Source organism: Alexandromys fortis, unplaced genomic scaffold (assembly GCF_014885135.2).
Source record: "Alexandromys fortis isolate MF-2015 unplaced genomic scaffold, M_Fortis_MF-2015_v1.1 scaffold_6, whole genome shotgun sequence".
NCBI lineage: Eukaryota > Metazoa > Chordata > Mammalia > Rodentia > Cricetidae > Alexandromys > Alexandromys fortis.
This window is the reverse complement of record NW_026067902.1, coordinates 10,029,104-10,099,643: the sequence shown is the minus strand read 5'-3', so window position 1 is coordinate 10,099,643 and position 70,540 is coordinate 10,029,104. Positions and strand designations below refer to the sequence as shown.

The window sequence follows — 70,540 nt, the reverse complement described above, 5'->3', positions numbered from 1 at the left end:
GGACTGTCTTTGCCCTCACGCCTCTTGCCTCCTCCTCTCCAATGCTGGGATTAGCGGTGTCCATCTCATCCTGGCTCGTGTATTTTATTTCACCCGCACAAAAGGATACCTAAGTAACGCCCTCACTGGAGACCATATCCAGGGAGAGGCATTCTTTAGAATGAAGAGAGACTCGGGGGGCCAACACTCCTAAAGTCAGATTTGGTGCCTGGGTGTGACGGCGGGCGATCTGGCTGCCCACCGCGGTGGCAGGGGATTGTTTGTCGTGGTGGATTGTGTTCTTTCCAGCTGTCATTGACCCCTCTGTGAGGACATTCTGGATCTTCCTATCCCGATGTGAGCTACAGCGCCTTCCTGAGGAAATAAAGTCAGCATGAACCTCAGGATTAGAAGAAAACAAAAGTCAGAGTTGATTCACATCTTAAGTAATTGGGCATGAGGTCTTACTTTTGGTAATCCCCCAAAATTCTGCTGTTATCACAGCAGCCTAACCTCGTGACAGTTGACTAATGCTGGAAGGGGTGGGGGCGGGGCTAGACTCCGTCCACAAATCCTACAGGGATCCAGGATGAAGTCATCTGCTCACGGTGTCCCCTGTGTTTGATCCAGTTTGATCTGGATCTACCACCAGCTGGCGAAAGCTCTGGCTGTTTTTTTTTTTTTTTTTTTTTTTTTTTTTTTTACACGAATCAGGATGTGTCCCAAGCACTGTGACACTCCTGACTTTACCAGTGGCGGTGTCAGGTGCTGTGAGCTCTTAGGAAGTTATTTTGCAATGTGTAACAAGAGTCCTAAATAACTTTTCTAAAATCTCGTTTAAGCATGAGGACACTCATTACTGAGTTGTTTGTGAAAAGCTAGTTCCCCACCACGGGGAAATATTTTATACGTTGCTCTATCTGATAGGTATTTGAAGTCATTCTAAGTCAGGTTCCTGGGACTGGGGAGATGGCTTGGTGTGCAAAGCACTTGCCATGCAAGTGTGAGGCCCCGGGTTTGCACCCCCAGAACCCCTAGAAGGAAGCTGGTGTGGTAGCATATCTGTAATGTCAGTGCTCTTATGGGGAGATGGAAGGCATGTACACGCAAGAATTCTCACACATGAACTTGCATATATACACACACATCAAGCACACACGTACTCACACAAATGATATAGCTGAATGTGTAATGATATGGGTAAGATGTTTCCATTTATTATTTATTTATTTATTGGTTTTTCGAGACAGGGTTTCTCTGTAGCTTTGGAGTCTGTCCTGGAACTAGCTCTGTAGACCAGGTTGGCCTCGACCTCACAGAGATCCACTTGCCTCTCTCTGCCTCCCACATACTGGGATTAAAGGCGTGCGCCCAGGGGAAGATACTTCCAAGACCGTGAGTGAGATAAAGGTTAGGTTGGGAGCGTAGGTCCCGGTCCCTTGCATCTATCCCAGCCCCCAGGCCTGGTCTGGACTTCAAATCCCAGCAGGCCTGGTCCTGACCCCACCCCCAGGGACCACTCCCCAGGGTACTTAAGTGATCCCCCAAAAGAAGAACACGCGGTCTCCCTTTCTTCCTCCCGGGGGTCGCGTTCCTGCGGCTTCCCGGTTTCCTCCTGGAGCCACCTGAGAGCGCAGATCTCCCATTAAACCTGGACATTTCTTAATTTGGCTTGTTTTGATTTGGCTTGATTGGGAATTTTTGCGTCGTCAGAGAGCTAATATTAAGAAATATTCCTAACAATAAACATGATAAGGAACTATAGACATATGCCAGGCTAAGTTTACATAGCAGATTAGGGATCGTGCAGGCTCATTATTTTCTTGTTTTCTTTAAACTTACATTATGTGAACAAGTATTTCCCCTCAGATACATAAATATGTATTTAAGAAACCCAGGGGATTTTGACAGACATGGCGGTGCACACTCAACAGTCCCAGCATTTGGGAGGCTGAAATAGGCAGATCTACATGGGTTGGTGGCCAGTCTGTTCTACGTAGAGAGTTTTAGACCATGGCTCAAAGCTAAAAACTAAACTTGAAAACAAACAAGCACACAACAACAGCGAAAACAAGACGAGAACAACAAAACAACCAAGCCCAGCTGGTGGGTTTCTTGGGTTAACGTTTTCTTCTTTGCACTTACTGTTTTGCCACGTCCCCGTGATGAGAGTGTAGTACTTCAACCATTAGAAACAAGCAAGTACCATTTGAAAGTCTTGTGTGGTCACCTCTAGGCCTGTGCTTCTGGGCTGGGCTACCCAGGGGCCTTAACTGGGCCTCCTGGTCTAAGAATAAGCCTGTGTGTTTAATTAGGTCACTCTCCTGCCGACCTAGAATCTCTGTTCAGAGCTTAGTGCTGCCTGCCAGCACCCGAGGGAACCTAGCAGGTCCTCCGAGGCTCTGGCAGGCAGGCAGGCGCCGCTGTGCTGCTGCTGCTGCTGCTGCCTGCCTTTAGCTTTGTGTGAATTTGAGAAACTTGTCAACTGTCACCCGGTGGGGCTGCCACCCTCACGCCTCTCTAGCGTATCTTCTTTAAACATTAATTTAGCCTGTTTTATTGAGGAGACTGGGAAGGTTCGTGAAGTAAACATCAAAACCACACGAGACTGAGAAGAATGCCTTAGTTTGCAGTCCCTACTGTGGCAGACAACCACTGTTCATTGTTCCCTCTACCTTCCTGGTATTTCCTGTGCGTGCATCCACACCTTGGGGTAGCTGGTTAGTAGGTGGAGGAGGGGAAGGTGACGGCTCAGAAGTTGCTTGGCATGGGCACCAAAAAACAAAACAAAACAATAAACCACACTCCCCAAAACAAACCAGCCTCGTGGAGGAAACCCTTGTAGTGGGGCGAGGGAGCTGCATGACCAGGTGGCCCCCACCTGTGTGTAGCGGGCAATGCCACCTCTTAATATGTTTCTCCAAAATATTTATCCCACGTGCCACTGTAACAGTGAGAAACATGGAGTGTGTACGCATGTGTGTGTCCACACCAAGAGAGGCTGTGTGTGTGTGTGTTGGGCAGTGTGCATGGGTGTTCAGGTGCCTGAAGAAACCGGAAGAGGGCGTCCGATCCCCTGAAGCTGGAGTCCTGCCAGGTGGGTGCAGAACCCCTGTCCATGGGGCCTCCGGGAGAGCTGCACATGCTCTCAACCACTGACCCATCTCTCAGGCACCTCTTCTGGCACTCGGATTTAGAATTGTCCTTCCTTCGGCTTCTTGGCTGCTCTCTGAGAACCCTGGTTCCCTTTCTCGGCAGAGACGCCAGCAAGGGCAGCTTTCCATGGGCTCCTTGCTGTCCTTGTCATCTGCTTCCCTTCAACACTTGCCCAGTCTCAGCACAAAGGAACACCGCTACCAATTACATCTGAGTCTTCTACTTGGCTGTTCTGCAGAGTTTGCCCCTGAGCTGGGGCTCTGCCCAGACGTTTCTGGTTTCTCCGCTGGCTTCCTGCCTGACTCCCCATGGCCTCCTCTGTGGGATTCTTCTGTCTCCACTCCTCTTGTTATTCCCAGCTCCTCAGTCTTTAGTTCTGGGGTCCGTCCCTCTTCACTTCACCCCAGCCACCCTTCCGTGCTGAGTCTCCAGCTGTCGTAGTAGACACTGATTTAAGATCCCTCATCTCAACACCTTGAACCCAAAATGGAGAGCTTTCCATGCCCATTCAGTGAGCCCTGAGCGGCCACCACCTGCGTGAGGTTTTTGTTTTTTGCCTTTATACAGTCGCATAGTGGGGGTAAATATCACCCATTGACTACAGTGGCTGCTGCCCTGGGTCCCACCAAAGGTGTCATTTCATACATACAGTAAATCCTATCAGTCTCCCATTTAAAAAATGTGGGGTTCAGAGGCGTTTCTGGCAATAGTGTTTCAGATTAGGCGCAACAGACCTGCAACTCCCACCTCTGTGCAGACCTAGGTCCTCCCAGGTCATGAATAGTATGGCTAACCCTCCCTTTTCAATGCTCAGAGTATAAGAGCTGCTGGGAGCCACAGCAGGAGCCTAGGCATGCGCTGTGGGGTTCCTAAGTGATGGGCAGTGTGGAAAAGCAGCCAGGCGGGGAGTCGTCAGGATGTGAGCAGCTTGGAGAAGGAAGAGTCCGGGATGCTGAGGAGGATGAGGCCGGACAGAAACACACACACACACACACACACATGCACACACACACACACACAACACACACACACACACACACACACACGCCCCTGTGACACGAAAGCCGCTAGCTCAAGCGTCTCCTGAGAAAGCAGCACTTGTCCGGAAGAGAGAATCCTGTTTTTCAACAGTTGGGCATACATACCCAGATTACTCCATTTGCAGGTCAGGAGGTTGCACAGTGGGGGACCTTTGAGAGGTTTTCTCCAGAAGTCTGAAATGAAAGAGAATTACCACTTCCCTCCCAGGGGGACACAATGCGGAGGTCACACCCATGCACCCCTCCCTGGTGCACTTTCTGCTCACTGCTGTCCGGTTACTAAGGCATGTTATCTCCCTTCTTAGACTGTGGACAGAAAGATGACGAGTAACATGTGACTCAGGCTTTTGACTCAGCTCCTAGTCCAGGCTGGGCATGAGACGCATGGTCAATGACCGTCTCACTACCGTGACCTCTGTGGAGGAAGCAGAGGACACGTGCAGTGACTCTGACTCCCACACGGTTTCCATGTGCTCTGGGTCTCCCAGCTGTAGCCGGTGCTTGTGTGACTCCGTTCCCAGCCCATGTAACTCTGTATCTTCCCCTGGTTGTGTTGTGTTGTGTGAGGGGCTGGAAGCCACACCCAGGACCACACACACCAGTCATGGTCTCTACCATGGGACCCCACCTTCAGCCTGGCTCCCGTCTTGTTGAGCAGGTCCCCTTGCTTTCGCACTCAAGATCTGAGTAGAAGTGAGAGTGTTTGCAGTGGCTTGGGGTGTCTTCCCTCAGGCCCCAGGCCTTGCCTCAAGCTCCCTTCCATCTCCCAACCTTCCTCTATCCGATTAGAACCTTCACTTGCCCCTCTCCCCCATCTCTCAAGCATAAGACATAACTGCTCCTCTAGCCTCTTGGCCTTCCACCAATGGTGACCCTTAGACTCTTGCACAGAACTGCACAGTTGCCGAGCTGTGGTCTCTCTGGTTTTCCAGATGGGGTAGCTGAGGCACCTCTGCGGTGGTCAATTTCATCTAAAGAAGGAATCCCAAAGAGTCTTGATTTTCTTTTCTTTCTTTGAGACAGAATCACAAGTAGTCTAGGTTAGCCTCAAACTTGCTATGTGACCGGGCAATGTCCTTGACCTACTGGCCCTCCTGCCTCTGCTTCCCAAGTGCTGGAGTATGGCATGCCTTTGGCTTCCCCAGCACCAAAGCTGTTTCTCCTATGACAGTCAGGATGGGCTGTGCGGCTGGCATGTTTGTTCCCTGCTCCCTTCTTGACTCTGGTCATAACTGCAGTCCTTCACAGGTTCTACCCTGAGACCGGGGGTCAGGAGCTGGCACACCCTCTTCTCATCCTGGTTCCAATGTGCCTGTCCCCCATATTCTCACATGCGTGGAGAACCACACCCGCATACATCCTCATACACACAGTGCCCACGTCTGCATCTGCATCTACGCTCACATCACCAACACCCAGCAGTTTCCATCGCTGTGATGGAAGGAGCGGAGCTCTTGGAAATTTCCTAATCTTTTACCCGAAAATTCTCCCTTCATGATCCCCACCCAAGGAGGGGAGCAGCCTTTGTCCTGGGAAGGGCAGAGCTATTTCTGGGACTTAGTGTTCCACACCCTCCCCAGCAAATGGAGTTTACCCTCTGGCCACAGTCTAGTCAAGGTCTTTCCCTAGAGCGTGCCCATTGGCAAAGCTCCATATCTGAGCTAAGAGGGCTGGGGAGTGTGTGGAGGGGGCAGTAAGTAAACCCTGGCTACCGGCGGCTCAGTCCATTCTTTGCTGTCACCTAAGGTCCACTTCCTTTCTACCTGCAAGTGTCGGGCTGATTATTGGGTATGTGAAACTACAAACCCCATTTTTTTAAGTTCCTCTTCTAAGACTTCTCTGTAATAAAGATTTCCCGATCCTGTGTCCTGTCTCAGTTTCCTTGTGTGAATAAGCCCTAACAACTAACTCTAGAGGATGCTTCTAGTTAACCCCATAAGGGTTTTTTTAAGTTAAAGAGGATAGAAGCCCCCTCCAGCACTGGGGTGTGGGTACCACGCTATCAAATCTGCCATGGTTAGACTTGAATGATCTAGGGTGATGAGGAAGATATACCCTTTGTTGCTCAGTTGATTTGAGTGCAGGCATCCAGGATACAAAGCCATCCCAAGCTGGACTTGGACACACGTGTATTTGTGTATGTGCTGTACACCTTGTGTGTGTGTGAGAGAGTGTATATGTGTGTGTGAGTGTGTGTGGTGTGAGTTTGTATATGCTAGTATGTGGGAACAGGAAGTCAGCATCAAGTATCTTCCTCTATTGTTTTCCACCTTGGTTTTCTATTTTCTTTTTTGAGACAGGGTCTTTCTGTGTAGCCTTGACCGTCATGGTACTCACTATGTAGACCAGGATGGTTTTGAACTCTTGGAGATTCATTGGCCTCTGTCTTCTAAGTGCTGGGATAAAGGTGTGCGCCACCACACCCAGCCTTCCACTTGTTTTTCGAGCAAGGTCTCTCACTGAACATGGAACTTACTGATTAGTTAGGCTGTCTGGTCAACAAGCCTCAGGGATCCTCCTGTCTCTGTGTTGCCCTCTTGACATGCAGAGCTAGAGCCATAGACTGCCTGGCCTTTTACGTGGGTACAGGGGATCCGAACTCAGGCCCCCACGCTTGTGTGGCAAACTCTTTACTGACTGAGTCATCATTCCAGTCCCAACCTTAACACTTCTTTTAAAATGTACCTTTTAGCCGGGCGGTGGTGGCGCACGCCTTTAATCCCAGCACTCGGGAGGCAGAGGCAGGCGGATCTCTGTGAGTTCGAGACCAGCCTGGTCTACAAGAGCTAGTTCCAGGACAGGCTCCAAAACCACAGAGAAACCCTGTNCATCCATACTTTGTTGCCTCCTTAAGGATTATGAACTTTGTGTGGTAGAACCTTGCGTGTATTCTCATGATTCTGAGAGTCTGAGTCACCATGTAATAGGCATATGACAACAACATTTCTCCTGAGAAATATGTTATTCTCAAGAGCATTAATACTATGCTTATTGGGAAAAGATTAGCTCTTATGATTAGTGCACTGTGTGTTTAGATGTCTGTGCACACATGTGTGTGTGTTTGACGATGTGTATGACTCATGTAAATGAGTGTGCAGGTGTGCATTCTTGTATTTGTGAATGCAGAGGCCAGAGCAGGAGGGCAGGCTCTTTCACTGAACTGGATGTTGGCCATTTTAGCTTGACTGTCTGACCAGTGACCTCTTCGAATCAACTTAATTATACTTCTCACAGTTGGGATTGGATTTTTTTTTACATGGGTTCTGGGGATTTGAACTCAGGTCCTCATATTTACAGAGCAAGTACTCTTATTCGCTCAGCTATCTCTCAAGGTCCTTCTGATGACTTTCAAAATTTGCTTTCCAGGAACCGAAATGTAGACTTTAATAAACTAGTACTAATCAATTCTGCTTAGTAAAGAAGTTAGGATGTCCTCAATACTTCTTGAGTTGTGGATTTAAATAAACAATCAATCAATAAAGCAGGAAGAAACTGTATACTACACTTCAAAGATTTATTTATTTATTTATTTATTTATTTATTTATGTAGATACAGAAAATATAAAATCCTAAAGAATCTAACAGCCAGACTTCTATGTACCACACACAAGTATCACTGGACATTTTTTTTCTTCACTGTTTTAAAAAAGAAAGAAAGAAAAAAGTAATACTTCCAAAGCTGTTCCATAAAATTAAGAGTCAATTTGTAAATTGAATGGAAGTATTAGTTTCATAAATCATGTTCTTTTTACAATATTTTAAGTGTTTTGAATGTTGTTTTATGAGAGTTCGTGCAAAAGACATTTATTAAGACACAATGCACAGCATCTTCCAGGAAACCTTACTAAAGCCCTCACAGGCTGTGCCCAGTGAGCATGCAACCTAATTAGACTGAGAGACCTAATGGCAATGCTAGGAGCTCACAGGATATTAACAGGCCAGTTAAACACTTTTAAAACTGGGCCGATAATGTTAAGATCCTCTGGGGTTCATTACGCATTAGTACAAACTGGATGTCTCTAAAATCGCAAATGACTCAGGAAAATAAATTGCTGGCAATAACTTTTATGTTGTAATGCCCATCCCAATACCCTTTCCCCAGAGAACGGATAGCTGCTCCACCTGTTCACGTCAATGGCTAATTCAGCATCCGTCAAGCTGCTACTTGTTGGTGGCAGCTATGCTTTATGGCCTATAACTTCACTCGTCTGATCCCAAGTGCCCGACTAAGCCAGGGCAGTTCTTAAATTGAAAAATATCACACACAAAAAAAAAAAGTCAAGCAATCTCTAGTATAACCTGGAAAACAGTTTGTTTCATACTGAAGCATATACATATGTATCTACTGCAGAAACATTAGTACTGAGGTAGATTATAGATATGTAATCACCACAGTTACACTAATACTAAGATAGATAGGCTATCAGTTGTTATATAAAATATGCCACATTGAAGAATTTCACAACCCACAAACTGTACTTTCTGATGTCCCTCAGAACCAGCCAGAAGGAACTCATTCAATGGTTAATGCAAAAGACATTTATTAATACATAATGTACTAGGTCTTAAGTAAAAGTTTTCTTAGAGGAAACTTTCAGGTTGTTTATAACTCTTAGAAGACACAGTGATGTCTTGGAAAATAGCTTATGCCTTCGGGGTGTGAGAGAAATGAAGATGCCGACGGCTTAAGAATCCAACTCTCATAAATGTCACACAGAGGTACGACGGGAATTGGGTGCCTTACAGTCAATCAAAATACCCTGAATCCACACCTAAACCTCTCAGAACAAATGGGTGGACAGCAAGTGGAGTCAGTAAGAGAAGATCTCTAGATTCTGAGAGGACTAAAGATGGGATGAGTTGCCAGCTGCACATTTCAGAATGAAATATGTGTGTTAAATTATAAAAACAAGAGGTCAAAATAAAGCTATATATGAACCCTGTAATTCAGGTTTATAGTGTAGCCATGGTACATGATACTGAATTGATAATCAATTTCAAGTAAAGATAGCACTGACTTAATGTCTACCTATTTATAGCTATAAATAGCCACTTGTATAAAATATTCTGTGTTTCATTTACTGTTTTTTATTTTTGGCCATAATACATGGATTTAAAATGCTTAAATGATAAAATATGAGCAATATTGAACAAGAGCTGAGTTAGGGCTCTGAAAACCCACCTTTCTTGTCTCAGAAGTAAGTCTAGGATAGATTATTTCCTTAAAATGTGTTCTTGTTTGTAATGTCATCCATGAGATAATTTCTTTCTTTGACTGTTGGTGTTTTAGCTAGAAACTGAACAATATAGAGACAAAGTTTTGAGTGAAACAAAAATGTTTAAGTGTTGAAATAGGAGCGGCAGGGCTGCGTCCCCGACACCCGGCCGCCCGCATGGCTAGTTTATACCCAGAAATAATTACACGGAAACTGTATTCTTTCAAACACTGCCTGGCCCGGCTAGGTCCAGTTTCTTATTGGCTAGCTCTTACATATTGTTCTAACCCATTTCTAATATTCTGTGTAGCCCATGAGCTGGCTTACCAGAGAGGATCTTAACCTGCGTCTGTCTGGAGTGGGAGCATCATGGCAACCCACTCACAGCTTCTTTTTCCCAGCATTCTCTTCTGTCTACTCCGCCTACCTAATTTTCTATCCAATAAAATGGGCCAAGGCAGTTTTTTTATTAGTAAGAAATCATTCCCACATCATGTATGCATGTGCACCATGTGTCCGCGGTGGCTGGAGAGGCCAAAAGAGGGTTTTTGGTCCCCTGGGACAAGAGTTACAGTTGGTTGTGAGCCACCATGTGGATGCTGGGACCCAGGAATCAAACCTGGAAGAAAAATCAGTACTCTTAACTGCTGAGCCATTTTTCTAGCCCCAACCGTGACACTTCCCAAATAGCCAAATGTAAAAAGACATTTCTGGTCCACTTCTAGGTAGGAGATTCAAGGAGACTCTGAGCAGGTTGGTTCTGTATCAAGAGAGACACTAAACAGGGGGCTTAGAAAGCAGGGCAGAGGGAAAGAGCTGCAGAAGCCATGGTGAGGGGCCAGGAATGTGTGCTTAAACATTGCTTGTTTGGAAATAATTTGAAATTTATGAAAAGTTATAAAATAATAACTTCATTCATATTTTTTTACCAAGATTGATTTATTGCTAACATTAAAAACTATTTAATTTTATTATAATTTGTTGTAAGAAGGCCTCTTGGCCGCTTGTTTTTTTTCCCAGCCGCCCAGACCCAAAATAATCACACAGAAACTGTATTAATTAAATCACTGCTTGGCCAATTACTTAAGTGTATTTCTAGCTAGCTCTTACATCTAGAATTAACCCATCTCAATTATTTTATATTTTACCATGAAGCTCGTGGCCTACCAGCAAGGTTTCAGTATATCTGTCTCTGGCAGTGGCTCCGTGGCTTCTCCCTGACTCCTCCTTCTTCCTCCCAGCATTCAGTTTAGTTTTCCCTGCCTAGCTCCTTTCTACCCTATCAGGCCAAGTCAGTTTCTTTATTCACCAATGGTATTCACAACATACAGAGGGGAATCCCACATCACCATTTATTTGTTTTTTGGTGTGAGTGTGTGTGTGTGTGTGTGTGTGTGCGCGCGCGCGCATTTGGGGGTGTGCAAAGAGACTTCATAGTGCATATGTGTAAATCAGACTAAAACTTACAGAAGTTGGTCCTTTCTTTCTACCATGTGGGTCCCTGCGATCAAGCTCAGGTTGCTAGGCTTGGTGGCAATCCCCCCTTTACCCACTGAGCCATCTCCATGACTTCTATTGCTAACGTTTTGTTCCAGGTGCTTTACCACCATCCCCCACCCTGTTTGCCTACGTACAAATGTTTATATATAAGTATCTCTTGATTGCTTTTTGTGAAACATACGAAGGTAATGACCACATTGTGACGCTTATCCTAAATCCTTCAGTCAGTATTTCCCAAGACCAGGGATATTTTCTTATATTACTACAGTAAAGTCATCTGTGTCTTAGGTTTACACCAAGGCAGCACTTCCCTTTAATCTACCACCCTTATTCCAGTTATATTTGTAGACCTAACAATGTCCTTGGCACTGTATTATATCCCTGCAGTAGAACTCAACTGCAATTGTTTGTTTTAGTTCTTCAGTCTCTAAGCTAGAACCTTTCCCCAGCCTTCCTTGATTTTTTAGGACATTGAAAAGTCAAAGGACTTTTGTGAGGATCTTGGGCAGAGGAGGTTTGGCTGGTGGTTTAGAATAAAGACATAGGTGCCCAGTTGCCCCGCTTCGCCACTCAATAGCCCTGTAAGGGTAGCAAGGTTGTTCGAGCACTCTGTGTCATAGCTGATCACTTTTAAATTCTGCAAATGATGGGTCCACCTGGAAGGGTAGTTATGAAGCCTGATACATGACAAAAATATACTCTTAAGTTGGCTTGGACTGCAGTGAGTCTCTGCACTCGGAGTCACGGCTCAAGGTCAAGGCCAACTAGGGCCTTAGGATAACAGTGGTAACAGTTCATGGTTCACCCTATGGGCTCTTCAGTTGTTTGAGGGACTCTATAGTCTAGACAAACAGCCTAGAGGCAGCTGAGGACACAAAAGGGACATGTCAGTGCGATTAGGTTTTAGCACAAGGATGTACCAACCATCCCAACTGTGGCAGTGAAGATCAATTAGTACCCACAAAATGGTACACTTTCTAATTAGCACTTTGTCTCATTGTGCATAGTTGGGGTGTAACTGGAGAAGTGACCTGGGAAACACTGAAGCCACACACTTTCTGAACATCAGAAAATGGTGTCCTTACCCTCAGACACAAGGGGAGTTCCAGACAGACCCAAGTTCCGCTATGGAAGAGAGTTCACACTCTTCTCACCTGGGTGATGTCTTTTTTTGATTTTTGAGATTAGAAGATAATAACATCGTTTCTCACTTCTCCTTTCTCCCTCTAAACCCCCTCCTTGATCTCTCTCGTGGCTTCTCCTTTTATTTTTATTTTATTTTTTTATTTTTTTTAAATATTTATTTATTTATTATACAATATTCTGTGTGCATGCCCGAAGACCAGAAGAGGGCGCCAGACCTCTTTACAGATGGCTGTGAGCCACCATGTGGTTGCTGGGAATTGAACTCAGGACCTTTGGAAGAGCAGGCAACGCTCTTAACCACTGAGCCATCTCTCCAGCCCCTGGCTTCTCCTTTTAAACTGATTTTTGTAACATGCATATAAATACATGCCTGTTTCTAAACACAGCCTGCACAGTCTGTATGATGATACTTGTACTCATGTTTTCAGGGTTGACCGTTTGTTATTGGCTAGCCAATTGGTGTGCTCTTCCTGAAGAAAATGATTTCTCTCACTCTGAGCATTCCCTCGCTGCCTGCAGTTCTTTGTATAGAGTTGAGGCCTTGTGGGGTTCTCCCCTTCACCTCCTGAACACTTTGGCGTGTCTATTGTTGTCCCTGTTCAGCTCCTGTTCAGCCAGTCATGTTGGAGAGACTTTAGGGGCATAGCTTCTCTGACAATCCTAGGAGACACAACCGCACAGCAAACTCCCTGATTCTCCAGCTCTTACGATCATTTCTCCCGCTCTTCCAAAATGTTCCCTGAGCCTTAGGAGCAGGGGTTGTGTTGCAGATGTATCCACTGGGACTAGGCTCTACAACTCCGGGTTTTGATTGGTTGTGGTTTCTATAACAGTCTCTGTCTGCCGCAAAGAGAAGTTTCCTTGATGGAGGGCGAAGACTATGCTTACCTGTAGGTATAAGGACAGAGCATAGTAGGGACTGTGCTGGTTTAGTAAAGTAGTGGTTGTAGGTTCTCCTCCAAGACCCATGACTTAGCCCTGGGTATTTAGCTAGGTTTCCAGTAGCAGGCATGGTTTCCCTCTTGTTGAGCAGGCCTTAAGTCCAATAAGGGAGCTGTTGGTTACCACCAAGGTTTGCTTCTCTTGCACTCTCAGGGAGATTGTGCCATGCTGGTCGTTGTGGTTCATAGGCATCATAGCTGGGAAGGACTGTTGTCTGCTTCCCTCCTTTGGAAGCTTGCATGTGTCTTCTGGTACCATGAAAGCTAGTCCTCAGACGGAAACTGATGTGGAAGGTCCTTCTGTACATGTGTTGCTCAATGGTTGATGAATAAAAGTTGCTTTGGCCTATAGCAGGGCAGAATATAGCCAGACTGGAAGGGCTATATAGAGAGAGTAGGTGGAGTCAAAGAGATACCATGCAGCTGTCGAAGGAGATGGACCTTACCCAGTAAGCCACATTGTGGCAATACGCAGAACAATAGAAACGGGTTAATTTAAGATGTAAGAGCTTGCTAGAAAGACACGTAAACATTGGCCAAACAGTGTTGTAATTAACATAGTTTCTGTGTAATTATTATTCTGGGCAGCTGGGAACGAAAGAACAGGTCAGGTCTAGCTCAGGTGGCCTCTGAGTTGCGTCTGAAGTGGAGGGCATCATCGACAAAAAGGACTTACTTTCTGCCTGGTGGGGAACCAAGAACAATAGCAATGGCCTATGTGTTTTGGGAGTCCTGGAAAACTCTAAGCAACAACTCAAAGCAGGACTTTTCATGCCTGATGCTGCGATTTTTGTTAGATATCCTCTGGCTCTTGGGGGGGGCATCGTCAGCCCTGTTGTGACACTTTAGGACTGTCCCACGACTTCCCGTAAGCAGGTGGCCCTCCTGTTTCTCTTTTCTGACCTGAAGGAGAAGTGTCTACTGTGGGAAAGAGCACTTGAAGGAAGCAGTGAGCTCAGTGGGTAGCATGAAATTATCTGGACATCTTCATTTCTGAAGCTCCATTTTCTTCTGATGACATCAGTTCAGGCTGCCATATATAGCCTGCCAACTCTTCACCCATCTGTGTAGGCATGAGTCCACCTGCCTCTGCATTCATTCAGCCGGGCCTAGCATCGTCTATGGACTCCTGCTCATCTGACATTGTTAACACTGGAGCCATTCCATAGACATGCATGCTTTTTATTTTTTTTGTTTTGAGTTTGTTTTTTTTTTTTTTTTTTTTTTTTTTTTTTTTTTTTTTTTTTTTTTTTTTTTTTTGTGTGTGTGTGTGTGTGTGTGTGTTTTTTGTTTGTTTCTTCTTTTCTTTTCAGAGTGTGTACCTGCTTGCTTTCTTAGAAGGCATTGGTCCTCCTCTACTACACTTCTCTGTTCCTTTCTGAGAAGGTTTCTCCCTGGACCTGGGCCTTCTGGTTTTTCTGTCTCTGTCCTCTCATTCTGTTAAGGGATGTTACATAGGATTCAAATTCCAGTCCTCAGGGTCGCGCAGCAGGCACTCTTCATCACGGAGCCACCTCTCCAGCTCTGTTGCTTTGAGCGACATAGTTTCATTTAGCTCAGGCTGGCCTCAAAGTCTCTGTGTGGCAGAGGATGACCTTGAACTTCTGTCTTCCTGCCTTCACCTCCTGAGTGCTGGGGTAGCAGTGTGCATCACCGTGCCCAGCTATGCAGGCCTGGGGCTGAACTCGGCCTCACACATCCCAGGCAAGCACCCCACCCTAAGCATAGGCCCAGGCCAGTTTTCAAATGCTTCTCCATTTTAAAATGCCTCGCTTTCCTTCTCATTTACTTTAGTTGCTTTGGAGAGAAAATTTTCTAAAATAAATCACAAACCTGGACTTCTTTACATTTTTTTAATTTAAAATTTTATTTTGTTTTTGTGTCTGGGTGTTTTGCCCACAGATATGTCTGTGTACTGCTTATGTACCTGGTGCCTGTGGGGGCCAGAAAAGGGCTTTGGATGCCTCGGAACCGGAGTTGTGGGTGTTGTGAAGTACTGCAGGAGATGCGGGGAATCAAATCTGCGCCATCTGGAAGGGTCACCTGTTCACTTAACTCCTTAGGCATCTCTCCAGTCCCAAACTTCCTTCCTTTTAAAAAGAATCTGGGCCTGTCATCTGAATCTTCCTGGGTGACCCAGGCTACTGGTCTGGATGCAAAAGCAGTTGGGGGTGGCATTAAGGCCAGTCACTCTCTATACTAGGTTCCAGTTGCTCTGTTATGCCGTCTCCTTTGGGTACCCTACCCAGAGATTCTGCCATTCCACGGTTACCACCCCTCTGGCCATGTCCCCTTTAATGTTCTCCAGCTGGGAAGTTTATTAACTGGTACTAGACTCGTGTATGAAAGAGTCCAAGTTCTTTAGGTATTTATGAAAGACTCTTTTATAGTTTTATTGTTTATCGTTAAGCGCAGAATCCTCACTTGTAACTCCTGTGTTTGCTTGATTTCCAAACTGCCTCCATTGAGGAGGTCCTTGACTGCCTAAATCCTGGAATTGGCCTGGGGTAGATCAATTGTTCTTCCTTGAATCTTACTGCTGTCTGTCCTGAAGAAGGGAGGAGATGGCGGAGCCATCTTTATCGACTCCACCCTCAAAAGAAGGCAGCGGAGTTAGGAATGCAGGATGGGGCCAGATGCATCCGAGTGGTCCCAAATTGCTGAGGAAGGGGGGGGGGGCTGGGCCACACGGATAGCGTGAGTGGGACTGGGAAAGGGGTCGCTGCCTCCTCTTGACTCTGGGTGATGGCCATTGTACATGAGCCACAGGAGCCCATCAGAAACCTGGACCTGGAAAGCCTGGTTTCCTCTCAAGGCCTGATGCATGACCAGCACCAGACGTGAGATGGACATTTGGGAAGAGGGTGAATAAGTCTCTAAATGTTCCATATGCCACAGCAACACACAATGATTCCTCTCAGCCCACAATCAGACATGGGTACCATAGGGATTCTTTTCTGTAAATGGCAGTGACTTGTCAGGTAGGAATCCCTTTTATGACACCCCAAAGATCTCTGTCCTCCATCCTGGTGACATGCACTACCCGATTGTGACAAGCACATTTCTGGGCTTGGACACACTGACCCCATTCAGAAACTGTCAACCCCTTACACTGACAGCCCCCACCTCTCCTTCTAAAGATGAATGCTCCTAACATGTTTCCAAACAAGAAGATTGCAAGCTACTGACTGTGTATACTCACTGGTACACATGCTCACATATAAACCAGTTAGTTCCGCAGGCTCAGACACATGCACCCGTTCTGCCCCCTTTCACACATAGTTAGACACACTCATGTGCACACAGACACAAACGCCCACTCTGTATGCTCACGTTTTCTCAGACACACATGCACCCATTCAGCATACGCACATGTATGCTCCAACACATGCAATGCACCCAATCTGTACCTTTGCATACACATTGTCGTGTGTACCCGTTCTCATTCTTACATGCATGCTCAGACACACGCACCCACTCTACACACCTACATTTTCACTCAGGCACCTGCTTTGCATGCTAAGACATGTGAAATCACATATGCTGGAATGCTTGTGGAGAGACACTGGGCCCAGCTGAGGCCATACTGGACCTTACTCTTATAACTGCAGTTATAAGGGCTTTCTGCCCCACTGCTGGGCCCCTACCAGCAGGATCTTAGATGCTCGATTGGGGCAGGGGGTGGTGGTGGGTAACATCCCAACTCTCTCCTTTTCCCAGGACTTTTGTCAGCTGCACCCTGGCTCTGGAGAAGGCTCGTTGTTTCAGCCTGAACACGGACTCCACTCTGGCTGGTAGAGAGGGCTGGAGTGCAGGGCATTTGGCATGGGCTCGAGGATCAAGGGACAGGCAGTAAGACACTGGAATGGCTGGTGTGCACCCGGTATCCTCATAAGACCCTACACATATGACCCCGTGGTGCTTGTCAGGTGCAGGAGCTCAGCTGCATGGAAGGGCTATGGCTGCCCCGGAACCCTCATCCCACAGCCTCCCCCCCCCCCCACCGAGGGCTGGCATTTGACTCACTCTGTGGGAACCTGTTGAAGGTGGACTCTCATAGAAACGTGCTGCTGGATGCCCCTGGCTTCACAAGAGAGAGAGGGGTGGGTGGGAGGTGAGAGGAAGGGGAGGCAGGTGGGGAAAGGAAGGACTGGGGGCGTGGGAGGAATGGGAGGAGTGGCTCTGGCCGACTGTACAGATGCTAGCCAGATGGGACAGAGGGGTGGGGGCGGCTGGAAGAATGGCCAAGGTCTACAGGCCCCCTGGGAGGCTCTGAGAGAGAGTGGGCTTACCCCACCTCCTGCCAGGGCAGACGTATGGAGTTTCTACCCCAGCAAGTTCATCCAGAGAGGTCGACATTCCTCGCTTCCATGTCCTCAACATGCTCTTCCATCTGCCAGGTGAGGGGCCTGCCCGCGGCCTGGTGGACCACTGCCTGCCCAGCCTCCCCTCCCAGAAACCTACCTCTATGCATGTCTAGGGGGTTTCCTCTCCAGATGTTTCTATAACACTGTGTCCCACCTGGTCCAACCTAGGTTGACAAATGGGGCGCTGCTGTCTGGGTGCCAACCCCCCAAATGGAGGCCCCATCAAGGGGAAGGGGTTCCTCATCCCGAGCTGGAGGGGCTCCAGGGGCTGACCCCGAGGGTGACTCTCAGCTCAGGGTGACTTCCTTCTCCAGATAATTGGGGCATAAGCCCAGGCTGCCCCAGTGAGGTGGGAGGGGCCACTCTGGTGCAGGATCCAGGAATGGTGGTCACTTCTTATCAGTTTACTCTGTCCTCTGTGGTCTGTCCCATTGTGTCACTGGTGATCACCATGGGAACTCTTTGTGTCCTTCTGAAGCCTCTCCTAGGATGTGACTGATGGATGACATGTCTACCCGTCATCAAGTGCCTGGACCCCCAGGATCTCTGATCTGTCTGTCCATGGTGTTCCTGAGCACTCCCCATACCTCCAGTTTCTATACCCCATACCCCATTTTCTGCTGAGGAGTTGGGCCCATGCTTCCTGGGCCACCGCCCACTATCTTAGACATGTAGGTAGGTGTGGACACGCATGCGTGTGTATGCGTGCACATACGTCTGCACATGCAGGGACACAGCTGTTCTCTCCTGTAGGGCTGCTTCACAGGAAGACTCTGGAGGTCTTGAAAGAATGCATGGAGAAGGATCGGAGTGGCCACAGATCCCAGATCCTACTGGCTCATTTGTCCCCGTTTCCCGGCCCTGCTCGTCTCCCTCAGGGTTTACACACGCCTCTGACTCTCTACTATGGAACCTAGGTTATGGGTGGCATCCAGGGCTTGAAACCCATGAAGGAGATGCCAGCAGAGCCCTGGGAGGCCCTGTGCTGGGAGGTTGGGAAATCATTTCTTTGCCCCAGGCATGAGTCTCCATCTTGCTGGGCAAGGTGAATGGGATTGGGAAAGGATTTTTGGCCACCAACAGTGACTGCAACTATACTGGTGTGTGTGTGTGTGTGTGCACCTGGGAGTGGGGTGGGGAGGGAGGCTCTAGTTTTCTTTATGGCCCCAAGGGATGCTGAGATACTGAAGAGGAGGAACAAAGGCCTTCTTACCCCCATCACCCTCTCTTGGGTTCTAATTCCTTGGTCTTTCTACCCCCATTTCCCTACCACTTGTGCCTGAGGGCCCAGAATAGGGGATGATGGAGTGGAGGCAGAGGCTGGACACTCTCTGGCCTAGCTAGGTCGACCCTTGATTCCTGCCCTGTCCCTACCAGGCCATCATGACTGTGAGGCACGTGTCTTAGGTTGGCATGGATGGGTATATAATGCAGAAAGGGGCGGCCTCTCTTAGTCCATGAGGAGGAGGCGTGGCAGTGGTCTTTTTCCATGGTGGGTCTCTCTGGAGTCTCCGAGTGGCGAGGCAAGACCACTTCTGTACTCCTCAAAGGTCTGCGAAGAGATAGTAAGATATTTGGGGAGGACTTGGGTGGGGTGAACTAAATGTCCAGCAGGTCCAGGAGATCAAGGGGCAGGCCTTGGGCTCTGGTTGAGAATGGCTAGGTGGATGGTAACTGCGGTCCTATGTTCCTGGGGTTCTTCACCATGAGCATCTCTGGAGGTTTATTTAAGAATTCACATGAGAAGGCCGGCGGTGGTGGCGCACGCCTTTAATCCCAGCACTTGGGAGGCAGAGGGAGGTGGATCTCTGTGAGTTCAAGGCCAACCTGGTTTACAAAAGCTAGTTCCCGGACAGGCTCCAAAGCTACAGAGAAATCCTGTCTCAAAATAACAAAACAAAACAACAACAACAACAAAATTCACATGAGAATAACCCCCCGCCCCCAGTCACCATTGGTCTTTACCGCCCAGCTTGGCTAGGGATGCTGTGGATGGAGACCTCCAGGTTCCTGAGCCCAGTGAGCCCAGGTGTCTCATTAGCCTTGGAGGCTGCTGGGCAAGGGCAGCCTGCTGCAGGTCTCACTTCTTGGGCTGTGTGTGTTCTTGTATATGCCCATGTTCTTGTACCCTGTCCCATAGGTTGAGGCCTCACCCCAAACCTGGAGGGCCTATTTTGACCTAATTGTGGTAGACACACAAAAGCCCTGCTTTTTATTTATTTATTTTTTTAGAAGGGACGGTCCTGAGATAAGTCAAAACAGTAATGACAGTTGCTGATGTCTTGTGTTTCGTGGAGGGGAGGCTCCCTGGAGACAGGAATCCAGGAGACTACTTTAGGACCTGGTGACATTGAACCTGCCATTAGTCTTACCACACAGATCTATCGATCTCCTGAGCCCTCTATGATCAGGGAGGACAGCTCTCTTGGCTCCGGGCTTCCTCTTCCCCTCCAGGATTCTGGGAAGTTCTGTGTGGGTACCTCTGCTGGTCCCCGCCAGCCCTGTGCTGTTTACTCTAGAGGTACCAGCTTCAGGCACTGTCTGCTATGCCATCAGCGCCCCCTAGCTTCCGTCCCAGGGCAGAACTGTGAGCACGCATTTGTCATTCTTTGCTTCAGCTGGCTCATCAGACACGTAGGGGAAGATTCACAGAGTAGGGCAAGGATATCCTGTAACCGGAGACCATATCTTTGTCAAATTTAAGAAATTGCAGGCCGGGCACTCGGGAGGCAGAGGCAGAGGCAGGCGGATCTCTGTGCAGGGCTGGCGTACTTACCTCAGGGTTTCTGAGCTGTCCTGGGAGCTGAGCATCTGGGCGAGAGAGAAGGGTGAGCCAGGAGGCCTGCTGTATTCCCCTCTTTGTGCCGGGAATCTCATCCACTACGTGATTTACGGGAGGAGATGGGTTCTCCTACACAAAGAAGCAGAGGTCTTTAAGCAGTTTGTCCAAGTTGGGTGGTGGTGGCACACATCTTTAATCCAAACACCTGGGAGGCAGAGGCAGGTGGATCTCTTTGAGTTTGAGGCCAGCCTGGTCTTCAGAGTGAGTTCTGAGACAGGCTCCAAAGCTACAGAGGAACCCTATCTTGAACAAACAAACAAAAAACAAAACAAAAACAAAAAAAATGTGTCCAAAATCACACAGTGCAGGGGGGGGTCCCCATTTTCTGATTCGAGGTCCCCAAGATAATTCCGGGGTGGGCATTCTCTTGCTCTTTCCCCACCTTCCCTGAGGATTTAGTGTGTGGGACAGGCACACTTGCTCACCCAGGAGAGACCAGGGCTGGCTTGCTTTGCGCTCAAACAATTCCAGGTGTGCTGTAAGCGCTGTTGGATTTGAGTCACTGCCTTGTGACTTTTGGAAGGCTGGCCCCGTCACCTGACTCCCTGAGAGCTTCTGTCACCTGTTATACATGTCCCATGCTGCTGCTTCTTGATCTAACTTAAGGGGACGATGGATGCTTTCGTTGGGGGGAGGGCGGGGGGGGGGTCATAAGCCTCTGGTTGGGAGCTGACACAAAAGTGACTGTGGACAGTGGGTAACCCAAGGCTGTCACTTACCCTTGCCGTCTCCTGTCCCCGTTCTTCAGAGCCGCCAGAGCATCTGGAGCGGCTAGACACACACACCTGGCAGGTCTGTACCAGTCAGCGTGCTGCTGGCTTTCCTGGGTGGTCAGGGTGAGGGATGAGGGCTGGTGTCCTGAGCTCACACAGAAACCAGGAGGATGTGTTTCGGATCAGATTTCCATAGTGACCCCACTGAACACCCACTGTGCTTCACTCTGAGCCTTTTCTAACTCACTGGGCAGAGTTAGAAAAGAACGGGGGCCTGTTCTTTCGTGCATGTGCACACACAGCCCATGAGGGGTTCCCCCCCTCCTCTGACTCCCACTCTTTAAGCTCTGTATCCCCTACTGTTCTCTGTGCACCTCCCTATATGGGGCTGAGGAAGGTCATATTTTTCTCCTCTCCTGGATCATGTTGCTGTTTTTGGACCAGGATGGAGCAGTTGTGGGCTACGAGCTATCAATTCCAAGAAGGAGATTCAGGTAAGCGCTATGTGGTGGGCGAGGATAGATACACTCCGGAAGAGATGAATGAGCCTTCCCTTGCTCATCTAGGTCTGATTTGTCTCCATTTATTATGCCCAGCTATTTGGCTTCCCCAGCTTTGCCTAAGTGTCTCCTGAGCTTGTCTTACAGTGCCCTCTGCTGGTTATTAATCTAAATGACCGCCACATGTTGTAGTGGAAGGGTTTCTGGGACTTGCCTCTCATTGACCCCTCTCAGTCCTCACCGTGAACACCCCTCAGGCACGCCTGACTTCCGGGCTTGGCCTCTTGGGGCTGATTATATAGCTGTGATGGATGTCTGGGGCCATTGGAGAAAGGGGTCTGAGAGAGTGGGATTCTGGGTCAGTGAGCTGATGGGTCTCAGAAGAAAAGAAAAAAGGAAAACATTCCCTGTGGCGTTACTGAGCCGTGAAGCTGGGAGATTCCCACAGACCTTTAGGCAGAAGGGGTCCAGCAAATCTAGAATTCCAGGAAATCCTAGGCTCAGCCACACCAGTGACAATGAAGGACCTTGGCAGAGCCATTTGCAGATTTTAAATTTTAAGACACCTAGAGTGTAGCACTCTGAGTGTAGGGTGACACATCTGAGTGTCCCCTTGGTAGGGTCAGGTAGGCTGGCAGAAGCTCATGGTTAGCCGGGCGGTGGTGGCACACACCTTTAATCCCAGCACTCGGGAGGCAGAGGCAGGCGGATCATTGTGAGTTCGAGGCCAGCCTGCTCTACAATTGTGAGCTAGTTCCAGGACAGGCTTCAAAGCTACAGAGAAACCCTGTCTCAAAAAACAAACAACAACAACAAAAAACAAACAAACAACAAGAAGCTCATGGTTTTACAGTTGAGGAGACAGAGGTGCAGAGATGGGAAAAGCAGGCTGGAGGAGAGTTGTGGGGCCGTCAGGGCATAACTATGGGGTGCGCAGGTGGCTCTTGCCTCGTCCTCTGCTGTCTTCAGACCTGGTTGATCACTATTTTGAGCCAGGCAGGTCACACTGGGGGAAAGGCAGGAGCAGGGTCTGAGCAAAGTGGAGAGATAGCCTGTCTCTAAAAGTCGGGGGCACAGCCCAGCACTGAAAATAAAAACCCCACAGAATGAGCACTGGGTATGGTGGCACAAGCCTGTAATCTTATCACTTGGAGTGCTGAGGCAGGAGAATTGCAAGTTCTAAGCTAGTTTAAGGTACGTAATCTAGATCCTGGCTTAAAACAAACACACAAAGAAACCAAACAACCAACCAGTCACTCAGTCAAGCCCAGATACCCAAAAGACTTGTGTGCGGCCTGTGGGTGGGCACAAGCCTCAGTCCCCAGGGGGTTTGGACAGGGGCAGGGCTGGCTGGCCTGGCCCCATCCGGGGTCACATTCAGGGTACAGGCTCAGTGCCAACGGTGGTACCGAAGGAGCTGGCTGGGATCCGTAGTCAGAGGGTAACCCAGGAGCTAGACCTGTGAGGCAGCATGACGGGGCAGCCTGTTCCACTGTGGCTCCCCTCACAGTCTCTTCTCTAGGCCAGCTAAGCCGTCCTCTATACCACCGCTTGCCTCAACTTCCTGCACTTCCCACTCAGCTTGCTATTTTGGGCCGTCCCTAAGCTGGTGAGTCTCTGATGCATCTCCCTGAGCATCCCTGACTCTCCACCCAGGAAGGACTCACTGGTTCCCTCTCCTTCAGGACTTTGCAGGGTCCTCAGGCCTATTAACCAACCTGTAGACACCGTGGGGTCAGAACCTTTCAGATAGATACTGGTTCACAACTCTTAAAAACAAAGCAGGAGTGAGGTTTTCATAGGGAAGATGGTCCTGCAGAGGACAGTCTTCCCCGTGTCTAACTTTTTCCCCTGCTTAGAGTGAGGTCCACTCACTCCTCCCAGGGGGACCGATGCCCGTAGTAAGGGAAGGAGCTCAGCCTTTCCCTTAGCAGGCATGTACTGAGTGGCTTCTGGGGACCAAGCAGGAGATGATCCAGGAAAGGCTGTGGCTGGTGTCCTACTAGGAGACCCTAGCTCCTGGGTTAAGTTCAGGGAAGTGAGGATGGTTGTGATCACATAAGCAAAGGCTCACGGGAGACAGGGCTTTCTGGAGCTTAGCTGCCAGAAGGTTTCTTGCGCTGTGCTCTCTGTGGGCTCTTTCTGCAGCGTCTGTGGGCGGGAACCGAGCACTGTGGGTAAGGAGTGATGCAGATCTCTGAAGCCTTGGGAGTTCATCTCCATCCTTGTTCATCCCAACAGATGCCTCACAGGTTGGTTGTAGAGTAAGGATGGGCTAGCCTGGATCCGCCCTGTCTCCAGCTTCCTCTTCTATAGTCAGAAAGTGAGGACTGGGAGGCTGTGGGCTTTGCTCTCTACAGCAGAGCTGGGAGGAACCATTTCACTGTGGCTGAGAAACTCTGTGGCTTGTGGGTACCGTGGAATAGAGCAGTAGTGGCCAACACAGAGGCACGCACAGAGAGAGACCTTCTGTTTTCAATATAGGAATTCATATTTATGCAGCAATACAATGATAAATTCTTTCATTTTTAATTTTCATGTTTGATTAGAGAAGTATATTGTTTTTTTTTAAGTTATGGAAATACTGATATTGTTTATGAATTCCAATTCAGGTTAGTATTGGGATTTTGCTTTCAATATTAGGGACATTAGGTTTTTCAGGGCCCCAATATATCTGCTCAACAGCCAGCTGTTGGTACCTTCACAGACAACTGCTTGTTGATCCATCACCCGAACCCGTCCTCTCTGCTCCGGGGGAGAGAGTCGGTGTGTGTTCTCCTGAGCTGGAGTCTTTAGACATCAACGAAGGTGTCTTTCGACACGGGGGAACCTTATTTTCACCCTGACACCACATCAAGGAGGAGGTGTCATTAGCGTTCAGGGCTGGGGCTCCTGCTGTCACGAGGGACCTTATTTCCACCGACACTTCTTGGACTTGCCTGTTAAAAATTCCTTCCTCACTGGGTGTGAGCAGATGCAGTGTGTCTGTCCTGTGTGCCGAGTGCCTCCTGCCTGGTGGCAGTGTAGAGCAGGAAGGGAAAAAGACTGTAAACTAGTCCTGCTCAGGAGACACCCAGGAGGCCAGGGCAGTCATGATCTTGACCCTGTGCCTTGGGCATCTTTTTTCCTCTCCGCCCCCAGTGGTGGGATCACTTCCATCATTACCGTGGATTCTTCCTGAAAATGTGTCTTTGATTCTCAGCTTTTATCATTGTCCAGACTAAGGCATTTTGACATGTTTTGGCCACGCTGGGCAGTTACTTTCCATGCCACTTTCTTTGTTTCTTCTAAGGCCCAGAGAAAGAAGACAGACCGAGGACAAGGCTGGTGGCATCGGAGCAGATTAAGTCCTGGACATAGGCTGGCATCATGAAGTATTTTTTTTTTCGGTAACTGGAAATGTAGGAAAAAAGGGAAAGGCAAATGTATCGAAATCTCTTTTTGGCTTGCTTGTTAGTTTTTCTTTTTGTCTTTTTGGCAGGGTCTCTTTATGTAACCCTGGCTATCCTGAAACTCACTCTGTTGAAATAGGAGCGGCGGGGCTGCGTCCCCAACACCCCGGCCGCTTGGCTAGCTCATGCCCGAAATAACAACACGCAAACTGTATTCATTTAAGAACTGCTTGGCCCATGGACTCTAACCCTTACAGGCTAATTCTCGCACCTGGCCTAGCCCATTTCTAATGATGTTGTAAGCACCCCAAGGTGCGCTTACGGGGAAGAGTCTAGCCTCCGTCCATCTTGGTGTCTCTGCTCCAGCAGAGCTGTCTGGTCTTTCCGGGAGCTGAGCAGAGTCTGACCTCACTTCCTCTTCCGCCCAGAATTCTATTCTGTTTACTCCTCCCATCTATGTTCCAAGCCATGAGGCCAAGCAGCTGGTTTATTATAACTTAACCAATGAAATCAACAGATTGATATATAACACTCCCACATCATCACTCTGTAGACCAGGTGGGCCTTGAACTCACAGAGACCTGCATGCATCTGCTTCCCGAGTGCTGGAATAAAAGGTGTGCACCACTATATCAGGCCGCATTAAAAACTCTTATTGGACTGATTTGGAGCCTGAGGATTCTTTTGGGGGACATTATTGCTATTGCCTTAGAAGGCGTCCTTGATGGCTTTTTTGGAAATGTGTGTGACAAGAAGTGGAGATATTTTAATTAGTTCTTCCAGGCTTGCATCACGTTACACATACAATTTTATTTCTAAATATGTCTTTTAAAAAGAGTATTTCTGTGAACTCTGTGTTTCAAAATTTCTAAAACCCGCTTGGCCGGATTGTCTTGTTAGGCCGGCTTGTCTCATTAGGCAGGATTGTCTCATCAGACAGGAGCATCTCTCTTCTGTCATCCTCCAGCCACTGTGGCAGATGATTCATATATGCATCAGAACTCATCAAAAGTCATCCTCATAACTGGATTATCTTGCTAGGAGCCTTTCATGCAGCCTCCGTGTTCTGAGATCCTGGCTTTAATTCCCTCCTAGCGTTCAGTTTTTGTGTTAGTGGGGACAGCTGCCATCATGTGGCGGCTCAGACTGACCCTACCCACTGGAGATGACAGAATGAACCCTTAAGGGACAGGCCTGAGCGTGCAGTTCTCCAGGTTCGCTTTGTGGGTCAGAAGGGTGAGCATTTAGATGTCTGAGGATGGGGGAGGGGCACAGGCCACACACTCAGGGAGTCACTTGGTCTCTCCTGTGTATTTCAGAAACATCCAGATTTGGCCCTGTTCAGCTCTCTCCTCCCAGAAGTACTTCTGGGCTCCACGGTCTACAAGGTCCCACTCCAGGAAGACTAGGCACCTCTCTGGCTTTGTGTCTTTAAACACTAATGCATTCCTGAGGGGCTCGTAGTATTTCTTTGGTTAGATTGCTTATCCCTTAAGGTCAATCCACTGTAAATCCAAGATTACAAAATCTCAGAGGATTTCCCTCCTGGGTTGTTGTACAAAATATTGAAAGTACCTGAGGGGTTCAGGGAGGGAGGAGAGAAAAGGAAAGAGGAGAGAAGAGAAACAGGGAGATGAGGTGGCCAGAGTGCCTTTATACAGCTTCCCCTGGCCTAGAACATTCCCGTCTCTTCAGTTTCTCCTGCTCCTCTTTAGGCCAGGGCATTGCGGCTACCCTGGCTAGATCTGTGTGGTCTCAGCTCCTACCACAAACAGCTCTTTTGGGGACTTAAACATACATTTGTGACTCTGATTACAAGTCCCCACTGGCCCCTCAGCATTGGGGTCGGGCCACTTTCTTTGGCTTGCCCTCCTTATTCCTGGTGTCTGCAGCATCCTGGGTATTTTACTGAATGAGAAGTTCTGTGTTGCCTTGGAGAACTGCAGGGGAAGGGGTGGATCTAAGGACATGGAGTAAGAAAGAGGAAGCGGGATAGGTGATGATAAAGTTTTGACTTGGGACTCTACCCTCAGGGACTTGTCTGGGGCAAGATAAGAGTATGACAGAGACCTCAACCCGAGGGCTATTCATATGCTGCAGATTTTATTTTTAAATCTATACTCATTTTTCTCTATTTTAGAGATGTATGACATCACTCCCAGGAATATGTGGCAGACACTGGCAGTCACCTCTTGCTTACATAGTATACTTTTAATTAAAATTTTTGTTTTCGAGACACACCAGGCCATACCTCATAATTTTTCCCAAACAGTTCTACCAACTGCGGAACAAGCATTCAAATATCTGAGCCTGTGGGGGCTTTTTAATTTTTTTAAAAATATTTTTATTTATGTGTATGGGTGTTTTCCCTGTGTGTGTGCCCACAGAAGTACCAGAAGAGGGCATTGGATCCTCTTGGAGTTACAGATGATGGTTAGCCACCATGTGGGTGCTGGGAAATGAACCTGAGTTCTTTGGAGCCATCTCCCCAGCTCAGGCCTTTCTTATTTAAACCATCACATCATCCATGGTTTTCCTGTCTGTGTCACAGTTAGTGAGAGGATGTGTGGGAAGCAAGCGCCGAATCAGGACTTTATTAGCAACCGGTGAGGCCTAACAAAATGAGTTTAGGGAAAAGGGGAATTTACTAGCTCCTATAGCTGAAAGCCCAGGGTCAGGCCAGCTCCATGCGTAACATTAGCTATCGTGTCATTGATATAACATGATTTGTTTTGTGTTGGGACTATTTCCCAGAAGGTTTTGTCTATAAGGTAAATAAGATAGCTAATCTTAGACCTTAGATTTGCATCATGCATGTTCAGCAGCTCCATCAGGATGTCTCTTCCCAATAAGTCTGGCGTGACTCCTCCTCCAGCCAGTGTGCCTTGTCGTGGTGATGCAGGGCTCTGGTTGTTCAGGCATGGTCACATGTACCCCCACCATTTAGACTGGGGGATGGGAAGGTGACAGTAAAGAAACGGGACCTTTCCTGGAAATAACATGTTCAGAGTGGTTTTCTTGTACGGTGAAGACTCAGCTGAGTGCCTTGGCAGCAAAGACTGTAAATGCGTCTCCATGTCCTCTGGTTCAGTCACTCTGTACAGCGGTAGCGTGGTGGCAGAGACGATCCTCCTTAGCTTTCAAGAGTCATGTTGTAATCATCCCCTCTAAAAAGCCATCCCTAAGCCCCAGGAGCTGCATCCACACAAAGGCCCACATTCCTGCCTCCCAGGCTGTTAGGGGCTGTAGCCTTTCCTCCTACTCCCCCCCCCCCCCCCCCCCCCCCCCCCCCCCCCCCCCCCCCCCCCCCCCCCCCCCCCCCCCCCCCCGTCAGGACATATTCCTTCAGTAAATGCGAGCTTTAATAAACATCTACGAAGTGTTTCCGAAGCACGGTGGTTTTCTGTAGTCGTAGCATCCCCAATTGTTCTCATGACCAGAAGGCTCCATTTAGTCTGTCTGGTCAGGCTTTGGAAACCCTCCAGTTAGTCCTTTTGAAACTAAACATGACCAAACACTACCAGTCCAACCCACACTGTACTGTCAGAAGTCAGGGAGGGACCGGCAGGCATCCTGCAAGGAACTGGAGAAGAAGAAGGCCAAACTGCTCCAGCGGCAAACAGTGGTTCTGAGGAATGAAGCCGTACACAGTCAGGTTGGTTCTCAGGCTGGGAGGAGGGTGCAGGCGAGCGAGCCACTCTAGCAGAGGGGACTGCAGGTCCTGAGGGCCTGCGAAGATTGAAGCTGGAGGCAGAGCTTGGAGGCAAGTTCCTTCTTCCCCGAAGGGCCTTGCTTCAGCCTCGAGCTTGCTGATCTGAATGCTTCTCCAAGTCTTGTGGCCATTATGCAACCCTCCAATCGGGCTGCATGGTTTCCTGCATGCCGGTGGAGAGGGACATCTGTCTCTCACGGAGGGCTAGTCCTCTGGCATGAAGGTTTTCTAGGTCAGTTTTATGAATCAATGTTATACGACCTTGAGAGGTGGACCTGTTTACCTCACAGCAAAATCCAGTTCCTCAGGAGGCTCAGGGTCAGACCCTTTAATCAGGCTATGAATGTACTCCACATGGTTCTTGGGGTATCCATCAGTGTTTGCCCTGAGAAACCCCGACGTCTCTCGCTAAGCCACCACTATAATGAAGCGAACAAGCAGGAATGAACAACTATTTAATTTTTATTTATTTATTTATTTTAGATATTACTTAGTAATAAGAGTAACAAGGCTGAAATTTAAAACGTACCAAGTAGGCTTTCTATACATTATATTTACAAAACAATTCTGGTTTTCCTCTCTAAGAGGAGAAGAAAAACCCAAGGAGAAGAAAAACCCCTGCCATAGTCTCTGGGATTCACAGTCTCTTCAGGCTGAGTCTCCTGAAAACAATGTATGCAGCAAGTGTCTCCACAACTTCTCTTTTCACTTGAAGCATTTCTGAATAACAAGGGCAAAATGAGGACTGTGTCCAAGAAAAACCCGGCTAGCCACGAAACTCTGGGTTGTGCTTCACTAGAGGAGACCCACTCAGCGAGGACACGAGTCACCCTCACCTATAGGGTCACTGTGACAGAGGTCAAAGGACTCCATGAATGTCACCTGGAAACCGAGTGAAGGCATGGCTAACCTAACCTTCCTGATGTGTGAGGTTCGACCATCCCGCCTGGTGAGCTGGTTTCAAACTCAAATCTTCCCACCCGAGGCATCTGCCTTCCTAGGTAAGGTGGATGGCAAAAGAACAGTCAGTCACCCCACAGCATCAACCTTTGGGTTCAAAAATAGAATTACAGTAGATCAACAAAGTATGGTTTTTCTTTTCTACATTTGAGATAAAATATTTGATACTCCGAAACTTATGTATGCCGAAAAACTATCACAAAGTATATAACCAAACACACGAGCCACAGTTTTCCATGGGATATACAGTGTGAGAGTAAACCCACGCGTTGCTTCCTCAGACACAAAGTCTCTGCTCTGCACCCTGGCGTCTCCATGCACATTTACCTCAGGCCTTCTTGACAAGAGCATCTCTTACCTCAGGCCTTCTTGACAAGAGCATCTCTTATCTCATACAAGCCCTGGAAAAAACTCATTAAATAAAAAAAAAATCAAAAGATCATGATTCAAGGATTTCGAAACCTAGTGTCACAGGTAAAGCCTCATTTTCCCGGAAGACAAAGTACTCTGTTTTGTCCACTTCCAGGAGCTCATTAAGAGAAGCCACCACAAGGTCATGATCCTGCAGCATTTCTGGGTAGCGGGCCACTGCTCTCTCGATCCTCGCTGAGCGCCTCACGGGAGTGATAAGCTTCATGTCTTGCATTTCTGGCATACCACATATCCTGAAATATATACCATATATTCTGGAATATACCAAATATTCTGAATATATATACCATATATGCCACATATTCTTAAAGAGACCAAAGGACGCGTTCAGAGCTATGGCAACATTCTGTTTTTACTCTTTGCTTCTTACTCCACAATAAATCATGGCTACTTCACTGTAAGCGAGCAAGGGACAAATCTGGAGTAGTTCTCAACCCACAGTGGCTTTCCCTGATGCTCAGGAAGCGCTGGATGGTGTGAGCATTACATCTTATGGCTGCAGGGTGAGAATGGAAACTGGCCTACCACAAAACTTGATTCTAAGAGTCCCTCCAGTGTTGACTACAGATTACTCAAAATCTATTAAGATGCTGGACCAAACCATGTATTACTGAACAACTGGGAATCTTCCTTGTAAACTTCCCAAAGCATTCAGGGAGCAAGTTTTGTATACATGACCGATCCAAAATTCACAAAACCACTGGCCGCATTAGCTTATGCAAAACTAGCAGGCAGGTCTGCTAAAAAGTGCTTATAATAATATTTCTGGAGCCAGCGGGAGGCGAGCTTTAGACTGACTGACTGACTGCTCCCAAGCATCCGTGAGCCAATAGTAGTGGGGCGAAGTCAGCTAAGGGGCTAGTCTAGCTGTGCTTTCCAGGGAAGAAGACACACCACTGAGCTGGTGCTCCTGTGTCGAGTCCCTTCAGAATCATGATGAGAGAAGAGAAATGACACTGATACACTGCGACACTGCCTTAAAATAACTGTGCAGCTCTGCCTTGAACATAAGCTCGTAGGAAACAGAAGGTTCTAGAAGTCTCTGACTGTAACATCCTCATTGCCTAGTTCTCACAGGGCTGGCCATGCCCTTCTCTCCCACACTAACTCGGGAGTGAGTGCTAGGAGGGTGTGGACCCAGGCCAGCACCCGGGACTCTGCAGTCACGTCTTCTCAGGGTGGGAGGAGGGGCCATGTGACTTGCCTGTCAATGGTTCTAACCTCTATAACCAACTGAAGATGGATCCTGGATCTCCTTTCGGCACTGATCCTCATAGCTTTTTCAGGGTCACGAGCGCTCTCTGAGATAAACTGCTGACCTAACCTCACATTGTGGTCCCCTGGATCTGAGGCAGAGGTGTCTACAAACTACTGCTTCCCTGAATGGGTGCAAAGAAAACTGCTCAACTAGAGACAGGTCTGTGATCAAAGGCCTGGCAGAGCTTGCTTACTTGGGGACTGCGGCGATCTGTAGTTTGATGCCAGGGTTATCCCATTCTGCCGCGGTTATTGGCGGTGCTGTTGTAACCTGTTCTCCCTCTGTTAGAGAAAGACACGACTGCCCACATTCCTCCTTCTTGGCCGGCTCATCCACAGATGTGACATTAGTTCCAGCAGCTAACGAGTCAGAGGTGACTGCTGTGTACACAAGGCCAGGAAGGGAATTCATAGTTAAGCAATTTAATAATTAAACTAAATATCAATAAAACAAGAAGGCAACATACACAGTGACTTCACAGTGACCCTCATGAAGAAGTACGACTCCAACTGGCATTTATATTTGTTTTTTCTTACTGTATTTTAAAAAATAGTATTCTTTTATTCTTTGAAACTTTCATACATTTATAAAATGTATGCTAATCATATCCACCCACTGTTACTCTCCTCCAGTTTTTCCTAGTACCCCCCCTTTCCTGCCAAACTCTACTGCAACGCCCATGGCATCAGGTCACCTCCTTTTGGGCATTTTTGCCGATTAAAGATGGATCCTTGATCCCCTTTTAACACCGACCACATTCTGATCACTTGTTAACTCTCACGAGAGAGCAAATATAGTTTTGTTCTGAGCTCACCATGGGACAGTTCTATTCTGTTCCTCAGATCACTAGCTACTTGGCTCTATTCCACATGACTTCACGATCCTTAGTTAAGCCCCCACCCCACTCCCCTTTTTAAAGGTCTTCCTTTGTAGTCCAGGCTGGCCTTGAAACAAGGCATTACAGGCATGAGCCAGCATGGCCACCTTAAAGCTATTCTTAAAGGAGAAAACATTTGTCATCTAGGATAGTAAGAGCCCATTGTATTTTCTAAACACAAAGCACATTTTCCCTTTCCACTCATATAAAACGTATCTTGAACATTTATTATATGCCACTGAGTTTGGCGTAGTGACAGTGACGGCCAAGTAAGGGGAGAGACTCTTGAAAGACAACATGAATTTAGATGAGTGATGGTAACTTAGGGATGATTAATCACACACTTCAACCACCTTCCTTTTGTCTCCGTCTCTTTTGATAAACTGTCATTTGTGTTCGTGTTTTCTCACAGAGGACTCCAGGAAGGCAGGACTCACTAGTCCAGGTTGCTGTGGCGGACAAAACTTTTGTTCAGGGTTGGGTGTATATTTACTTGTAATTATAGAAATAAATCAGGGGAAAAATTATAGCTAAAAATGCCAGGTCATGAAGACCAAGAGGTGGGAGGTGTTTCAGAGACTCATTCCTTCCTACATGTTCCACAATGATTTTTACTTGCAGTTCTCAAGGGAACGAATTCAAATACAAAATTAACCATACCCTCTGTGCTTCTGCTTGAGTCTTGCAGGCTGCTCAGAACGTTCCTCAGTTCTTGCGTTGGCTGGAGGCAACAAAATAAACAACGGGTATTAAAAGCATTCATGGAAAAACTGAGCTAAGGACTTCTGCTTAGCATCAAATAAACTTTCTGCAATAAAAATGTTTTTTGAATTGCAAATTCAGAGATAAACACTTAAAATGATTTAGCTTTAAAGATTCATGAGCAAAATGAAGAAACAAAAATGTTGATTAAATGGCATACTCAATTTCATTCAGAGATGTGTTCAAAGCTATTTATAATAAATCTCTCTAAATCAAATTCTCTTTTCCCATTAATTTATATCATATCATTAAAGATATCTTCCCACATAAGGATTCTGGCTTACAGACATAAGGCTAAGCAGGGGCAGGAAGAGCACCATGCACTGCTGCTGTCAGCTTACTTCTTACTTTCAGGGTAAAGGCGTGTGGTGTATTTCAGAAAGCTTGCACCATAGTTAAACTCAAGGAAGAGTTTAACTCAAGGTCCCATTACGTAGCCGTTTTTTTCTTTTAGCCTTTTCTGTATCTTTCCTTGGCCTCTTCTTTCTCTCCTTTCTTTAGTTAATGTATCTTAATCATCAGGACAAATCAACCAAGCAAAAGTAAACAAAAAACTCCATTGCACAGAAAAGCATGTAGGCCACACCACAGAGCACACCACAAAGGCAACTGCTGTTCTTTTCCTGGGAATACTGTATTTGGAAATGTTTTTCCTGACTTGGTAGTCTGTATCAAATCAGTAGCCCACAGACACACACAGGGAAAGGGAGGGAGGGAGAGAGAGAGAGAGAGAGAGAGAGAGAGAGAGAGAGAGAGAGAGAGAGAGAGAGAGAGAGAGAGAGAAATGACCAAGCACAGTAACATATACCTTTAATTCTAGCATTCTGGAGGTAAGAGCAGGCAGATCTTTGAGTTCCAGGCCAGCCTGGTCTACATGGTGAGACCACACATTTGCTTCAACAAAACTAAATGAAAAACCCCACTCCAACACAAACAACAAACAAATAAAACCCAAACCAAAGAACAAAGTCAACCAAACAGCAGGTTATGCTGTAAGCTTCTGAAGTGGGGACTACACACTTGTACATTAAGGAATCCACATTATAAAATACTATACCAAGCATAATTTATTATTAATTTCTAAGCTAAGTCAGGCTAAGACCAGGCTACTCTCAAACTCATGGTAATTCTGTCTCAGCCTCCCAAGTGTTGAGATTATAGCAGTAAGCCCAGCTTCATGAAGCATATTTTACATTTGTATAGACTTCTCTTAAAGATGGTAGACTAAAAACAAATGTATTTCTAATCTCTCTTGAAATTCTACTGAAATGAAAACAAAGGATTAAAAAGAGACAAGGGAAGAATAAACAGCGACAAGACTTTGGAAGCTGGAATGATGGCGAGGACAGCCTGCTGCCCTGAGAGAGCAAATCCTGGGCTAGGAGTGTGCTTGAGGAAAAGCCTGATGCTATCCCAGAGCTTCCAAACTCAAGAACAGGAGGAAAGGCCTTTGGGACATCGACCTAAGACTCAGACCTCCAACTCTACCCTGTACCCTGACCCTGCACAGCCTGGTGATTGTGCCCTACCCACTTCACCCTAACAGAAACCTGGGGTATATTCTCCACATTCCTGAGGGACAGCATGCAAGTCCAGGGTGGGTGCCTACCTGAAAACAGGATAAGTCAAAATCTCCAGGCTGAGGAGACCCACCCCCCCAACACTGGCAGCATAGTTTCTGGCCAAACTTCCTTAGAAAATCTGATCAGCTGAAGAGGAAAGACCTGAATATACTGAGGGTTCTCTAACCAGCCAGTGCAGCCATCCAGATCACCGTCCTGGGAAGTCCCATACATGCGGCCAGGGCTGGTGTGTATGTGTGTATGTGTGTGCATATATGTACAATATATGTACATGCACATTCACTGTGTATGCATGTGTACATATAGCCTTTGCCATTCCTCAAGAACCATCCACCATGTTTTTCTGAGACAGTATCTTTCACTAGGATCTGGGCGTCACCAATTAGGCCAGGCTGGTCAGTCGGAAAGCTCCAGGGACCCACCTGCCTCTGCCTCACCAGTGCCGGGAGTATATGTGTGTGCCACCAAGACTGGCTACTTGATTTGGGTGCTAGGAATCACACTCAGATCTTCATGCTTCTTCAGCAGGCACTTTATTGAATGAGCTATCTCCCCAGGCTCCATAACTTTCAAATTTACCTGTGTGTGTACACACATACACACACACACACACACACACACACACACAGCCTGACTTCACCAGCATCTGAATAAATACTTCAATGAATAGTGGAGAATAGAACAACAGTAAGAGCGGGAGAGACCACTAGAGAAGAAGAAAGGCAATGCAGGAAACGAGAGAGACACCCCGCTCAAGAAGTGTGAAGAGTGTCTACGAGCGATGGAGGCACAACCAGGAGGACAGCCGGTGCAGACGGAGCTGAGAGCTGCCTGCCCAAGCAGGAATAAACTAGAGCGGTCGCAAAGAAAAATAAATCAATAGATTATCTCAAGTCTTGACATTATTTAGAAAATTCAAGAATCTGAAAATTAGTTATATAACAAATACTCAGAAAGCTAAGCATAGACAAAATAACTAATTCTAGGAAAAGCAGATGTGTTTGAAAGGCAAAGCAATCACAGTGCATATCCCCTAGCCCAGCACTGTATTTTTAAAAAATTATTCATTTTTATTTTATGTGCATTGGTGTTTTGCGTACACGTTGGTCTATGTCTGATCTTAGAATTACAGACAGTTGTGAGCCACCATGTGGGTGCTGGGAATTGAACCCTGGTCCTCTAGAAGAGCAGTCAGTGCTCTCAATCACTGAGCCATTTCTCCAGCCTCACCACGCATTTCTTACATATGAATACCAATATGGACACCAAAGTGCCAGAATTCCCATACGGTGTTAGCGGAAGCACAGAGTATGGCAAAGGTCCACAGGGACAGACAGGGCTGTCGGCACGTGTGTGTGTGTGTGTGAGGCCCGGGACATGGGAAGAGCTGTGTTAATGAGGGTTATGGCTGTCTCCATCTGCAAGTTTACACATTATGTCTAAAAGTGAAACAGCCACACTAGCATGTTCTCTGAAACCACAGAGGTAAAAAGGAATCAGTGTGCTCTGGGAAGCAGAAGTTGGGAAGGGAGCAGGGGTGAGGAGGGCATAGCCAGGTGAAACTGTGTGGACGAACAACTCTGTGAGCGGTCATGGAAGTGGGTGCCACGGGGCGGGGTCAGGGAGGAAAACAACAGTTAAGTCAAAAGAGTTCTGAGGTTATTTGATATATTCTTCATGAAATAAATCTGCAAATGGTGGTTTCTGTTTGCTTTTAGAATTAGTAAGCTACTTGATTACTCTGGACTAGAGATGGTCTGACTTTAATGGAATTTAAGTCTTTCTAACTATTTGATCTTTATACTATTCTAACTTTCCATTGCTACCTCCCAAACTGCTAGTCTACAATTAGTGCTAAGTGAGATTTGGGCACTTGACAAGAAAACCAAAATTCTATTGGTATAAGTGTAACCCTACTTTCTAAGAAATAATTTAATGGATGCATTCATTGATAAGAATATATCCTACTTCAGACTCCATGATTGCCTTATGACGTGAAGGAGGTTTTGGTTAGGATGTATTACTTGTACAAAACTGAGGGTTTCAGGTTTCACGTGCCATTGCCACGCGGGCGTGTAACACACTTTGATCATGTTTCCCGGTCACCCTCTCTCATCCCTATGAACAGAAGTTTAGCACTGCGTTAAAGAACCATCTTATCACCACCAACAAAGAAACCAAGCACATGAAGGAGACTTTTCAGTCATCCACCCAAGACAGATACTCACTGCTGCCCCATGTTTGATGGCCTCTTCATACAGTCCAGTAGCATCAAAGGGGCCTTTACTTGCCAGTAACTTCGCTTTGCAGACCCAGAACTTGGAAAATTTTTCAGCCTCAGGAATGCTGGACAAGATGGTAAATATTTCATTAGGAAATACACCCTGGAAAAGGAAATATAAGATATAATTATTACAACTATTATATATATATAATTATTACAATTTTTATAACAGTTCACTGTTAACCCTCATATCTCTGAAGGGTATGGTCATTAATTTTTCTGAAGTTAAAATTTCAATTTTAGTGATACATAGTAAATATATAATAAATACATAAAATGTCCCCATCTTAATTATACATTTCAGTAACTTTTAACATTAACCTTTATAAGAGTTACATAAGGCAGAATAGAAAGAAAAACATTTACCACAGCATAAAAGTAAAGAATTTGTTCTATATTTATATGGGATGAAAGACCCAAACAGAATCAAGAGCTAGAATAATAAATACTTCTTACATATTAAAAATATTCAAAATACCACATATTCCTAGTACTGTGAACAGTGAGTCAAGGCTAGACTCTCCCTAGGACTAACCTCAGCACGCATCAAGAGCAGCAGAGGTGTGCAAAGTTCAGGGTAGAGTGTGCGTGCGGGTGTGTTGGACATTCATGCAGGTAGATTCCACACAAAGGGACTTAGAAACGGCTTCTGGCTTAGGTCCAGGGCAGGGTCACGACAGGAACTAGGACCAAGAGTGAGTCACCGCACTCAGAAGTCTAGGTTCTGCTTGTAAGCCCCTCCAGCCTCATGAGTGGTGAGGTCCCTCCCCCAGGACCTCTGACTGCCAGGTGCCACCCACAGAACACTCTTAATTTCCCTAGCTGCTGGATCCTGCCCCACCCTACAGACTAAAAAACCCAATCTCCGGACATGAAATTGTACCAATCTCCACCCTGGAATGCTCCACGCTGAAAAGTTCCACCCCTTTCCCAAGAAAGTCTAAGCTCTCTATCCTGTGCAGTTGCTGCTGTTTCTTGTTTGAGCGAAGGCAGCCACCCTCCTCGTGTTTTCCCTCCTCCTAATCTTCCTGCATGGGGTTTGCTGTGCGCTGTGACTCTGTGGTGTTCCTTGGCTCCCTTTCCCTGCAGAGCTGTGACACTCACACTGCTGCACTCAGAAGCTCCTCTGGAGATGTGGAGACAGACATGTACACTCCCAACTGAGACACAGCAGCAGTTAAGGAGACCAACACAATACAGAAGCTACATACAGCTCAACAAGGAAGAATGAACACTAGTGCAGAAAATGAGGGAGCCGAGAAGCCAGCATCAGTGGAGTGGCAAGGGACTATCGCCATCACAGAACGAGCACATGAGGAATTCTCCCGGACCCCAGTGAAACACAACAAAGAAACGAACAATACAAAATCCAAATTCAGAATTCCCAAGGGCACACCTACTGATTACTAATTTCAGTATCAATATGAAAGAATTTCTTGAAGCTTGAGAACAAAGTTGAACACACACTCACATGAGTCACACAAGGAAAAAAAACCCCAAGAAACAGACAGATTCTCCAGGCAATAGTGGCACATGCCTTTAAATCCAGCACTCAGGAGGCAGAGGCAGACGGATCTCTGTGAGTTCGAGGCCAGCCTGGTCTACAGAGTGAGTTCCAGGACAGGTTCCAAAGCTACAGAGAAACCCTGTCTTCAAAACAAAAACAAAACAAGAGAGATTCACAATTGTTTACACTGAAGGTTCTTGGCGAGCTAACTAGCATGCATGCATATATGTGAGCATGTATGTACATGAGAAAACCAAGGATAAAAACATAACTTAGAAAGCATCCAGAGAGGAAGGGGGAATAAGGGATTACTTATGAGGAATGAGACTCAGCTCAATAAAACTCAGTAAACTAGTAATTCCAGATGCAAGGAGGAAAATAAAGCAGGAACTTCAACATTTCTAGAAAAAATAACTTGTAGTTAGAACTTCTCCCCAAACTATGAACTCAGCATGAGGGCAAAATAAGGGTACTTTTCTAAGCACACTGACTCAAAGTTGGCAAGTGTCACTAGCAAACATGTCCGAATTTACTTCTGCTATGTTATTTTGTTTCATCAACTTATAACTTTTTTTTTAATGAAACATGAAAATGAACACAAACACAGGAGGATCCTGCCAATGGAATTACAGTCAAGTGTCCCGAATAAGCGGATACATGAGCCATCACCAACTGTGGAAGGGGGGACCTGCTGTTTAGAGCAGTCTTCAGTCTGTATACATCTGTGATGTGTCCCTAAACGCCACCAGCCCAGGAACTTAAACCTGGAGATGAAAAAGATTTCACAGATGATGATATTGGGATTCCCCTCTGTATGCTGTGAATACCACTGGTGAATAGAGAAGCTTCTTTGGCCTATGGCAGGGCAGAATATAGACAGGCAGGAAGAGATATATAGAGAGAGTAGGCAGAGTCAGAGAGACGCTATGTAGCTGCCAAAGCAGAAAGACACACTGGAACCTTACGGGTAGGTCACAGTTGAATAGAAATGGATTAATTTAAGATATAAGAGTTAAGAAACAAACAGAAGCAGTGAGAACACATGGGGCACCAGCCAGCTACTCAGTGAACTACTTCAACTCAGCCCAAATCCCACTTTTGTCCAGTGTCTTGATGCTGGGCTGGAACCCTGTAGAGCTGTTTGGCTGAAGAATAGAAGGAGACTGCCCAAGTGAAGGACGGAGTCTTTCCAGCTGCTCTGTCACCCTAGCAATGGTACCTCACCACTAGGTAAGGAGGCTGGTTCTAGCCACCCCCCACCCCCTTACGTTCACAAAATACTACTGGGCTTCTTCAGCGGTAGGAGCACCTTGGGGTAGTGGTCGTTCCTCAAGGTTGAACCCCAAGCCCACAGACTCCCTCCTCTGTGGGAGCCCACTCGTGACTCAGTTTCCATCTTAAAGAAGTCATTTGAGTTCAAGCTTGCCTGCTCTGCTTTTCCCAGTAACCTTGAGGGCTGTGAGAAAGTTCTGACTAAGCCCATGGGAAAGAGCATTTTTGCCTAGTTGAAAGAGCACATTTTCAATTAAGATTTGGGCTGGTGTACGCCGCCAGAGGCACTCCTTGTTAGAGATTAGAGGCTGCTTAGCGGAGTAAGATAATGCACCTGTTGAACTCCTCCCGAGGACAGTGCAGGGAGGTGGTTAGCTGATGTGCTGCTCTCTGCTCTGCCTTCTGATTAGTTAGTAGACCTGCGGCCTGAGGAATAAACTCGGGGCTCTCTGGTACTGACCTTCAGTCCTCCCGGTCTAGCCTGCTTCTGTCTTCATTCTCTTAATCTAACATCTCCTCGGCCTCAGTGCCCCCTTCCAGGGAACCCCCAGCTGAATTCTGCTGAGTGGGCTCCGACACTCCTCTTGCCCTGAAAACACTAGCGTTTGTTGGGGGGGCACACCCAGTGGAAGCTGGAGTCCTATTTTCTCCCAAGTTCGCCTCTTCTGGTGTGGTACTGTGAATCACCTATGCAGTCTTCCTCCGTTTTCCGGCATGTAGCTCCTACAGCCCTTTAATGAATTAGTTGATGATTGGCAGTGCCTAGGTAGCCCCGGGATGGTACCCGGTCCCAGGACAACTGGCAAGCAGAATGGGGGGGGCTTCAGTCCTACCCCCAGCCCCTGTAGAGGGACTGAAGGATAAGCTGTTACTAACGGCCTAATGCTGGTCAAGGAGATCAATCATACACATGCCGTGAAGTTTCTATAAAATGCAGGACCAGCCAGGCTTCAGGAAACTTCTGGGTAGAACATGTGAGGATTTCTGTAAGGCTGGCCTTGAATCTGTGATCCTCCTGCAACAAGTGACTTTAAAAAAGGGCACAGGGTCACTATCCATTCAGCCCAGGAAACACGAGCCAGTCATGTGAAAAGATGTGCAGACCGTTTTCAGAGCGTAGAGAGAAAGGGAAAATACCCGGCTTATTTGATCAAGACTAGGAAAACATATAAAACGTGAAGTGCGATAACGTGACTTGCCCGGGCCCGTGAGACCCTCCCTCAAAACAACAAACAACAAACCCCAAAGCAAACCAAACCAAGCCAAACCAAACCAATTCCTACCCCCAAAACAAGAAAGACCGTGCCTGAGGGATGACCCTGGGGTTGTCCTCTGGCCTTCACACAAATGCACACAGAAGTGTGCCTCCCCGCCATACAAAAGAATGTATCCATGTATTTTTAAAATGAAAACAAGAAAGCAACTCGGATACAGAGCTCTGCAGTTCCATCCCACAAAGGAGAAACAGCTAACGTTGTCTGCACTGAGAAGAATTAAAACAAGGTCCCCTGCCCTTCCCCAACTCCAGCACGACCAGAACACACTGACTTTTACTTTTTCACTCGCTGCCCAAGGGTTAAGCGGATCAATTTTTATTAATGCATTTTCATTAAGGCAATTGCTCAAGTCTTTGACCCTTTGTCTACCATCCACTTTACCCTGATCTGTAGACTCCACCACACAATTCAAATACCATTTTTAGCCACCAAAAGTACTTAGGGGCGCTGGAGAGATGGCTCAGTGGTTAAGAGCTCTAGCTATTCTTCCAGAGGACCAGGGTTTGATTCGCAGCACCCAGATGGTGGCTGGCAACCATTTGTAATTTCAGTTCCAGGGTATTTGATGCCCTCTGCATCATGGGCACTGCATGAACAGGATGCAGCTATACATACAGCATCCACATGCATAAAATAAAAATAAACAAAACTTAAACCAGTCCCCAACCGAAACTATTTAGGAAATTCCAATTTGAAAAAAAAAAAAAGCCTTGTACGTTGACTTAGATTTCAATCCATTGATATATTGTTTACTCTTTGGACCTTGCCACCTGGAGAGTTCTCCCGGGAGTCAGATGGTCTCAGTGTTTCCTAGCATCTCTGAGCTGCCCCGGAAATGCATTTCCCCAGCATTCCTGCCGCTCCTATCACTATTCTGCTGTATTTGAAGGGCGGCTGGGTTTCTGCCGAGGGGCAGGCTATTCCTCCGCTCTGTAAGAAAACCTTTAAGCACCAGGGCTGACTGCAGGCCGGAGTTCTGCAGCTCCGGCCTCTCACTCACCTCTTCAATGAGCCTCAGACATTCTGTCAGAGTATTGTTAATCTTACTGGACAGCTCCAGCTGGGCTTTCTTTTCTTCCTCCTCCTCTGCCTCCCTCTCCATGCTCTTCCAGAATGAGATGTTCATTTCCTCTATGACTTTTCTCTTGGCTTTGAACTTCATGGGAGGGCGTTTATAGGTTTTCCCTTTAGATTTCTGCCATTCTTCCAGCTGTTTCCTGTAACGTGATGAGAGGGGGTTAGTTCTTTCCCTCTTTCCTTCCTCGTCTGTTTCTAAAATAGACGACAGGCAGAGACTGGGCATAAACTAAACCTTCCACTGTAGACAAGGTCAGGAGGACAGAATGGAGGTCGGTCTGCAATGGGCAATGGGCATGCTGGGCTGACCACGTCACAGTTCTGCTGGGATTGCAGAGGGCCGACTGGCTCTTCAGTTTTGGATACCTGCATTCTAATTATGTTTCATTATTTTCCTCTAAGTCTTCATTTCCTCGTGTGCTTCCTTGGATATCACCTGCCCTTGACACCCCAGTACTCCATTTCTGCCACCCAAAGCTTCTGGCCACCGTGACCCACCAAACCTGCACTCTTTCTTCCACAGGGTCTTGGTGCTCATAGCAACCCATTTCACCCCAGCCCCTTAGTGTTCTGACTACACATGAGACCGTCTTCATTAATCAATAACCCTAGGTTCTCTTCTCCGTAAGTTCTTGGTGTCTGACAGTGCCGAGCCCCAGTGCTGGCTGTCCGCCTCTCCTCATACTCCTACTTCTATGCAAACAGTCTATTATTTTGGAGGGCTGTGGATACCAAGTGTCTAGATGTAGATACTCTAGTTTTGTCATGTCACAACTGTGTATCAGTGATCAGAAAATGCCCATTTCAGATTTCAGATCACTCCATGGAGCCCCAACCATGTTAAATCCACTGTCTCATTGGTATCTTTTATTGTCTAGCAGGCATTTCAGCTCAAAGCTGCCCAAACTAGGCTCTTGACAGTTACCTCCAAATCCCTTCCTGGTTTCCCTATTTTGATGAACAGTAGGCCTAAACTCAGGAGACGTCTTTGAGTAGTTGCTTTTTCTTAGGCCTGACTCATCACTGTACAGATTTAGTACTGGTGCTGTCCCCATGACCACCATGCTGCTCTCTGCCCCTGCATCAGTACAATATAAAGTAGGCTGTCTCAGCGTCCCACTGCTCTTGAAATAAAATCCACCGTGTTTTCTACGACTGTCCTGCCACCCTTTCCAACTCTACATCACAGCTTCTCCCTCGCTACCCTCTGGCAGCTCTGGCAGCCTCTCAGTTTCCTGATCCAGGCTCATGCCTGCCTCAGGGTCTTGTATCTTCTGTCGTCTGTTCAAATGATCCTTGCTTAAAGAGGAATGATCTGCAATTATCCTGTCTTCCTGACTTATTTAACCAGCGTGTTCCTATTCTGTCTCCTCCACTAGGACACAAGCTCTATGAAGGCAGAAGTGGATGTCCGGTGCCTAGCACAGTGCCTGGCACACACAAGCTTTCAATGACAGTACAGTAAAACTCACCGTTTTCAAGAGTGTGATTTTGTGGGTACGAATACACAAGACCACTCGACTGTACTTATAATCAAGATATAATTCAGAGAGCCAAGCTTACCTCAAGTCTCCAGTCCCTGAGAATCACTGATCTGCTTTTGGTCTTTATAGTTTCACCCTTTACAGAATTCAATAATTATAAATAAATCAAAGTCACTGTCATTTTCCTCTGATTCTATCTAGAAGATAAGCGCTCTTACAGTCTGCACAGTGCTTAGTGCAGTCAGGACTGTTCCACACTAACAAAGCTGAGGCAGGCACAGAATTGTTTCCTCCGTCCCTAGCATCCTCCCTATCTCCACGGTCTCCTTCTAATCACAGTGAGGAAAATTTCCCGCACTCCTTCAATGCCACGATTAACTTCTCTAAGCTTCCCGGATATACTCCAAACTATAAGCTCTCTAAGGGTGGAGGCAGTGGCGATCTTCCTTCTCCATCTGAGCCTGGCACAATGCCAGCGATGGGGGACACACACATCACGAGAGGAGGGACCTGTTTCCACAGACTCTATGCCTTTTGTAACCACTTTCAATGTGCCATGCACTGTCAATACGGCAAACGAGTGACACCAACCTGTCACTCATCACTCTCAGGTCTCACCTGAGACAGCACTGATGGACGCACTTCCCCCAACTTCTATTCAATCAGCTGCCCTGGCCCTGCCCTCTCAACCACACCACCAAACATGAAGTTATGTCTTTGTAAGAGGGCAGAAGGCTCTGTTCTGAGACCAAATCCTCCTCCGACTCCCCCATCTAATTTTACACGTCTCTTTCACCCTTGTCGGGAGTCTAGGTTCTAGTCCACCCACGTATACACAAGTGCACCCTAAGGAGGCTCATTTGCACGCTGGAGTGTGACTGGTCTTGGGCAGAAAGAGGACAAAATCCTTTGGCTCACCTCCAGTACCATGTACGACACTGAGTCCCAGCAACCCTGGGAACCCGATTTCTAACACTTGCTTATGCCTCTGACCAGGGCTCCCCTTCCGGTTCCATTTACCTTCCCCAGCCTGGCCCACTCATGCTCATAGAAGCTTCGCACTCCTCTGCTAACCGCCGAACTTCATCACTGATTGCTTCCTTCCCAGCTTTGAGTACTTACTACTCTGGCTACTTCCAGCCTGTCCTGATCCGTTGCAGGAACCTTCTGGGGTGACTAATCTGTATCAGCACCTCCTACATCCTCTCATCTGATCTGTTCCCCTTCCATCTTAACAAAACAACTTACAGACAACATAGAGAATGAGTTATAGAACACTTGTGGGCCACCTAGTTTTGTTAAGTGTTGATATTTATTATAGCTTCCTAGCTTTCAGGCTCTAGCTAGACACCACTTAGGAGCTACTGCTCAACCAAGTGTATATGCACGTATAAAAATGTGTCTGTTGGTGGTCCTGGGGGTTGAATTTAGGCAAGTGCTTTATCACTAAGCCACAGTCCTAACCCCAATCATTATCAGTTTGCCTAATAATCTTAAATTGCAGTATCTCGGAGTTAACGCAAAGTACCTCCGGTCCTCCCCTTGCGTCTCTTTGACACGCGGACGAATGTGGCTGGCGCTCGGGGCTCCTCTCCTACTTGCGGCTGACATACCAGCTTGAGTTTTGGGAGCAGTCTTGCTCAGAAACTGGCTCTGGGGAAGAACCTTTTTGAGCTTGAAGTCCAGAGTCTGTGCTTTTTGTTGAAAGATGCTATTGCATTTGTGGTTATGGGTTTTATTTGCTCCTATGCTAGGGGTGCTTAGAGTGACCGAATTAAAGTTGCCAGCTGTCAAATTAGGCCTCTGGCTTATGGCTCTTGACTTCTGCAGAATGCATGATGTCCGGGGTCCAAGACAAGGCTGCGCAGCTTTTTGATCCTGCTTGATGGGAGGCTGTCTGTTGTTCTGTCCTCCCTGAAGCAAGCTGGGGTGGGAACCAGGTTTAGTATGCTTTACTTTCCGTTCGGTAGCAGGGTGTGGCTGTACCGTAGTTTCATGCGGTCTTCCACATTTAATCCTGCTAACCTTTACGTCCTGTGTGTCCTTGACCACGGGTTTCTTTGCCGTCTGAGTCTTATTATGGGCTGTAATGAATCGAGGGGGAACTGTCCGTGGGGCTTTTTCTGTAGGTCGTGCGGAATCTGTATCTGTAGAGAGGTGCTGCGACTTCACTGGGTGAGCTCTGACTTGTGTGTTTCTAACAACCTGTTTGTTAGCTCTGTCTTTCAGAATGGTATGGTTAACCGAACTTTTATTCAAGATCTGTTTAGGAGCCAGGCTTTTCCGGGATTGATTATAGGAGCCAGTGTTTGGCTTACTTCTGGGGCATAAGTCGGGATCTGGCTTCCCAGGTTCTAGCAAGTTCTCTTTGTTCATCTCATCTTGAAAGCCCTTCAAAGACTGGTTTTTGATGTTGGTCCTAGCTGCAGGATTGGTGCAATCAGCAGTTCCTTGATGTGCTGGCTGCTGCTTTTTGGGTTCCAAATCCTGGGTCCCAGGGGATTGCCTGGGTTTGCTTGGTAGTCCTGTAGTGGATGACGTAGCCCTGTGCTGCGGCTGACTCTTGCTGGACTGTTTGTAGTCTGAGTTAGAAGAAAAACATCTTGAAGTGAGCCCTTTGTCTGCAAGTTTTCGTGGCTCCAACTCTGGCTTCTGGGACCCTGTGATACTGGCTGGTTTAGTCTGGAGTTTGATGTTGATGGGTTTTGTAGTTCTGACAGGTAAAACAGCATGGCTGGAAACATCTTTTTTGGGTCCAGGAGTCTGAAAACATAAAGAAAAAAAATACATTTAAAAACTCATAACAAAGCTTACTTCTTCTTCTTCTTCTTCTTCTTCTTCTTCTTCTTCTTATTATTATTATTATTATTATTATTTTCGAGATAGGGTTTCTCTGTGTAACAGTTCTGGCTGTCCTGGAACTCACTTTGTAGCCCAGGCTGACCTAGAACTCACAGAGATCCGCTTGGCTCTGCCTCCCAAGTGCTGGGATTAAAGGCATGCACAACCAGGCCTGGCTAACAGGTCACTTTTTAAAATGATGAAAATAACTTCAAGTGCATGGTAGAAAACAATTTCAGAAAGTTATTTAAGAAAGATGAATATGAAGGAATATTAAGGATCACTTTTACATATTGGTGATTTTGTAATTAGAGTTTCTATTAGAAGTAAGCGCAGAGTCTTTTAAACTTGACAGAACTAGATAGGTTCAGTAAATTAAAAAACAACAACAACAACAACAAAACCACGAGAAAACGCACAGGATCAAGTAACCTGGGCTCATAAGGACTCAGAGACTAGTCTGACAACCAGGGAGTCTGCATGGACTGACCTAGGCCCTCTGTATATATGTGGTAGTTGTGTAGCTTGGTCCTCTTGTGGGACTCCTAAAAGTGGGAACAGGGGCTGTCTCTGACTCTTCTACTGGCTTTTGGGACCCTACTCCTCATACTGGGTTGCCCCATCCAGCCTTAATACAATGCAGGTGCTTAGTCTCACTGCAACTTGATAAGCCATGTATTGTTGATATCCATGAGAGACCTGCCTTTTCCTGAACAGAAATGGAGGAGTGGATTGGGGGGTGGGGTGGGCACAGAGGGGGTGGAGTGGGGAGGAAGAACTGGGAGAAGAGGAGAGAGGCAAAACAGAGGTCGGGTTGTAAAATAAATAAACAAAAATGAAAAAAAAAAGCCCCAGTGTCCAAATGTGTTTATATGGATTTCTTATACATTTAATAAAATTGAGATTTAATTTAACATGCCACAAAAGTTAGTATTTTAAAGCCTCCAATTCAGCGGTTTTAGAATGTTTACAAGGTTGTACACTGATCCCAACAGAATGCCAGAACATTTTCATCACCCAGAAAGGTTTGCCATTGGTCATTCTCCATCTCCGTCTCCATGGCTCTCAGCACTGCAAGCCACTTTCCCCATTCCTATGCAGATGGAGCCCTTAAATAGTCGGATTATTGAATGTTTTGTGCATGTGTGTTGTGTGGATGTATCTGGCTTTCTTCGTTTCCCTCCTCACACATTTTCAAGATTTCACCCATGTTGTAGCACGTATCAGCATTTTACTACTTTTGTTCTACAAGAGTCTCATGTAGCCTAGCTACCTTTGAGCTTGATATGCAGTAAGGGGGACCTTACAGTAGTAATCCTCCCACCTCCTCCAGAGTGCTAGGGTTACACAGTATGCCATCACACCTAGCTTATGAACTTCATGGATGTGAAGCACGCAATTCACCACCCGAGCAATATCTCCAGTCCAGTAAAAAGATATAAAAAGCTTCTTTTTAGAGAAGTTTTATGTTCTTAGAAAAAATGAGCATGAAGTATAGGTGGTTCTCCTAAACCTTGTTTCCAAATACGTCCTCCATTACTTGTTTAGGGTTGAATAATATTACCTTGTATGGCTATACACAAGTCATTCATTAGTTTATGAACGTTTGGGTTGCTTCCCCATTTATGAGTTTATAAATAATGTTACTATGAATATTTGTGTACAGTTTTTATGTGAGCATACATTTTCAATTTTAGGGGTATAAACCTAAAGAATTTCAGAATAATTAGGTAAATCTATGCTTACTTTTTAAGAAACTGTAAAAGTTTTCTCCAAAGTAGCTAAACCAGGTTACGTTCGTATCTATGATGTACGAAGGTTCCAGTGTTCCCACTTCCTCCCCAGTACTGTTTGTCCTTTTGAATGTAGATATTCTAGTAAGTATGATGCAGCGTCTCGTTGTTTTTATTTTGTTATTGTTGTTTTTGGGGTGTGTGCGCATGCATGTTTTACCGGGGATTGAACCTAGAGTCTGAAGCATGCCAGGCAAGCATTTTTCTACTGATCTATAGTCCCAAACTTATTTTTACTTTTAATTTTGAGACAAGGTCTTACTAAATTGCTCAGCCTGGTCTTGAATTTTCAATCTTCCTGCTTTCAACCTCCTGGTATTTGGGATTATCAGTCGGTCCTAGCAGGCCTGCCCCTCATTGTCATCTTGGTTTGCATTTACCTGACGATTAACAATACTGAACATTTTCTCTAATCTTTAACATCTTTGAGAAATGTCTACTCAGACCCTGCTCATTTCAAAACTGAGTCATTTGTCTTTTAACTGAACTGTAAGAGTCATATATCCTGGATACTAGATCCCCATAAGATACGTGATTAGCAAATGTTTCTTTTGGACATTTTTCAGATCTTGACTTTAGATTGGCCTGACATGACTAAAGTTTTACAAGTAGTAGAACTGGTCATTCAGTTCTCAAGCCCTCCAGGAAGAGAGCAAAGCCATACTTAGACTAGGTCATTAGAACCGAGAGAGATTTTAGAGATAAATTCAACTCCGTCATCTGGCAGAGAAAGTGAGCTGTCTAAGGCTAGGCACAGGGAGGCAGCTGGAAGCTGGGTTAGGCTTAGAACTTCCGTTTCTGACTCTTGATTCCTTTAAACCATCTGAGAACTGACAGATTACGTTGAAAAACAAAACAATCGATGTACAAGAAGAAATAATTGCTTTAAATTTACTTTCACTCAGTCTGGGCATCTGAAATGGAAGGGAGAAAATTCAGAAGATGTAAGGAAGGCATGAATCAAGAGAGCAGAAAAGGCCCTGTGCTAGACTCCTGGAGGTGTAAAGATGGGCTACACTTGATTCTGAGACCTTAGTAGAAAAGACATAAACACATAAAAATATGATATATTGAAACAGGGGTCATGATAGGGCCTGAAAAGACATTAATACACACCTTATCAGTGGTTTTACATGCTTCCAGAATAATTTCTAAAAACTCAGTATATTCTTAAAGTAGCCCATGTAGTCAATATAATTTATTACCAGAGTGAAACAGGATTTGACTCTTACTGATTGTATAATTAGGGCAAGGATGTAATCTCTTTGAATCCCATCTCTCACATATAAATGGGAACAATAGTAACATTAACAGTCATATCTGTTTTTTTCTAGGACAGTGTGGTGTTTAGAAAGAAAATGGCCCCCAAAGAGATTGGCACTATTAGGAGGTGTGGCTTTGTTGGAGTATGCATGGTCTTGTTAGAGATAGTGTGTCACTGTGGAAGTTGGCTTTAAGGGCTCATATATGCTCAAGCCATGCCCAGTGTCTCAGACCACTTCCTGTTGCCTGCTCCTCCAGCACCACGTCTGCCGGTGTGTCATCATGTCACACCGTGATGATAACAGACTGAACCTCTGGAAATGTGAGCCACCCCAATAGGAGTTGCAGTGGTCATGTTGTCCTATGTCCTTAGTTTTACAAGGTATTTTGATTTAGGCATCTTAGTTCAATACTTTATTTTATCCTAAAAAGTTCTGGGTTCAAGGTCAAATTACACAAGCGATCTCTCATAGGGCTGTTTACTTACATATTTAGAAGATGGTGGTTTGGGGCAGATGTTCTTGGCTTTTAGATAAGGCCTATAAAAGACGAAAATAAAATTAATGCTTGGCACAGAAGAATCAGGAAAGTTAGGAAAGAATAGTGATTTAAACATTATGATTAGAATTGTAAACCAATAGAATTTCTGTATAGGGTAAAACAAATAAAAATCATTATTTAATAAGTGTAGAAAGAGCAGCGGGCTGCGTTTCCATCCGGATCCCAGCTAGCTTACCCCCAAAATAACACAGAAACCATATTCATTTAAACACTGCTTAGCCCATTAGTTTTAGCCTCTTACTGGCTAACTCTCACATCTTGATTAACCCATTTCTATTAATGTGTGTAGCACCACAAGGTAGTGGCTTACTGGGAAGATTCTAACCTGCATCCATCTTGGAGAGGAGAGCTATGGCATCTGACTCACTTCCCCTCTTCCCAGCATTCTGTTCTGTCTACTCCACCCACCTATGTTCTGACCTATTAGGCCAAGCAGTTTCTTTATTAACCAATGAAAGCAACACATAGAAAGAAGATCCGCCTACAATTAAGAAGTAACCTTACTCTCCCTTCCTTAGCCCTGTATTCCACTCACCAAAGACCACAGATGCTCTTAACAATTCCTTTTGTGATTTTTTTCTTTCAGGATATCCTATGTACAAATGTAGCATTCTAATAATATTAATGAAATATATGTGGTCTCTTCATTGTTATAGTCTTATTTGAGCAACAGTTCTTGAATATCGAGGGCCAGACATGAGAGAAAAGATGATTAACTGCCTTGTTAAGAAACTTCCTTGTTCTATATATTTTTAGTGTTTCAGAAGGGAAGAGGGGTTTGTATATAACCAAGTTTCCAGATCATGGGTTTCACATTTAGGATTTTAACTAATCTTTGATTAAAAAAAATATGAAAAACAAAACTGCATTTATACCGAACATGTAGACTTTCCCTCCGTATATTCACAAAATCAAACTATTTCCTTGGCATTTCCATTGTACTGGGAACCATAAGTAATTTGCGGATGATTTCAAGTCTAAAAAAGGACTTGCATGGGTCACATGTAAACACTACAGCATTTCATGGACGGGACCAGAACATTTGTGGATTCTGGAACCTGTGAGGATGTGACATGAAGCTAAAGTCTAGCTAGTGAAACAACGACAGAGCAGAACTGAGAAGGACCCAATCTCCACAGACCAAACCTCAAGATAATAGAGACTGACCAGGGTAAGTCAAGGAAGGCAGGGGCGTCTCTGCCTTAGTGAGTTCCGCATCTTCCTGCATCAACAGTGATTGACAGGCCTAGGGAATGTATGTCAGTGCTACAGTGCTTGGTGTACAGCATGTGACCAGTCTGGGTTCCATTCACAGGAGAGGGGAGGAGAAAGAGGAGCAAGGGGGAGAAGAGACGGAGGGAGGGAAGAGAGACATTATAGGTGCCAAATGAATATTTTCTGAGAAAATGATTTGAGTTCATTTAATCAAAAAAGTAGAGGTGAGGAAAAAACCCAAAGTAAAATCACCGAGCTAAGAAGGTGGCTCAGGGGTACTTGCGGCGCTCATGGGGACCTTAGTTCAGATCTCCTGGCTCATGGGAACCTTAGTTCATATATCCTGCAGCCACATAAAAATTGGGCATGATGATCCTAGGCACTAGGGGGTGGAAATGAGTGCTGGCCTGCTTAACTTAAACAGTGCGCTTCAGACAGTGGGAGATCCTGTCTTAAGGGAATAGGGGAAGTGCGATAGGGCAGACACCCAACATTCCCCTCTGGGGTGCACGACACAGACACACACACGTCAGCCAAATGGAGGAAAATACACTAAGCAAGAGAGAGAAATAACAGGACAAAGATGGCAAGGTGCCAGCAAGAGAAAAGGATAAAGGGGTTTTGTTCTGTCCACCTCAAGTATATACCAGGAGAGTATCAAAGGACATCACCAAGCTGGAGGATGTTGGTGCACTGCTCCTGTGGACCGGCTATAACCAGTGCCCCTGCTTTAGTAAGCAAACACTGCAACCAGTTTGCACCTGGATCAAAAACTGCTTTGCTGGGAACCAGTTTTCCCAGAAAAAAAAAAAAAAAAAAAAAGAAGGAACCAGAAAAACTTCCAGTGAGGTAGGTAATACTGTAGATCCTTTCTTCCTTTGGCATTAGGAAAAAAAATAATGCTTAAATCTCTGCCGACAAGACACTGCCCAGGTTTTTTTTATTTCTCTTTAAAATCATGCCTGGACTGAAATATGTTATTACAGGATCACCATGCAGGTCAAACAGACCGGAAACAAAAAAGGCTGGGACCGTTTATTGCTATTAGCAACCGGAGCAACAAAACAAAAACGATTAGGGCGGTAAACTCACTTGGTGTTAGGATCCTTCAGCTTTCCCTTGGCTGCCAGGTACTCTTGGAGCTTTCTCCATCTTTCTTCTGCAAAACGTGGACATAAAACGAACAACAGAAACTTAACGTGAGATTTTAACCAGTCCCTTTATATTCCTAAAGTACGGTACTTTCCTGGAGCTACTGGGGCTCTGCGAAAGTCGCTGGTCCTTTTATGCTTGCTGTCAAATTAATACCAACACCAGCACCAACGGCAGCAGCTTGATGCCAAGCTCTTTACTAAACTGTTTACAGTAACACAATAATCCAAAGAGGTATTTTGCTATTTGAGAGGGTAAATGACGTGCTTAAATTTACCCACTAATAGGCAGTAAAGCCAGGATTTGAAAGCAAGATTTTTAAACCCTTGAGTAAGCAGCGCCTAGGCCGGTGTACAAAACAGCAAATGAGCTCAGGAGAGCGGACAGCGCACGCACCTTGAAGGTGCCATGGGGGTGGGGTCACAGAGATCAGGGTTCACAACATCCCTAAGCCTCAGCCCACATTTTAGCAGTCGGTCTGCAGAGGTGCAGGGAGTCGGACTGAGGCAGAATCGGCCTCCTGACTCCTGTCAAAGTTCCGGCCATCACCAGCAATGCCTGGGTGTCCACACGCCGCCGCGGGGCGCGTCACTCCTTGCTGGGTGACCCGGGTCCAGCGACCTGAACCTATCTGAGCCTGGGGTAGGCTGAAGCAGGCAGGGGGCGGCCTGGCAGCTTCTGCGGGAGGCTGGCGACCACACTTACCCGCGGCTGCGCTGGCAGCAGGGCCCGGTCCCACCATGACTCTCCCGCGACAGTTTCTTTCTTCAAAGGGCGCGCCCTGTTCTGGACAGAGAACCCCGGCGCGCGTCCGGACGCTCTCATTGGCTCCGCGACTTTGAAATTCGCCAACCAGAGAGGGCGGGATAACAGGAAACGGGCGCCTGGCGGTTGGCCCCGGGGCCTCCTCGAGGCGCTGCGATTGGAGGATCGTGCGGGGCGGGGCCGGCCGGTGTCCGGGTCACTTCCGCGGCTGTGGCTCTGCCGTGGGCGCCGGTGGATGAGGCTCGAGTTGACAGGCCGGCGCCCAAAGGCGTAGTGCTTTTTTGTAGCCAGATAAAGACAGTTGTGGCGGTTAGACAAACCGGGAAAAACAATGCTCTGTATCAGTCTGGCTTTGGCTGCAAATAATAGCATGCCAAGTGAAAGTGGTCCGTAGTAGTTACTGTTTTCATTCTGTGGCCAAATACCTGAATGAAACAAGTTAACAGACTTAACTTATACTGGCATATGGTTTCAGAGGTCAAGCCAGGATTACTTGGTCTCTTCTTCACTTGGGCAGAGCATCCTGGCAGAGGGCACGTGTAACGGAGGCTTTCTTTACCTACTTGCGTACAGGAAGAGGCCAGGGCAAGTGAGCTAGTCCTCTAAGGATCTAGCACATTCTACTAGGCCCCCACCTCCTACCTTTCACTAGTTCCCAACAATGCCATCACATTACAAGATCATTAAAGGATCGCTCCACTGACTAGGCCATGATCAAATTGTTTCTGAAAGTGTTCTCAAGAAACACACTCAGAGGTTAAGGAAAAGAGAGGAAGAAGATGGTGAGGCGTGGAGAAAAATGTAATAAAGGGTTGGAAGAGCAAGAGGTTAGACGAGCTTAAACAAAAAGAACAAAGAAGATTTCACACTAGTGAGAAAATTTAAATCCCAAATTTAGATAACCCTAAGAATGGAAGTAAAATACAAAAACATAATAGATCATTTAAACAAAATAACATCAACTAGGTAAAGTTAAAATGCTACCAAAGTCCACTAAAAAAAAAAAAAAAGCAGCCACCAGAAAGAAAAAAGAACCATGGAGAAAAGAAAAGAGAGTGGAAGGAAGAAAGAAAGCACCACCATTACCATAAGCATAATTAATTAGATGAGTGCTTGAAGGGCAATAAGATCCAAGATCACAAAAGGGTGTTGTTGCTTGTGTTGTTTTTAATACGATGACAAGCCGCTCAGGGTTAAGAGCACGTACTGCTTTTTCAGGCCACCACAGCTGGTTCCCAGCACTCACTTTAGGCAACTAAAAGCTGCCTGTAACTGCAGCCCCATGGGGTCTGACAGTCTGATATCCCCTTGTGTGACTAAACATTTCCTGGGGAGACACAACACGCACGTCTACTCACTTTGACAGGGAATTCCAAGACAGGCCAAAAGGAGGCTACCACCAGAGTCCAGCTTGGTGGGCCGATGAGTCTTACTGGGGCTACATAGAAGAATATGGGTAAGAGTTACTGCACATGCCAGCTGTTAGAATCTTTGTGAATTTTCAAAGCTTTTTCTTTTTTTTTTGATACAGTCCATTATTTCTTATTCCGAGTTTCTTCTTCTCTAGACCACAGGAAAGCAGCTCCCAGTCTGCTGAAAAACAGCCACGTGTTTTTGATGGTACTTGTCTGAGTTTGTGTGGACATCAGCATGCGCACGCACTGAATATGTATTGTATTCACCAACTGAGCCTGGGGATATAATTTTCAATGTTATCTGAATACTGGCAGCTAACAAAAAAAAAAGAAAGAAAGAACAACTATGAAATCTGTTTTTTTTAAAGGTATTTTTTGAGATAGCAACGAGACATAAAAGTTAAGACAGAAGAAAATTCATCATAACAAAGTTGGACAAGCCAAGATAACAGAAAGATAAAAGAGACCGAAGAGAAGGCACAAGAATCAGAGACCTACTCTTTCGCATACGCAGGAGTCCCATAAAAATACTAAGCTGGAAGCTATAGTATGTATGCCGAGGACCTGGTTCAGACCCATGGCGGCCCTGTGACGACTTCTTCAGTCTCTGTGAATTATTAGCTTTGCTCAGTTGTTTTAGAGAGCCTTGTTCTCCTGATGTCCTCAATACCCCTGTGTCCTCCTGCCTCCACTTCTGTGGGGTTCACTGAACTCTGAGGGGAGGGATTTGAGGGAGACATCTCCTTTAGAGCTGTGTGGGAACCTGGTTTTGTAAAGTGGCACTAACTGTGGTGAGTTATCTGAACGTCTAACCAGTTGTTCCTAACAGTGAAGTAATGAAGACGACAAATAAACAAACCTTCACAATATTAAAAAACAAAAAAAAAAGCAAAACAGCTGTTGTGGGACAATCTTTGTATACTGTGAAGATGTGTCTCTGCCAAGGTGTCTTTTGATTGGTCTAATAAAGAGTTGATGAGCCAATAACTAGGCAGGAGAGGGTAGGCGGGACTTCTAGGAAGAGAAAGGAACTCTGGGAAGAAAAGGGGCAGAATTCATCAGTGAGACCTGGGGAAGCTGGATATAAAGCATGGAGGAGGGTAATGAGCCATGTGGCAGAAAGTAGATGAATATAAACAGGTTAATTTAAGTTGTAAGAGCGAGCTGGGAAAAGGCCTAAGTTAAGGCCTAGCTTTCATAATTAATAAGAAGTTTCATGTCATTATTTGGGAGCTGGTGGTGCAAAGAAAGCCTGACAACAAACAACCATCCCATTGCAAAACCCAAGAAAAAAGATAACAAATAAATATATATTAGTTCAAACTCGTTTTATTGAATTAGGATCAGCAACAATGCAGTGATTATTATTGTTGACAGTCATGAGGCAAACTGTGGTTTGACAACAAAGTTGGAACCCAGGGGAAACACTGATTGCATCCTAGAAAGCAAACTTCCAGTAGCAGTGATGTGGTTGTCACGGCTCAGATCTTCCCATCCTTGGATTGCTGGATTTAATTACAGGTCAGGTTGAATGATATAAGAATACCCAGACAACTTTAGGGACAAAAGGGGGAAAGACTGGCCCAATAATCACCTTAAATGACCTAAGTAAACGATACAGATTTGTGGTCATAATTACAGGGCTCTCAAGTATGAGAATGTAGAGCGAATTTCCTGGCTGTGGAGAAAGCCTAGCATCTACAGCATGGTGCTCTGGAGTAGCCACATCTGACTGACTCCACCTAGAACACCCTACTGCTGAGGATCCTGGTCAAGCTCAGAGGACTCAAGGGTGTGCCATAAATAATATAATTATCATAAATATATTTATAAATACATATATAAAATAACTTAAAAATAACATTCAACGTTCTGTCTTCTTGAGGCGTGTTCCAGGAGGATTTCATTCAAATGCTCTCGTTGGAATAAAACCCACTGAGGTAGGAAAGATGCAGCTATTGTCCCTTTCCTTTTGAAAACGATAGAGTTAGGTTTAGAGCTGAGTTCTTCTAACTTCACCCTACTCAAGCAGCAGTTTGGAAGCAGAAGTACACGGTCTGATTGACAGCACGGGGCTGTGGGTTCTCATCCCGACTGCTACCGAGTACTTTCCAGTACGCTTGTAGTTAGCTCATCTCTCAGATGGGTAGAGTTCTTTTGCTCACACCAGCTCTGTTCCTCCTGAGAACGCCATGAAGAATAATAATTAAAGTGATTAGTACTGTACTAAGTACAGGGTGCTCTTTAAATAACAAATGCCATTGTGTGTCGGGGTTGGTTCCAGTAGGCTCTGCTCTTCTCTCACAAAGAGGATAAACATTCATTTCGAATTACAAAGGCTCAGCACGTGCTGGGCGAGTGACTCAGGGTGAAGGGCCTTCCTGTACACGGTACATACGCTGTTGGCACTTCCCAGGTCAGTAGACTCCAGAAATAAGGCTGCTCTTACGAGATCTGGAAGTCTGTCATAGAGGGCAGCCCCTTCGCCAGGTGCACCCGGCTCTGTTCTTTGGTGGCGATAAACAGCCCTGGGTAGGCAGCTGATGTGAAGTAGTTCTTAGTGTTGATGGGTTCCCAGAAGAAAACGAGGTTGACATCACTCCCTGTGATGACTTTCGGTGTTTCAGGCAGTTCCTGTGATAAGCAAAATGGAGATCCGTTGGTGCAGTAGAAGGTGTTGGGAAAAAAACTGGAGCGTCGTCACCTCTGGTGTCTGGCCTTCGTGACAAACAGCACTCCAGAAGCCTGACTCAGATATGATCCAGGCTCCTTCATTTGTTCACTCAACAAACATTTATCAAGCATGCCTATTTGGTGTATGGTCCAGACTAATCATAACTTGATTTCCTTAGTTAATTGGAGAGAAATCTAAATGAATCATGAAGACTGTCAATGATGCCAGCATCTCCCTGTATCCAGACAAGTGGGATGAAACACTGCATGTGTGTATTCTGTCTTTAATGCTGGCACCGGGTCCTCTCACCAAATCTGAACACTGATAATTTGAAGACCTCTAAGCATTCTGACCCCCCCCCCGCCGAGTGTACAAATTACACATTTCTGGAAACAGTAGATCACTGAGATAATATTTATCTCTACATTTCAGTCAAAAAAGTTAGCCATATCCATACATACAAAAATAATTAACTGAAACCCCACAATGCTTCCCTGATCGATTTAGCTGCTGGCTGCTTTGAACACAACCTTTTTAGACTGTCCTCTTCCTTTGAGTGTGAACAAATCCTAACAATAACCTTCATGGAAAAATGCATTTCAAATTATGTGTTAGGTAAGACTCCTTTTTGGAACTCATTTTAAGCTACAAGTAAATAACCCGATCAGCTTCCTTGGGGTTTCAAATCAGCAAGAACAGTACTGCCCAGACCTGTTCATCCCCATGCTTTACCTTCTCCTTGGGTTGTTCTGCCTCTGGATGACTAGACAAGGTCTGTTCCCTTCTACATGTTCCCCTTATCCTTCTGCCACACTTCACCTATAGCCTCCCAGCTGAGTTCTCTGCTTCTCTAGTGCTTTCCTTCCAGACTACTGTCCATTTAAGAAATGTAACTGATACCAGCACCCTGCATGGTCTGGAACCCTTGTGGCTTTCAATTGTGTCTCAAATGGCTGGGGCCAAGAGCACTCCACTGATCCTTGCGGCTGGTTTGTGGGTTCAGGAAGTGCCAGCGAATGCAGATCCTAATGGGTGTGGGATGGCCCACCTGTACCTCTTGTTAGCCAGTCTTGCCAGGGAGCTCTGCTTTTGTCCCTCCCTCTAAATAACACTCCACCATTTTTCTCTCTTAGGACCTTGTGCATTTTCTGTCCAATATTTTCCGTTTTTGTTGTTGTCTTTTTGACTTGTCTATTGTCTGTTTACTAGAGTACTATGTCCCTTAAAGTTAGGGATCTTGACTTGCCATACTCCATAGCTTTTAATGCTGTACTTGGAAAAGAGAAGGCTCTTGGTAAATAATGGCTTGTTGAATGAAGTCATGAATGAAGCTACTGCCCTACTTAGTAGATGACATTTTCATTTTATTTGATTCAGACGGAGAAATACGGGTGCCTACATGCATTTTAGGGAAATTGGAGGCATTGGATTATACATTTACTGAATGAGAGTCACATTCTTCTCCATGGTAAAAATGTCTAATGCTTATGTGTGTGTGTGTGAGAGAGAGAGAGAGAGTGTGTGAGTGAGTGTGAGTGTGTGTGTGTGAGTGTGTGTATGTGTGTGTTTGAGGGAGATGGCTATAGAGAACATGGGGATGGAATGAGAGACAAAAGTATCACCAATGGACCAGTGGAGTGCGAAAGCTAAGGTTTGAGTGTTGTGGCTCTTAGCTTTTGGTTTCATGTGTGTTTACAAGTGGTTAATTCTCTCTGGTCTCAGTGGGCTCATTTGAGTTTCTTTAGGCCGGCCAGTACTACGCAAAACAGAGGGAAGATGTCAGCAAAGATCAACAGAACAAACGGATGCTCTGGGGTGGGAGGCGAATACAGTCAGGGAGTGAAAGGTGAGCGAGTGGTCTCACCTCCTGCGGCAGGAGGGAGACTGTGGCCACCCTAGGGGGACATCTGCCTACTGGGATCATTTACAGAACTCGGAGGTACAGAGGGCAAGACTGAGATGGGCGTCAACTGACCTTCAGCAGCACAGGCTCGTCTTCACCTTGGGCGCTCACAAACAGCTGGGTGTTTGAGAGTTTCAGAGTAACAGGATATTTAGAGTCGTCCAATGTGTAGGCATACATGTCAAATTTTACTGTCAAAGAAAAAGCCAGAAAGAAAGTAAATTCAACTACTTCTTTTTTAATATAAAAGAGGTGTTTATATAGGTGTGTGTGTGTGTGTGTGTGTGTGTGTGTGTGTGTGTGTGTGTGTGTGTAAAAATAGACCCCCAACTCTGGTATAACTGAATATACCATATTTATTTGTGGAGGTCGGGAGTGGAATTTTATACATTGTTGTGTCCTTTACAACGTCTCTGCTGTAAATAATGCTTCTAAGGCTTTCTATTTGAGTAGAATGCTTAAGGACCAAATTCTTGCTGAATCTCTTACAGTTACAATAGTGGAATAAGACCTCAACATTTGTTGGTTTATGAGTTCCTAATGGCTTAAAATGGAGCAATCTAAGACCCGCCCCCCCCCCCCAGACGTCCCACACAGTAAAATGACTGGCTCTTTTAGTACTACTAGAAATATAAATAGGAACCATAGGGGCAGGAGCTGTGGTTAGTGACAGAGCACTTGCTTCCTGCGCATCTGGCTTGCATTTGGTTTCTTTTCTTTTCTTTCTTTTTTTTTTTTAAGTATTTATTTATTTAGTATACAGTATTCTGTCGGCTTGTATGCCTGCAGGCCAGAAGAGGGCTCCAGACCTCATTACAGATGGTTGTGAGCCACCATGTGGTTGCTGGGAATTGAACTCAGGACCTTTGGAAGAGCAGGCAATGCTCTTAACCACTGAGCCATCTCTCCAGCCCATGCATTTGGTTTCTTGCACCAAAAACCAGGCATGTGTGTGTGTGTGTGTGTGTGTGTGTGTGTGTGTGTGTGTGTGTGTGTCTTGGGGGCAGGGGGGGGGGAGCATAGACTAAGTCGATAGGTGAGAGAAACTGTGGTAAATAGGAAATAGAAGACACAGCAATTCGCAAATGTCACAGAGCAGAAAGCATGGAACTGTAGTGCACGGTGTCTCTAATCTGAAAGAACCCTGCCTGCTTACTATAAAGTTGCTGCCGGGGTTCTTTAAAAATAATTTAAAAATAATTTTGTATATTGATGACGCATTCTGCGTCTAAAGCAGGTTGATTATAGAAGCTAGGACTGCGTAACAAGAAATTTTAGACACTGAATTTCGTCCTTCAGATCCCACTGCTGCTAGGAGCTGTTTGGCTTTCCCATCCGATTAGCAAGCTCTTCCTAACTGCACGCTCGTTGTAAGCATGGTCCCCAGCTTTCTAGCAGATAGTGCCTGACTGCGCCTCGTTAGCCGCTGGGCAAGTCATTAAATGTTTGTGATGCTCAGTTTTCTCTTCTTTAAAATCAGAATAGGGAGGTTGTGTTGAGAATGTCTATGAGCACCAAAGAGACGGTAAGTCAGAAAGCTCTCCGTGCCCTGTAGTGAGCTCAGGCAGGAAGCTGCGCTCTGGTGGCATAGATCTGGATGCTAGGCTGTCCTTTCCAGGGATTCTTGGTGGGGGTGGGGTGCTTCCTTCTGTTCTAGAAGAATCGTGCAAAGCCAGGGAGATAGATACGTTTGTGCTTTAAAAGCAGAAAGTTTGAATGGAACAAAGAAAGCCAAGGAGGGGAGGAGGGACAAGGTGGCCGTTTACCTTCATATTGCAGGTCAGTTAGTGGGACAGCTTTGAGATGCACCTTGTCCACATCCAGGCATATGTTTTGATTGAGGGAATCATTCATGACAAAATTCGACTTGACAAGCCTTGGCCGTCTGTATATCACATTATTCTGGAAGACGTGAGGTGCTGAATCCGATTGGATGGTCTCTAGAATCAGTATCACAAGTTCAGGTTACGGCCTAGTGACAAGTATAGATGTTGTACACGTGCTAACACAAGCGTCAGATGTAGCTGTGAGAGAGACTGTAAGGGTAGCCAAGCCATGTGGAACAGCCAGACTTGAAATCAATCAGCAGAAGGCTTGATTCCAGCTAAGGTTTTTCTTATGGTTATTTCTTAATTTTGTTTTTTTGTAAACCAATTTATAAGGTAATACTTTTATTTTACTTTTTAAAAGAGTTCTTGAGAAATTTTTACATTTTTGTACTTTTCTTTCTGTCATTATGGAACCCTGGTTGGCTTGGAATTCACTCTACAGACAAGAATAGTCTCGAACTCACAGAGATTCTCCCGCCTCTGCCATCCACTGGGATTAATTAATTAATAAACAGCCACCATGCCTGGCCCTGTTAGCAGGTTTCCAAGTGACAAGGAAGACTACAGGTATTCCCAATCTATATTTTTCTGATGAATGAAAGCTGAGAGTAAATGTGTTAAGATGGTATACCACAGGCTGGGCGGTGGTGGCGCACGCCTTTAATCCCAGCACTCGGGAGGCAGAGGCAGGCAGATCTCTGTGAGTTTGAGACCAGCCTGGTCTACAAGTGCTAGTTCCAGGACAGGCTCCAAAGCCACAGAGAAACCCTGTCTTNAAAAAAAAAAAAAAAAAAAAAAAAAAAAAAAAAAAAAAAAAAAAAAAAAAAAGATGGTATACCACAGTGATATGTTACATATATATGTGCCAAAGGTTCAAGTCTACCATTTTCCTGGAATGTGTGTGTATGAGTAGCTTCATTAATCTTCAGGTTCTGACTAATTTCACTTCTAGGATGCTGTTCTAAGGAAATGAATGGGGACAGAAATTGACATAGATGTTTATTGTCACTTGAGTGTTGAAAAATTTGTCTGTAGAATGTCTATAATATATCAAATAAGAAAAGCTGGATATGAGATCGTGTGTATTCCAGGGATGATGATGGACATGTTTGCCCTCGTTGTGCATCTGCATGCACCAAAGGCTTTAAGGAGACATGCCATGGTGTTGGTAGGGTTAAAACCTGGGTGACAAAATGGAGTGACTGTCAATGTTTGTTCTTATGCCTCGTTTTATTTAAAATTTTTTTCTAGGTGGAGAAGTATTTGTTGTCTAGGTTTTATATTAAAATGAATACTTGATTTGTATTTCCTGTGGAGGAATGAACAACAAAGACACGAAAGAAAAACCCAGGGTTCTCATAGTCAGGTCGGACGGACGGAATTAGCCGTGAGGGTTTCCCACGTGGAGACTGAGCCTCATTTCCTCTTATAGAAAAGGAGAGGGAAGGTTGTTTTGCAGCCTACAAAGGGCGTGGTCATCAATAAATTAGTAGAATTAGTAGTGGTGCAACATTAACAAAGGCAATCGGAGTAATAATAACAATGGCTGACATTACTTGGGTGATGATGTCACATTAGGCGTTCTAGTCTACATTGTTTTGAGGTACTGGCTTATTTAATCTTTACAGGAACCCAGTGAGGTGTAAGACTTGGTCATCTCTATTCACAGAATGGGGAACTGGAGGCCAGAGAGATTGAGGAACGTGACTAAGGAGGTGGCACTGGTAGAGGTCATGAGCTAATGGACTTGGACTGCTTTCTCTCCAACCAAAGGTCTCTACTTGACCTTCACAACGCAGCCCAGAAAGGAGCCCTTGAGCAAGTGTTCTAGACTCAGGCTGTCTTTGAACTCTCCCCCTTGGAGAAGAGCCGCATTTAGGTTTTCTTTATTATAGTTATCAAGCCAATGTCTGGTTGCTTTCCTGTTATTTTGGTTCCAGGTTTTATTTTTCTTTCTACTCCATTGTCGCCATTTGCCAAAAAATAAAAAAAAATTGGATTTTTGTTATGTTTTATCCCTTACCTTCTAAATTATGGGTCATGGCCTCCAGGTCATCTTCAGCAAAGACCTGATCGAAACCCAGCCGCCTCTTCTTCAGAACCTTCCCTTGGTCTGATGTCGCTGCCACCATCACCAGGCTCTCCTCGAAGGTGAAGTTGGACATCTTTGAGGTTTCAGAGGCTCTCAGAGACACAAATTTGTCCGTGCATTTCTCATGAAGCGAGCCATAGCTTGCCTCATAGAAGGATTTCTGTGAGGAAAGGAAGTGGCACCTCAGAGCTGACCTACGACCTCATGAGGAGACTCTTTAGTAGGGTCTGTACCGTATCCTACAGACTTAGTGAGGGGGATTTCCACTCTGGCTGTGGGGAACCAACCTGTGCTTCATCCCCCACTCTCCCCTCATCCTCCACTGCCCCTCCTTCCCTCCCGCTCCCTTCCTTCTTTTCTCCTTTTTTGGATTCCCCTGAAGTCATATGATTTGGGGTGGGGGAGGTCTTTTCACCCAATTTCATGCTCAAAACTAAAACATTTTGATGACATAGGTCAACACATGATCCTGGTAAGTGAGATCCTTCCATCAAGAGATCTGACATCTACTTGAGAGTGCTCAAAATATTCTGGCCCCCTGTATTGCCTGATCAAATTCAACCAACTTGAAGATTCAAAATATTTTTTTTAAAAAAATAAATGACATCTGTACTGAATATGTGAATCCTTTTATTATTACTTCCTGAATAATGTAGTCACTGGTTGACAAGTATAACTTAGAATTATTCTTACAGCATTTGCATTGTGGCAGGTGTGGCTAAGTCACCGACATACGATTTAAAGTCATTTGAGAATGCATGCATATTTTATACAAATAGAAGGCCACTTATTATAAGGGACGTGAACATCTGCAGAAGGTGATCTCCCTGGAGGGGGGAGGGCTTGTAATCCAGTCCCCATGGATGCCTTCGGCACAGCTGTTCTTCTGGAAGGAGCTTTTAAACCCGCTACACAAAATAACTCACTGAGGATGTGCAACGTTTTCCCTTCCTTTTCGCTAGCTTCCTCCACCTCACCCCTGTGGGCTATCGGGCTATCTCTGACCTCTGGCGTTAGTGTCAGAGAATGGTGTCAGCAAGATTCCAGGTGAGGTGGACTGAAGCAACTGGCTAAGGATGACAAAATTAACATTTTGAAGGAACCTGGCCCAGAAACAAGGGCTTCAGGTAGCTCTTCTCTGTCATGGAAGAGTCAATGAACATGAGGAACGCCAGTTAGCTACCAGGTTAGAGAGGTAAGTGGTCTCATGAATAAAAAAAATAAATGTATTTTAGACTCTAGTGAGGTTGAAACAAACCCCTCACTGTGCTTTTCTGGTAGAGGGGCTAGTGTGTAAAGAGAAAAAGAGAAAATCCAACTCTATAAGAATGATAATCATGGACTTACCTGATTCAGAGAGAGGTGGTCAATGGCAGAATTGTATTCTTCATTTTCACTGTCAAAAACATATAACGAGACTGTATTTTTGTTCATCATTTTACTATGGTTGGTAGGTATACGTATTTCAATGGCCACATTAACTTTAGGTAATACCGGCAACATTCCTGAATACTGATTTAGACACAGGCACTGTTGAGTTCGAGTGCTCTAACACAGCAATGGGTCTTAGTGGATGTTTAGGAGTTACTCCATTTTTAGCAGAATCTGATCCCAGTCAGGATGAGAATTGGCTCTACAGTAACCTGGTCACATGAACACACCCACACCCACCATTACTCTTATCTTTGAAAAGCTAAAGACTTCTACATATTCATGTCTACACACATAGTAATTCATTTGTCACTAATTTGGAATTAGAAATTATTAAAACAGCTTTGTGCTTTATCTGTAAAAAAATCAGGCATGACTAATAAATCAAAGAGCCTTAATTGGCTGAAACTCCTTAGAAGAGAAGAGAAACTTAAGAAGCACCACAGACACACATCATACTCGCTAAAGCAGATTCGTATTGGACAGGAGCCAAGCAATATTTTAATTTTTTCATTATTCAATATTTTCATTATCACTAACATTAATAGAAAACAACAAGAATATCACATTAGTTAAGAATGTTCTGGAATTTCAACTCTGCTCACTTCTCTTCTCTATCAAGTTGAAGCTTGACTGTGGGTGTGAGTTCACATGCCCAAGAGCCGTTTCTTCCTCCTGACTGGGATCAGGGTCTCCCGAGAATGAATTCTCTCTCAAACAGTTCGTGAAAACCTGCTGCTGAAGCAGGGCACGTCAACTCTTTAGAGTGCCTAGGCTGATGCCAGTATAAAATTACACTGGAGTCAGTGTGCAACAAAAATATTCTTCTGTAATTTCTATTTCTCTCAATGAAATACCAGTTTAGCATGTTGGATGTGTCATCTTTTTAGGTCTTCTCTAGTCTGGCCTGACAACATGGCCCCTGGCTGGCTGCTTTAACTCCTAGTTGGGTTCATTGAATCACAAAAAGTAGGATGTGTTTCTTACCTATAACAGTTCTTCAGGTCTTCAAACAAATCAGGAACTTTGGCCATCTTGACTTCTGCAAGAGAACACCAGTGGCTGTCAGCTCCCCACCTCTGAACCCCGTGCTCGTAAGGGTGGTGACCCTGCTTTGAGCTTCTTGAGAAACCCCAGTGAGTGGCTGACTTTTCACGTGGCCCAGCCTTTCCTCTATTCTGCTTCACACTTCCTTCCATTATCTGTGTATGCTCTGGTCCCCTCTACCACCTTGGGCATTCGCTTTAGAATGTTTTCTCTCTCCTGGCATTGTTTGTGTCCAGCCCATCCCGTCACACTAGTAGGCATTCCGTGTAAGGTGGCCAGGAAAAGGAGAAGAATGAAAACCACCCGAGTGAGGTCTCTGCCTTAAGCAGAGGCCAGGGAGAAACAGCCTGACAGCCTGGGAACGTGCAGATCTCCCTCATTTTTGTCACTAGAGATATCCTATCTCCAGGACAAGAAATCCTGTTCAGCTGCTCCCTCGGTTCCTTATTATCACGAGAAAGAGAATTCTTCTCTCAGTCTGTGATCCCAGCTCACACATCAAATCAGGAACAACGAGAGAAGGAAAGAGAACATTCCATAGCCTTACAGAAGGTACCTAGAGAGAAGACAGTCAAGGAGCAAACAAAAGACAATTCCCACAGCCTCAGATGCGATAAGGACAATACCTTGGTCTACACGAGCGAGCGCCAGTGAGGTGACTCCTTCTGTGCCCTGGAGACTTGTGTCTGAGTCAGGCTTCTCAGCAGTCTTTTATAATCAAGTAGGTGTGGCCATGAGTGCGTCACTGGGAATTTACAGGAGGTCATTCTGCTTTGTATCTTTCTAGGTTCACTCTGCTTGATACTGGCCAAAATGCAGACCCGACACTCAGTCATAACGCTTGTTTGCAAACGCTGCTTGCAAAGACTCCAGGGGCTGTGGACTTGGTTCATGTACTCATGGCTTGTTCTACCCCACTGCAAACATGCAGTCGTTCAAAAAGGGAAGCGCAGCAGGAAGCTCACCAAGAACCTAAGAGCATTCGGTGGAAGATGAGGGCAGAAACCCTCCAATCAGAGGTCTCGACTGAATAGGATGGCAGCTTCAGGGGTACACTTTGGGTTTGAACTAATTCGTTTATTGTGCCCCAGGACTGAGCATGGACAGGCAGGATAATTAGCAGCTAAAGTATGGCGTTTCAGGCAAAAGGAGGTTTCCCTCTCCCTTCTGAAGAGGAAGGTTTGCTTGAATAAGTCAGCAATCTGAGTATGGAACAACAGCCTTATGGTTAGAGGGTAGGGGCCATAAAAGTGTCACTGACCATAAAGGTCTGGGTCTTTTTACTCCTTTGAATAATGTCAACACATTTCCTACAGAGATCACAGCATTAGGAGAGAACTCTCAGCCCCAGCCATGTCATGATACATGACCCTGTCCCACTACCTAAAGACAAGGTCTAGTTTCCCTAAGGAAAGATCAGAGGTGGACAAGGATAGCTGCCCACTTCCACAGGCAGGGACAAAGCCATAGATGGGAGAGGGGAGGCTGTGGGAAAGGAAGGTGTGGATTCTTACCTATGACACGGAAACAGTACTGCCTGGTCATCTTTGTTAGAGACAGTACCTAGAGGCCAGTCCAGTTCAGGTGGCAGAACACGAAACTCTCAGGAAAGCAGTGTCTCAGCTCTCCTAGTTGGCATTAAAGTAACTTAAATTTTAAATAAAGGAAGTGGGTAGTAGACAAGAAAAGAAAAAAAAAAACCGGCAAAGAAAGAAAGGCAAGCCCCTGGAACCACTGGAACCGTGGGATCCAAAGAAGCACGGGACTAGGAATAAAGAAGCTTCTGGGAGTTGGAGGAAGCATTCCCTCTGGTTCTATTTAGTCATAAATAATGGAGCTGTTTAGATGTTCATTGGTTCTATTGCATATGGAGACTCTCCAGTTCCAGTTCTGCTGCCCAGCCTGCCCCCTCCCTGTGTTGTATTTATAAACAGGAGTCAAAGCTGAGCGGCATCATAAATGAAGGTAGAATAAGTGCCAAAGAAGTCTGGAGCCAAAGTGTGGGCGTCTCTAAACAGATCTTCTGTGAGCAGCGATGCGGCCAGCTAACTCCACATCTCTGCTTCCCTTAGTTCCCTTTAGGCGATACAGAAACGTTAATCTTGTCATCTTCTGCCTGTCGGACATCTTGTGAGGACAATCACTAAGAAACAATTGCAAGGTGCACTGTGAGTGTGGGCTGCTATGGAGATGCACCTCAACACAAATAATGACACCAATGACGGCTGTTGTCACTCGAGCGCCTGTAGAGTCATCACCTTGATGCCTTAGTCCACAGAGGAAAACAGACTTCTTAGGAAAATAGGGCTTTGAAAACTTCAGCAGGGAAGCCATTTTCAAGCAAAGGCCACCTTGGAAGCATTGCTGCCACTGGGTTTCTGAGAACAATGCAGGCAGCTCTTTGGCAATCTGGGAAAGCACCTTCGGTTCTCCATCTGGAGCAACACCCAGCCCAGCTCTATCTCGTTCCTGTGTTGGAGAGAAATCCCCAGATGGCAGTTTGGTTGAGAAACAGCCCATTTGGGTCAGTGTCTCTTTCAGCCTATTCATCCATTTGACCTTCTTGGAAAGTGGCTTTAAGGGGAAAAGACAGCGCAGGCAGTTCAGAGAGGGAGAGCTCCGCACTTGAGCTTCCCCTCCTGGGAGTGTACATCAAGTGTGTCTAAACCAGCTCTTTGAGGGAACGGGGGTAGAAATGCACTGGGTCGGGCTTTGCTGAGCCTGATGTGTTTGGTTCAGAGCTTTGTAAATAATTCAGAGAAAACATTGTGCGCTTATTCTGTTCCCCAGGCTTTGCTGTACACCAACATTTTCTTTTCAGGAGCCACAAAATTAAGCATGCACAATTGAAGATGACCTACGCTGGTATGTGAATACTCTTTGTAAGCCCAGGTGCTATGCCTCCAAAGGGTCTGTCTGTCTGTCTCTTTCCTTCATCCTTCCATCTCATCCCTTTTCTCCCTCTGTCTTCTGTTCTTGACAGGGTCTCACCATGCATCTGAGTCTGCTCTCGTCCTGCTTCCGCTTCCCAAGGGCTGGGATTTTAGGCACAGCCATGTGCCATCACACCTATCCTAAGGAACCAAAGAACCTTGGTGATGCTTTTCTTGTGACCATTGCCTTATGGTTCACAGAGTGATCACACTTCAGCCTCCAACTGCACATCGACAGTGGCCATGCCTAGCTCCTTATGTGGCTGAAGGCCTTGGAAGATGGAAATGACCGAGTGAAGGTCATAGAGACTGAGGCACAGACACAGCCTGGACTCGAAACTCGGGATTCTGATTCTAGGTCAGATCTCGTTTGCAGTCTGACCGCTAGAATGCGTTGTCACTGCCACTGCTAAGTGACAAGGCTGAAATGCTTCGTCTTTAGTGATTCTAGGGTTTTATAAAAATAAAAGACGGTCTGTGGCGGGGGAGGGGAGAAGAGCTCAGAAGTTAAAAGTGATTTCTGGAAGAGCAAGAGGACCAGAGATAGCCACAACTCAAGTAAATTCTGGTGGCCATGGCAGCCTGTTTGTAACTCCAGCACCAGAAAGTAGAGCGAGGGAATCCGGAGCAATGAGGTTAGCTGGACTAACTATTTCCGCAAGCTCTGGGTCTCAAACAGTAAGACGAAAGAGTGAGGAAGATTTCTGTTATCAACCCCTGACCTCAGCACTCACTCACACAAAGTGTATGTACGCATACTCAGACAATGCACTCCCCAACACAATGCAAACAAACAAACCCCAAAGATCATAAAGTTTTTCCCTTTCTCCCTTCTATTCTGTGGCACTCTGAAAGCAGAGGGAAGGCGTCCAGTGTGACCGAATAATGCTACGCAGTGGAACATGGCTGTGAACTCAGGCAGTTCTTGCCAATGTACCAGGAAGACAGGAAACATGCGACAACCTTAGAACCTACTTTAACATTAGCACATGATACCTGGATGTGAAAGAAATCCCTGGAATGCAGAGAGACGTACGACTCTGAATTTTTCTGGGGGAAAAACTGTCCTTCTGTGTCCCTGAGCACTGTATGGCTAAATTCAACCCCCCAGGCAGAAATGCTTGCAGGTGGGGGAAGGAGAAGTATTGTATTGAACAATACAGATGTTGTTACTGTATTGTATCTGTATTGCCATCATTCTGCAAACAATACAGTGTAATGGCTTTCTACAGAGCATTCACACCGCATTAGGTGTTATAAGAGATAGAGAAATGATTCGAGGCGTACGGGAGGTATGTAGAAGTTATGTGAGGGCAAAGTTATGCTCTACCGGGGATATGAGAATTTATAGAGTTTGTTATTCTTGAGGGGGTAGGGATCCTGTAATTAACTATTAGCTTGTAGACCTCGTCAGAGGATGCGTTTCTCCTCAGGTGACATGGAACCTGTTCAGAGGAGTAAGACGTGAAGAGCCAAGTGAACTTTACAGGCGCCATTCATGCCCTACTTAGCTTTAATCCTCTTTTTAATTCCACGACAGTTTGGGAGGAGGAAAGGATGTCCATAACGCCCTATCAGCTTCCAGGTTTTACAATACATCATCTCATTTAATCTTATTATCAGACCAGAGAGGTAGGTAATTCCGGCACAGTTTACAGAAGAGGAAGTGTGATTCTAGCAAAGTTAAGTAATCTCCGCCTGAGGTTGCGCGCTTCAGCAAGTTGCGGAAATGGGATTCAGACATGATTCTACACTCAACCACAAGGCTATCTCTATGTCTTAATGTAGTCTCCCTTGCTCTCTCTCCCTCCCCCTCTGCTTTCTGGTTCTCTTTTAAATGAAGTTTTACTCTTTCTACTTGGTCTGTAGGGACTCCTAGAGTTACATGTTACAGGGGACACACTTTGGAGACAATTACTTTAAACTCTGTTAAAAGAGCTTAGGCTTAGATGGAGACCACAGGAGAGCAGGAAATAACATTACAACTCAGCTCTTGATTCTATCCTACAATATCCTACTTCTGGAGGACTAAGGCTCTTCAGTAAAGTGGGGACAAACAGGTAAATTCTCCTGTGATGCCTCACTCTTACAAAGCAGTTACGGGGCTGGGGGTGTGGCTCAGTACAATGCTTGCCTACTATGCACAATGTCCCGGGTTCGATCCTTAGAGTTGAAAGATCGGTTGTGGTAGCATATGCCTGTGATTCTAGCACTGGGGAGGTGGAGGCAGGAGGATCAGATCTTTTACTATGCAAGGAGTTTAATCCAGTCTGGGATACACAAGACCCAGGGAAGCAAGCAAGCAAACGAGACAAGTAAATCAAATGCTTATCATGGATTTGGGGACAA

General features: G+C 45.8%; 3 protein-coding genes across 5 annotated transcripts; 1 reads left to right on the top strand and 2 right to left on the bottom strand.

The window, feature by feature from the left end:
* The first annotated feature begins 15,723 nt into the window (after positions 1-15,723).
* Positions 15,724-21,027, top strand: Nt5dc4 (5'-nucleotidase domain containing 4). Its single transcript, XM_050132512.1, is given in 14 exon segments — positions 15,724-15,818; positions 16,699-16,768; positions 16,908-17,092; positions 17,286-17,331; positions 17,333-17,378; positions 17,435-17,452; positions 17,749-17,802; positions 17,805-17,849; positions 18,099-18,155; positions 18,371-18,447; positions 19,486-19,545; positions 19,617-20,003; positions 20,050-20,173; positions 20,936-21,027. Coding segments are annotated over 14 exon segments (1,356 nt in total).
* Positions 21,028-28,948: 7,921 nt separating this feature from the next.
* Positions 28,949-52,985, bottom strand: Ckap2l (cytoskeleton associated protein 2 like). 2 transcript variants are annotated; one of them, XR_007590412.1, is made up of 10 exons: positions 52,808-52,985; positions 52,043-52,109; positions 49,662-49,713; positions 44,806-46,040; positions 41,717-41,933; positions 36,605-36,760; positions 32,692-32,752; positions 31,348-31,534; positions 29,823-30,129; positions 28,949-29,791 (listed from the first exon to the last, which is right to left on the bottom strand). XR_007590412.1 is itself a non-coding variant. In XM_050134275.1 (9 exons), the coding sequence occupies exons 1-9, from the start codon at positions 52,842-52,844 to the stop codon at positions 29,904-29,906; spliced, it is 2,238 nt and encodes a 745-aa protein (XP_049990232.1). In that variant the 5' UTR covers positions 52,845-52,944; the 3' UTR covers positions 28,949-29,903. The 2 variants fall into 2 exon arrangements, 1 of the variants encoding a protein (XP_049990232.1); XM_050134275.1 differs by having other exon boundaries at positions 28,949-30,129; positions 52,808-52,944.
* Il1a (interleukin 1 alpha) lies at positions 52,808-65,955 on the bottom strand. Of its 2 annotated transcripts, none has more exons than XM_050134278.1 (7): positions 65,885-65,955; positions 65,199-65,253; positions 64,128-64,176; positions 62,712-62,940; positions 60,626-60,799; positions 58,932-59,050; positions 52,808-54,558 (listed from the first exon to the last, which is right to left on the bottom strand). In XM_050134278.1, exons 2-7 carry the CDS (start codon positions 65,243-65,245, stop codon positions 54,403-54,405), a joined length of 774 nt encoding a protein of 257 aa, XP_049990235.1. In that variant the 5' UTR covers positions 65,246-65,253; positions 65,885-65,955; the 3' UTR covers positions 52,808-54,402. The 2 variants fall into 2 exon arrangements, with proteins under 2 accessions (XP_049990235.1, XP_049990233.1); XM_050134276.1 differs by lacking the exon at positions 52,808-54,558 and adding an exon at positions 55,592-56,916 and having other exon boundaries at positions 65,885-65,953.
* Between the last annotated feature and the right edge of the window lie 4,585 nt (positions 65,956-70,540).

Bases quoted from the DNA above. Each gene is read 5' to 3' on its own strand.
- Ckap2l (XM_050134275.1), bottom strand. From the start codon at position 52,844: ATGGTGGGACCGGGCCCTGCTGCCAGCGCAGCCGCGG. The intron at 49,714-52,042 runs GTGAGTTTACCG...CGTCTTTTATAG, and splicing joins CTGAAGGATCCTAACACCAA to GCCTTATCTAAAAGCCAAGA. The intron at 32,753-36,604 runs GTGAGTATCTGT...TGTTGCCTCCAG, and splicing joins CCATCAAACATGGGGCAGCA to CCAACGCAAGAACTGAGGAA.
- Il1a (XM_050134276.1), bottom strand. From the start codon at position 65,245: ATGGCCAAAGTTCCTGATTTGTTTGAAGACCTGAAGAACTGTTATAG. The intron at 62,941-64,127 runs GTAAGTCCATGA...CTTTCCTCACAG, and splicing joins ACCACCTCTCTCTGAATCAG to AAATCCTTCTATGAGGCAAG. The intron at 56,917-58,931 runs GTCAGTTGACGC...TGCTTATCACAG, and splicing joins ACGAGCCTGTGCTGCTGAAG to GAACTGCCTGAAACACCGAA.